At 42.2% G+C, this 68,075-nt stretch overlaps 2 protein-coding genes across 6 annotated transcripts in view; both read right to left on the bottom strand.

The window, feature by feature from the left end:
* Positions 1–7,712: 7,712 nt before the first annotated feature.
* Positions 7,713–48,498, bottom strand: SCUBE2 (signal peptide, CUB domain and EGF like domain containing 2). The gene is made up of 22 exons (XM_027884546.1): positions 48,177–48,498; positions 46,216–46,338; positions 45,634–45,759; positions 42,275–42,409; positions 36,403–36,528; positions 35,915–36,031; positions 34,981–35,070; positions 33,197–33,313; positions 32,081–32,203; positions 30,415–30,531; positions 27,991–28,113; positions 27,408–27,524; positions 26,703–26,789; positions 25,880–25,984; positions 24,488–24,643; positions 23,925–24,128; positions 16,207–16,374; positions 13,480–13,641; positions 12,099–12,296; positions 11,382–11,534; positions 10,260–10,339; positions 7,713–9,526 (listed from the first exon to the last, which is right to left on the bottom strand). The coding sequence occupies exons 1-22, from the start codon at positions 48,496–48,498 to the stop codon at positions 9,374–9,376; spliced, it is 3,102 nt and encodes a 1,033-aa protein (XP_027740347.1). The 3' UTR covers positions 7,713–9,373.
* A 4,776-nt stretch (positions 48,499–53,274) lies between these two features.
* Positions 53,275–68,075, bottom strand: part of DENND5A (DENN domain containing 5A) — a 70,508-nt gene continuing 55,707 nt past the window's right edge. For 4 of the 5 annotated variants that reach the window (XM_027884523.1, XM_027884525.1, XM_027884524.1 and 1 more), the window contains 8 exons: positions 65,522–65,643; positions 63,476–63,621; positions 62,806–62,924; positions 61,452–61,633; positions 60,524–60,606; positions 59,104–59,227; positions 58,129–58,297; positions 53,275–57,391 (listed from right to left, as the gene is read on the bottom strand). In XM_027884523.1, coding sequence (XP_027740324.1) covers positions 57,208–57,391; positions 58,129–58,297; positions 59,104–59,227; positions 60,524–60,606; positions 61,452–61,633; positions 62,806–62,924; positions 63,476–63,621; positions 65,522–65,643 — 1,129 coding nt within the window. In that variant the 3' untranslated portion in view covers positions 53,275–57,207. Of the gene's footprint in view, positions 57,392–58,128; positions 58,298–59,103; positions 59,228–60,523; positions 60,607–61,451; positions 61,634–62,805; positions 62,925–63,475; positions 63,622–65,521; positions 65,644–68,075 lie in introns of those variants that run through there. The other variant, XM_027884527.1, reaches the window with a different exon arrangement.

The raw sequence follows: 68,075 nt of genomic DNA, 5'->3' as shown, positions 1-68,075 counted from the left end.
ATTACGCAAACTTTTAAAAGCTCACTGTTTTTGTTGGCTTTCTAGCTGGAGAACTTCCCTCTGGCCAAGTATAAATCTGCTGCAAAGGCATTTCTCATTCCAGATGCTTTGGAGTGGTATGATTCCTAAATAGCAGTACTTGGGGAAAGGGAGGGGGAACTCCTCAGGCAAACTCTTGTGGAATTTACCTCACGGAGAACACAAATCTCAGAACATAATTTAAAACTTTGCCAAAAAAAAAAAAAAAAAAAAAAAAAAAAAAAAAAAAAAAAAAAAAAAAAAAAAAAAATCGCTCTGTCTCTGGAACAGGATAAGTACAGGTCAGCTCTGAAACAGCATTGCCTTTTGAAGGGTTCCTTGTATGGCTTGCCCAGTTTACCAGGTGATGGTGACAAAAATAACAAACTCCAGTGATGAAGTAAGCAAGTGAGGTTGAACAGAATTGGAATTTCCCAGCTCTTCTGCAAAAGCCCTGAGAACAGGTGCTTACTTCAGCTCGTGCCAATGTGGGATTCACCAAGGAACAACATTCTTACTATACTTCTTAAAAGACTGACTGTGAACCTCTTCTGCCACTACCAGTTAAAGGACTATTCATGGAGGGATTTCATTTGACAAATATTTCCACCTTCTTATGGATCTCAGATCTAGGACAGCCTCGCACCTCTCCTTCAGAAGAGAAGGGAAGGGGGTGGCTTGTTTTGTATAGGCTCTTTATCAAGTCTGGACTCGCTCTGTTTTCACAACAGATGAATATTCAACTAACTCAGGATTTGAGTGCTATAAGTTAAAAAAAATGTATATAAATGTTGGAACTTGAAACATTCAAATCCTGAGTTTATCAAATGTATTAAAATATCTTTATTTTGGAACATACGCATAAATCAAAATGTGAGCCTAAGATATTTGCAATATCCTTTTAAGATAAAAATATGATTTAACATCAGCATTAAAGAGGAGGTCACCACAGTGTTAGTCAAACACAGGATCTCTCACCTCTGTGGAGCCCTTATGTTTATTTTATGAAGCCAAGACTCCAGCGCTCTCAAGTGCTGCAAGTATAAGTGAGCTACCATTGTACCCTCCTCCCAGGGCACACGCAGAACTGCAGCAACTCCCAGCTGGTAAGATTTAGTCAGACATGTTACTGGATACTCAGTGCTAATATTTGCTCACAGAATCGTCAACAGTACTTCAATGTAGCTCTCCTAACACAGAGGTTGTGTTTGCCATGTTGTGATTTCGTTAAATATCTCCACCTTCAAGTCGAGTCAACCGAAAGATACTTTAGCTCACACCATGCCCAAAAAGGAAGGCAGCTGCCCCAGGAGAGCAGGAGCATGAGCACTGCGGGTATGAACATGAGGCACACGGTGCTTTGAGGTGTTTCTGCCCTACCTTGGGTATAATTCACCACAAGATCATCTGTCTAACCACTGATAGGAGTCAAGCTGCGATCAAGCTGAGCAACCAAATGATGAGGAAATCAGTGGCTGACTGCACACACTTTCATTTTCTAAGACAGTGTTCAAAGGTCATTATTGACATCTGTAAAAACTGAGTCAAGAGAGTGATGGGTCAGGCAGAGTGCCAGAATCACTCACTGTTCTCAGAAGTAAATAACAGTAACTGAAGTTACACATTCACAGCCCATTTCCTCCAGCTTCCTTTGAGGTTTATTCTGCCTGGATATCAACAACTTTCAACCCACACGTTTCCTTTCCTCACTAGTAATTTGGAAAAGAAGAGGGAATGGCCTTGACCAACAGTCAGAGTTCAGAAGAGGGTCTCGTCCCACTGCAATCTGAGGTGGATACCTGGCTCAGGAGCACGCATCTTGCTAGGCCCCATATTTGTATGCTGTAAAAATAGAATAACTCAAAATACAAGGTCATTTACAAAATTACTCTCTGCTCTTCAAAAATACTGATCAGAAGCAGTGGTTGGGAACAAGAGCTGCTGAGGTAACGAAGCCGCACTTTGAGCCGACTGTCTGTTTTAGGCCTCCTGCTGCAGAAGAACCATCCAGACCCAACCACTGTCAGCATGGACTGTAGCAGTTTTTATCTTTTTTCGGGCCACATGCTGCCCTCTCGTGGGAAGCCCTGCCGATGGTACCCTGCTGCCTTGGCACATCCCAAGCCCTGGGACACCATCACAGGGAGCTGAGTGTGCCAGCAGCCCCAGGAACAGCAGCTTCAAGGTAGTACCACAGCCTATGCCTCTTCATCACAGCTCCCCAAACCCTCTAAAATCTCCTTATTTGAGCCCCTTCCCAATATTCCAGGCAAGGATAGACGTTGAGAGATGTTTAAGGGAGGGATGAGGCTCTAGTACCTCACACGAAGGTGTGCCAGAGCATGTGTCCAGAACATCCCTAAGCCACACCATCTTTTTCATCAGATTTTACTTCTCCATTCCTGCATGTGGAAACATATCCTGCTGGGATAGAGAGCTGAAGGCCTTTGTTATTTATCCACTCCAAAAGGAAATGGCCAAGTTGAACATGTGTCCTGCAAAGAGCTGGGTCAGGTATGTGTGATGTGCTTGTTTCAGCAATGCTGCATCCCTCTCACACCACAGGCTCTGGCTGCAGGGCTTTCTGGACCAGCTGAGAAAGACAGCGATGCCTGCAGTGTCGAGTATTCAGTTCCTAGGGCTAAGTTTCCTTATCCCACTGAAAGCAGTTGCTGTTCTCAGCATGGATGAGCCTTTTCAGGGTTTTATTTTTGTAAGTTTGCTGAGAGAATTAGCACCTACAGGAGTTGGGGCACAATAGTTGTGCTATGTAAGTCAGACAGGCCGCCTGAGCACTTTTCTGCCAGTCCTGTTTTTAATAACTGGTGCCTCTCAGCTTTTCCATGCAGCCCCTCACACCAGCAGTACATCAGTAACAACAAACTGGGGGCCACCTGAAATTCATAAGCAGTGTTCAAGACAGTCTTGCCTGCTGGACATGAGATGCTGAATTCGCAGTTTTCTGAAACACTTGCTTAATTTCAACTTCAAACCTCACAAAAATCACGGTTCGCTCTCTTACCCTAAGCTGCTTTCCATGGCTGGGTCTCACTCCAGGCAGCACCTCCAGAAGCCAGGTGAGCTGGGATTTTGCAACAGGTCTTCTACCTGGTGGCAGCTACAGAGCCTGGTGTACTTGTTCTGTACGCAGTGACAAGCAACCCCCAATCCCTGGCTCTACATCCAGAGCAAACTGTGGCTCCCTGTGCACCCCACTGACAGCAAATAGTGCACAACTAAAGGACTTTTGGTACCTCTAAAGGGAAGCCTGAGCTTCATTTTGAAGCTTCATTTGCTCTTCTACTTAAGCCCTACCAGGCATTCTAACGTAGAGCCCACTACACCCACCCTCCCTGGCATCCCACTCCTCCTGAGTTCACATCCTGGGCCAGCTTGCTGCTTTTTTTTAAACTTTTCCTCATATATTTCTGCTCAAGAACTGTATTATTTTGATTCTCCTTTCATGGAAGCTGTTGCACACATGATTTTCTTATTGTCAAATACATACATAATACACACACACACAGAGGCACATAGATGTGTGTATTTAACATACCTCTACACTTCTCCATCTCCTGAACTTATTTCCAGATAAAGCTCCTCCATCCAACTCACATCAAGGCTCCTGCCTGTGCTTAGTATTTTGTTCCATTTCCTCTAACACAGCAAGAGGGAAAAAATTAAAGAAAACATATTTAGGTTACCACAGCTATATTTGACTCAGCAGGGAAGACAAGGCTTGCTCCCTACACCTAGTCAGGCATTAACTTGCCCTCTACATTAGTGATTTGTGGATGTTTGTAGTGTTCTTGGTATAACATGCAACATTTGAACTAAGAACTACTAAGCAACAAATTGCATCTCGAGTGACCACTGCAGAATATTTCAGCTTCCAGTGCAACTTTCTCCTTAAAACTATGAACTCTTTATTTCCTGATCCCCAGAATCATCACAAATGAGAGATTTCATGACATATGATCTGTAAGTCTACATTGCCTACTGAGTAAACTTCCTCATGGAAAAAAGGAGGCTTCTGTTGCATCAGATCAAGCTTAGCAGCTAGCCAGTGTGAGGGAGTTTCCTTAATGAATTCTGTATTTATAGACATGTTCAGTAAGGAAAAAGATTTCAAGGTCATCTTTTCTGACTTTTTTTTTTTCATTTTGTACTACACAGTTTTTTTTTTAGTAGAATTTGAGAAACTACTACTCTTCAAAATGTACTTAATCAGAGTAAAAGCTTCACTAACATATTTTTAAACAGAGAAGGATTCTTTTTTCTTTCCTTTTTAATGCTTAAAGTGATTTAATAAGGTTATTTAAAAGAGCAATGTGCAGAAAGTCATACATATTTTGTACTTACTTGGAGGAAAAACTAGATGAACTTACCAACTGAGCAGAATCCATCCCTTGAATTCTCTTGCTCCTTCTGCTTTCCCCACAGGTGTTAATAATTTGCATCACTGCTCATGGGTGTCCCACAGCACCAGCAGAATAGATGTTGTGCGAAGCAGAGTTCCACAACAGAGAGTGAAAATCTGCCAATGAGCAAAACAATTGTTCGAACTAGATGGGCAGCAGCAGGATGTGATGTAGGACAGGCTGGTTCCAGGGATCCCCAGAAACAAACCTGCTTGTCCCAGCCCTGAGTTTGGCTCAAGTTCTTTAGGAAGCACTTGTCTCCTCCAGTGGCAGCCCTGCACAAGCACAGTTTGAACGGAGCAGAATTCAAAGGAAGAGCGGAAGTATAAATACATTTTAGTTGTGACAGGTTTTGCATTCCACATCTATTGCGTTTACAGGATGTCATCTATATGCATGGTAAAAAAAGCATTTGCATTTAAGCTTATTTAATTCAGAAATATCTTTGGACCACTATCCTTGCATTCTGTTACAAAGGATTATCATAATACCATTCCATCCTGCTTACCCACAGCAGACCTCCTCCGATTCCTTGGATTTAAATAAGCCTCAAGAAGCTTCAAGTCTTGCTCTCTATATTTTGCTATTAATTATTTCTGTTATATAAACACCCAAAGGTCCCAGTCAGAATTTCAGCTCCCACTGCTCTGGGAGTTCACAAGATAGTTCATATTGACATTCCCTGTCCCGAGGGTATCTGGGCAGTCACGTGTCCATCACTGCAATCCACCACTGGCAACATTCATTATATCACGAAGAATATTTGAATAACAGTTTTCTGCTGTGATTAGCCTGCAGTCATCATACTTTTCCATGACCTCTGTATCCCTGTATGTCATTTACTCTTCTGTCTTTGCCATATAAACCAATGTCACCTTTTTACAGCAAACAGCTGGATTACAGAGTTGTGCCTTCCAAAACCACACCAAATGAGCCCAGGTGGCTACGTACAGTGGAATACAGATCAGTTCTTGTCATTGTGACCAAAGGAAGCAAAGGGTCAAATAAGCAATTGAATAAATTAAGGAGAAGATATTTGGATTAGTTTTATAAATTTGACAGACTGATTACAACTAATAGTCTCAGCATACCAAAAAATCCCAAACCCCAGAAAACTAGGATTAAAAAGTATTGCTATAGATTGACTCATTTACAATTTCATATGACTTAATTCTATTTTTTAATTCTAGGAAATTAGGCCACTGAATTTAATGGCACTATGTTGCAATCTTAAAAATATTCTGTGAATTTGTGTCTTAACACAGGTTTTCTCTTTGTTTTCTTTGGTTTGGGGAGTTTTCTAATTCTTTTTAAGTTTAAACAACGTGGTTTGGTGGGGGGGTTTCTGTGTTCAATTACAGTTTTTTAGGAAAAAATCAAATTAATCTACTTTGGAGTTACCTTAAGTTGTTTATTCTGTCTTCATGTAGCTTGTTACAACAACCCAATTAACTCCAGTTCATCGTATAGGAAACATTTTTAGAATAATTATTATAAATAATACCACGATAATTCTGGTATTATACCAGCCAGAATGATGTGCACCACATCTACACATCCATTAATTTTGTCACAATACTATTGTTTAGCACAGCAAAGATAACTGAAAATATTACCCAAGAACTTCATGCAACTGAAAGTTCACTGGTTTATTTCTCTTACCAAGAGTAACAGTCTGAAATATTTTACATTAATTTACAATCATGAACAAGATCCTTATGTTTATCTCATGTAGGTGACATTAAGTCATCCAGTTAACGCTAATTATTATTTCAAAAATTTAATCTTTTTAAAGTTTTTATAAGGTTAAACATTTTTTGAACCATTTGTTGCCAAAACACAACAGTCTACAACCACACAGAAAGTAGAAATTAAAATTTCTACAGAGCCACTACCATCACTATGAAGATACAATGCCAAGTGTTTACAACATTCTGCAAGTCATCACTTCTCCCAGCATTCAAGAGAGCAAAAATTCCCTCTTCACTTTTTACTGTACACACAAGAATTACAGTAAAAGGGGAAATTTTGGTTCATAATGTTAGATCAAGGGTAACAGAAGTGCTTCTGAGTCATTTACTTTGAACGTAGAAAATGAACAGAGCTGTGGAACAATAAGGATTCTCCTCTAGGAAAGGGCAGGTTTTCCCCTCAGCCTCGGACCATGCACCAGACATATCCACTCCTCTCCTTCCACAGACAGCAGCAAAACCAGCCTGTGCTCATGAGGCAACAGAGAAGCAAAGCTGAGATCCACAGTACAGACCTGAGGTGAGATGCGGGTCCCAGGTCCATGCAGAGCTGGAACTGTGGGACTGCAAGAGGAGGTGGAGTGCGACGAACCCAGAGCTCGAGTCAGTAACTCATGCACAGAGCAAGAAAGCCCTGCTTCACCAATTAGAAACATTTGAAGGTCTCACAACTTTGGTTTTTCTGGAACCCTTGTTGAAACCAATCACTGATTTGTGTGTCACTCAGCAACACGCAACAGAGCCGCTCAGATCTGTAGCCTTCCTGGCAGGGAACACAGCAAGAACTGTGCTGCTTCCTTTGACAGAGAGCACACAGACCACAGCAAAGCCACTCTGCTGGGCTTGGCCCAAAGCTGGCACACCATGGTCACCCCCAGTGCCCCACTACCAGAGCAGAACTGCAGCATCTCAGAGTGTTCCACTGCCACACAGACATGGCTGGTGGGTCACTGGGACTCACTGACACGCTGCATCTGGCGTGGGAAGCCTCCAACAGCAGAGGGGTAAGGGCTGTGTAGCCAGAGAGAAACTCGTGAAATACTTTCCTGGGATCTCCCCATGACAGTACACTTCCCCACAGATGCAGCAAAGCCTTCTCACCGCCTTCCTCCTGTTTTGGCATTCCTCAGCCATTCCTCTCACCAATCACACTGCCTCATACCTTCTTCCAGAAAACCCCTGCCCTCCCTCCCCCCAGAGGCAGCAGGATGCTGTTCAGGACAAATTCTCAAATTCTCTTCACTCCTCCTGCCCAAGCCCATTTGCCTCTTTGGCTGCAGGCCTGGCAGCCCTGTTTCTGGAATGGACATCCACCACCCTGCCACAGACATCCACCAGCAGCTGCTGGAGCCCCAGTGCAGCCAGTCAGGACACAGCTCTCCCTCTCTTGGTGGCAGGACAAACCATTTTCCTCCTCTGCCCAGATCATGGCAATTACTCCATGGCATCACAGGATGTCCCATGCTGAGAGACTCTGCTCCCCAGGTGTGGCCAAAACCATGATCCCTTCCCATCACACCCACAGGCTGCATTGCCTCCCGTCACAGAGCAGGGCTGCCACGGCATGGCAGCTCACAGGGCTGCATTGGGGAGTACCCTTTTGCTCCCAGCAGTGTAGGGAAGAGATTCAGAGCCCGGCTCCTGATGAGAGTTTCCTCTGTCACACTGTGGACGTGGCATTATTCACATGCAACAGTTAAATACCACATAGCAATGCAACAGAACCCAGGAGATCTGACTCCACACCCTAGGAAAGGGACCGTTTGTCCTGGCTACCCTGTGAAATGCCAGTGCCTTTCCTAAGGTGGCACAGAGAGGGAGTTTGGTGTCCACTGCACCCCTTGGCACAGTCAGTGACTGAAAGACAGAAGTCATAAGTCCATTTCCAAACGTGTGGGACTGTGGCCAGCTTCCTTCAAAGCAGAAGGCCCCCAAGGTACACTATTCTGAGTGAATGGATTGCACAGCCAGAGGACATGAAAGGGTGGACAGAAAAGCACTGAGACAACATTTTGATCAACCCAGTTCTCCTTACAGGCCCTCTCGGAATAGCCTTCTCTCACATAAGAAACATAGCCTGAGGAAAAGGACACAGAGTTTGGGAATCTTGAACAGCATTTTGCCACGGATGACTCCTGCGGCCACAGTCTGGCTGAGTCATTGTATCCCTCCTTTTCTCTAGCCAGACAGGGACAGCAGCCCTTTTCTGCTCAACAAGGCCATTGCAAGGTGCTCAGACAAGGTGAGGAATATAAGGATTGAGGTTCATACCTTATCCAGGTTTAAACAGTGATGTACAAAAGCACAATCAACGCAAAGCCTGCATTTAAAATGAGGCTTCTGTGTTCAATTGCAGGTGCTTAGAGGACAGAGTTTTACACTACTTAGACGATGCCTTGTGCTGTTCCAGACCTGCACACAGGGACAGCACTGGGATCTAGCAAAGAATCTGATCTAACAGTTGCAGACAGCCCAAAATGTAAGTGTTCAGCAGGTCAGGGCCTGTTTTCTGATGCTGTGGTGCCCTCGGTTTATTCTGGTATCACTCCATTTAAACAAACAGGTCATTAGCATGGGCACAGTGTGAGCCAGACCCCAAACATTCAAGCTAATACTCAACCCTTTGCTTATTCCTCCATATGCTTCATACAACACATAGTTCAAAGAAAAATTACACCTTGTGCAATTCTTGGACTCACTGGTTGGCTCTGAATTTCCTGCATAGCAAAAGTTAAGAGAGACATCAATCCTGTCCTCACTTTTAGCGAGACCAAACACGAGCCCAGCTTTGTAGAGGTAACATGCATTAATGGCAGCCCAGGGTTCATCCCAAACCACACTACTTAGCTTGTCTGTCCTCATTAGCTTTTAGAGTCACTGATGAAGCAACAGGGCAGAGCTCTACAAACTTGTGCTTGGTGCCATTCAGTTACATAAATTATGGGCAGCCCGTAATTCAGAAATCCGTGAAGTATCCTTGGTACCCAACGGGTATGAAAGGAATCAAAATTTTGTTCACCAAAATATTTATATTAGCTGAGAAAGCCAAACTCTGCCAAGAACGGAGCTGGCAAGCTTCCCTGGAGTGTCTCTGCCAGTGTGTAAAACACAGAAAGCACCCCCACCTACCACAGCCCCTCTGTGCATGCCCAGGGCTGGTTGAGCTTTTAAGTACAGTGCCAACTATTTGTAAGGCCTCAAAAATCTGGAAACTTTTGAGCGCAGAAGCCGAATGAAGGATCTCGGGAACATCTCTCTTGACTCTTGGGCTGTGTACTTGAAGTAGTTCTGTGGATGTGCCAACACGTCAAACAGTGCTTTTATCAGCTTCTTGTCCTAGAAAAAGGAAAGCAGATTTTACAGTAGTTCCAGAGAGGAGTTAAGGTCAGTATTACCAAAGTTTAATGACTGTTTAACTCATAAAATATTATGGGCATTTATTTTTCAAGTATTAAGGCTTGAAAACTAGTGGAGCAAGGCTGACATTCGGGCCCCAGAGATGTCATTGGAGTTTCACATTAGCAGCACCAGGATTTCTTCCCTCCTCATACTTTCAAGAACAGCAAACAAACCACAAAACAAACACACACTTGATCTGATATCCAGCAAAATAAAGGTTTGCTTGGGACAACATGCACTCAACTTGTCTGTGCAAGTCCCCTAACTAAGGCAAGAGAAATCCACAAAGATATTTTTCGCACAGGGAGGAAAAGCCTTTGCTAATCTACAGGCTACAAGTAGCAGCACCAAGTGCTTCCCAAAGAAATGAAATGCCATGTCCCTCAGTCTACTCCACCACTTCCTTCCAGCACAGTCTATGTGAGGCTGAAAGGGCTACTATTACCACAGATTTCCCTAGAAGGTCTGATCCACCTTTAATCCCCCTGGGCAAAGGGTCTCATATTCGTTGCTTTGCACAATCAGGATGTGCTGATTGATCCCATTTCCCTGGAGCACACACATCTAATGCACTAAGGAACAGACCTGATGCAGAGCAGAAAGCAAACTCACTTGCACCAAATAATGTAATTTTCAGTCAAAACCAACATGCTTAGTAGAAGGAATGTACCTTAAGTATTTCTTGATGATTTTCAGATGCATAAAGTCTACCATCCCGGACAATGTCTTCTATTAGTTCTTGGTAATCCTCTGTGGGGAATGCACAAGAGAGTAATTTGCAGGTTCACTTCACTTACATATTCAATACTTCCCTTGGTTCTTCTGCTCCCAGAAGAACCAGTAGTACTCGGGCCTCACATTAGCAGTCAGAAAATATTCCAAGTTCTTTTCTACAAAGAAACTACAAATCCCATTTACAATGAGAACAGCGTACCGTGCTGAGCTGCCTGGCATCAACCTGTCGTAAGTGAAAGAAATCATAAAGCACTTAAGATTGTAGTGCACGCTGTAACCAAGTAATCTCACAAACCAACTCCACTGCAGGAACACACCTGTAAACACCCACAACCCGCTACTGACTTTTTTCCACAGGAAAAGGGATAAAAAAAAGGAGGTAAGGGGAAGTTTTCTTAAAAGACAACCCCCTGGTCATTCAAAAGTTTAAATACTTCAAAGGCAGAGGTCTCCGCTGGAAAATTAATTATCCACTGTTGATGAAACTCTGCAGAGCACAGCAAGATGGCTCCATCATTAATCCAGTGTGAACAGAACGTACAGTATCACTACAGTTGTACTGAAGTGCAAAGCCTCAGCTCCAGTTTCACTTCTGTTGATTCTGGGAAGGACAAGGTAAAAATCTTTCCCCTTGAGCTTCTTTTCAATATAGTTTTTTTGCTATCTGATCACAAATGGTAGCAGCAACACAATAAATCAGAGGCACTTGGGCTCTGCCTGCTTCCCAACTGGGGACACTATTGCCAACTAAAGCAACCCAGAACTAAGAAGGCACAAAAGTGCATAAAATTTAGACTCTAGTTCTGAGCTCTGCAATTTACAGGCCAGAGCCCAGAATCCCAGATCTTTCTTTAGGTCTGTGGAAGACTGGAAATACGGTGGCACTTAAGGCTATAGTGCAATGCAGAATTTCTTTAACTATCTTTAAGTGAAAACAGCTACCGGGAGCTAGTGACACTGCTGAGAGCATTGGGCTACCCTGCTGCCTAGGGAGTGGAGTTCTGCACTGCTGCAGCTGCACTGGTCCACATAGGCTCAGCTGCTCACACCCACTCACCATCATATGTTACATAAGGAACTTGGAATCCTTTGGCACTGTTCCCTTCATTCGACTTGAACTGGATCCACAATTTCTTAGACCTAGAAGTGAAAGCTATCGGGCGTTCGTAGGTTTGACAGGTCTCATACGTGGTCACTGAGTTGGAAGAAGCTTTCAAAGAAAACACACAATAGGCAGTTATCTGACAGTGCTTCACGCTAACAAACAACTAGAAAATAGGTTACACTACCGTGACAAAAATGCTTGCTGGCGTTAAGAAAAGTCCTCAAAACGTGGCAGGCCATCAGTAGATGGCAGGCCATCAATGAGTGAATTCTTGGTCAAAGAATATTTTCCCTTTTCCTAAAAGAAACAGCCTACTGTTTGAAGGATGTGACTATACTAGAAACTGTTCATACATACATCAGGCACCTTCAGGGGATTAGCAAACTCTTCCTAATCTAGGCTAGAACTGCTCAGCATAATACATGGATAGGTAGCTTGAACCATCTACCCGTTCTTAACAACTTCTCAGAGTTCACTGACACATCATAGCCTTGCACCCTTGTCTCATCCAAACCTATGGAGCAGCATTGCCAAACAGGACTTCTCAATTTCCCATTTAAAGAAATTTCAACTCTTAAGTAGAGGCCAGCCAGGTTACATTTAGCTTATGTAAACAGAAATGCACGTGAGAAAGCTGTGTTGCCTGCACTGTAGATATTTCAGACTTACAACTTTTTCTCATCACCAGGTAGTCTCCACACTCGTCTTCTATGGGTAGAAATATTTCTGGAACCACGATCAGAATACGGCGCTTCGGCGGTGGGTTAATATTCCAGGTGCACTCAGTGTTTGCAGGATAGTCCCCAGGATAGTTTGGTGATTCAATATATCCAGTGTAATCTCCCAGTTCACCTCCACACTGCCTGTCTGAAAAAGCAACATGGTATGCAAGACAAGGAAAAGTGAGGGCATCCCACAGCCCCTCAGCGGTCACTGTCAGGAACAGTACACACAGGTGACAGACGGGCACACTTTTCTGTTTGCAGCTGGTGCAGGTACAGTTCTCTTTGCCAGCTTCAATTCACACTGCTGCCTGCTTCTGCCTGACTGTTTTAATCAATGTTGAGACATAAAAACACAGATTAGTCCCTGCTAATACAGCAGGTGCTATGGACGAAGCCATGCCAAGCAGCAAGGCGAGGCAGTGGTAAGAGGGCACAGCAGTGGGAAAGCAAGGATGCTCCACTTGCTTGTACCAGGCAGAACTTGTATAAAAGTACCAGCTGAGGTTGAACTGGAGCCTGAGGAGCTCTGCTCAGTCACCACGCCTGCAGCAGCACAGAACAGGCTCTTTCTCTGCACAGATCAGCATTGCTGGCAGTAACAGAAGGCAAACCCCAGTGCAGGATGCTTTGCCAGCGCTCCCCAACTCTGTGCAGCCACAAGAGTTTGGGCACTGCAGCACTGTAACAGTGAGGTGTGGCTGTGATGTGCCCAGGGAACAGATTCTGTAAGTGAGAGACATGCAGTCTCCAGAAACACATTTCTGTGTAGGTATGTGTGTGTATGTCTGTGTGTACGTAAGTGTCTCCAGAGGTGGTTCTGAGCAGTCACCTCTCTGCCCTCTATTTTCTCTCTTTACCCTCAGCTTCCCGCACTACAGCTACCATAAATCTAGAACAGTGGTTCTATTTGTAGTTGCCTTTTTCAAAGGCTGTTATTAAGAAGAAATGATTGCTAGAGCTATTAAGTTTTGTGAGCCAGCTCCTATTCCTGTTAATAGGAGGGGAAAAAAATCAGGGTGCCAAGAACACAAACTCTGCTATATGATGGGAGAAAGGATTTAATAAGCAAGATCCTGATCAACCCAGCACCAGCAGGCAAAACACAATCATCACTTACCATATAAAAATGGTGAAATCAGTCTGCAGAAATGGTCTCTCAGAGACCTCAATAAGTCATTTGAGAGGTGAGAAGCAGGCAGGCAGCAAAAGAGGAGAAACACCTCTGCTTTCTCTCCAAGCTCCCTGGAGCAAAGCTAAGTTCTGCCCTTAGGGCCACTCTGAACATTAAAGGTAAGAGATCATCAAAGCCATCTTCCTATACTTACTTTTGCACTGTGTTATATTTGTTGACCCATCAAAATCAGTAGTGGTGTTTCCAGGGCATGCAATGCAGTAATTTTGTCCAAACTCAGGCTGGTATGTCCCAACCGCGCAGCGAATGCACCGATGAGTTGTGGTATTATAAAAATGGCCAGGTGAGCACTGAACTGGACAGTAATTAAATATGCATCATGGTTAAAAGAGTGGCAGTAGCATAAAATACGACTTTACAGATTTGTATAGGACCTAGTACAATTTCATCAACTGAAATGCCATATTCATAAACAGTGAGGGTAACAGAGCAGAGGTAACTGAATAAATTTCAGTGTATCAGCTCATTTTGTTCAAGTTCAGAATTTTCAAATGCAATGCAGTGGAGCAGTTCTGCATGAAAGCAGCAATAAAAGACATGGGGGAGTGAGTATAACCACCATGATTTTGTAAGAAGGACACCAAGTAGGACAGGGTGTTACCAAATGGTTTAGCCACAGACATTTGACTTGGAAGATGGACTGCCTGTGGAAAATACTGACTAAACTTTTCTTCCCTGCCTGGTCATGCCAGGCAGCATGTGCACTGCTGCTGCATCTTAGATAGCCCTGAGACCAGCTCAACCCAAGCAGAGGTGAGAGATGCTGGTCCTCTGCAAGGGCTTTTGTATCAAGGCACATTGTATCACTATTAGTGACTAAACTGGTATATTGCCACCTTCTCTTATGATCACACTTTGTCTTTCAACAACAGGCCATGACTCAGGGTACAGTCACCTCCACCAGCTCTGCTGCTACTTTATTTCATCGCATCAAAAAGTCATTTTGTTAGCAAGACACATGAGCTGCAGCCCTCACAGAGCTTGCTGAGAGCACCTTCTGCATCACCAAGGTGAGGCCCCATTCCAACACACCAGCTCTTCTACAAACACAACAGATTTTATGCAAGTTTTAGACGTGAGATAGACAGATGTAGGGGAAAAATACTTTCTAGCAGACTCACAAATTTTTTCCTATTTTCCTGCATGGAGAGAGGAAGATCGAAATCTGAGAAAAGATAGGACTCTAAACACCTTTGTTTACATCTCTAATTTGTGGATTTTCATTTGATTTTGCTTAGGTATTCTGCACCTATGCTCACCATCAACTGTACTGAAACCTAGCAGAAAGCAGTCAGGAGCATCAGCTACATGTCATCTTTGCTCTTAACTCTATCACTACCTTGCTTCCTTTTTCTTGTGGGGTTCAAAAAAATAATTTCCTATTCCTTTTACCTCATTTAGCAAGTTTATCTCTCTCAGCTCAACCTTAAAATAATTTACTATCTACCATCAAATGTAGTTTTCTGTGCCGCACAGTCCCTTTTTTCTATTTGTTTTAAGCTCTGCTTACTCCTAAGTAATTCTAGTCTTGTTGAGCTTTGTAAGCTAGCTCAGCCTGGAATCCTTCCCTGCGTGCTGCCCCAATCCAAATGTTTCAGAGACAAGTTCCAAATAGTTCTTGCATCTGTGATTCTATGTCTCATGTGGCCTCTTCCACAGGCAAATCCCTGAGCTCTTCATTCCAGCTAATAGAAAAATTCCTTTAATCTCCACTCCAGTTTGGAAACTGAACCTCATTTATAGACTTGATTTTGTTTATGTTAAAATAAAACTGAAATCACTTCCTCTTATCTTGATCCAAAGTGTTTAATGTGTTCTTTTAGTACATCAATTTTTCAAAATTAAGTATGAAACAACTCTATTAGTGGATTCAGTGCTTCTTCACTGAAGAAATCTATTAGATATCACACTATTAGCAGTAATATTAATTCTTAAACAATACTGCAAAATTCTTATAATATGTTGCAATTCCCAATAGTAAACATATCTTAACTGACACTAGACAGATCTCTTAATTCAAACCACTACCAAATGTTTGCCATAAGGACCTTATTTCCATACCTTATTTTTACTCTGCAGCACTAGATTTTCTACTAAGACTTTTTCCTCAGGTGATTTTTATAAGTAATTTTCTTTTATCCATTCTTTAGGACACTGAGCAAACCGTTATAATGATTAACATTCCATCTCTCTCCACAGGCACACATATTTATCACCATTTTCAGGCAATTTTATAGCCGCCTTTCAGCTGTTTAAATTTCAGAGACCAAAGATGCATACAAAATTCCATTATTTTTAAAGATATGATTCCCATTTGATTTTCAGTACTGTGATTAAACCTTGGGAGCTGATTGCACGTCAGCTCCACTGTGACCAAATTTAGAGGGTTGTCTGAGGTGCCACAGGGTTAAGCCGAATGTTCACCTTTTAGCTTTAGCCCAAGGCACCCAATCCAGTTTCCTATTATGAACATGAAGAAAATATTTTCTTACTTATGCACCAGGACTGAAATCCCCTCCTTTACATTTCCATGTTGCTGCTGCTTTAAAACCAAAAATGTCTTGAGACTTTTTCTTCCTTTTTTTTTTTTTTCCTTTATATGACTCTCCACAGATCAACAGCTTTACTGATCAACTTCCATAGATCTCCCAACCCCTTCTAAAGTCTTGTATAAAAATCAGTTACAGAAAGAATTGAGGCTTTACTGAGTTTCCTTGAAGCCAGGCCAGGCCAACCAGCTCTGAGAGTGATGACTGACCCTTGAAAGGAAAAAGACCCTTCTCTGAATGCCCTGCTTGGAGCAGTGCCAGTTACTTTTGTCTCAGAGTAACACACTTCATCCAATAAATCTCGACCTTACCTTTGGCCTCACAGTCCTGAAACAAGGATGCACTGCTGTGTCTTGTGGTCAGACCTCCTCCGCAGGGAAAGCAGGATACCCTCCCAGCTTCAGGCTGGTATGTTCCAAGGGGACACGGCAGACACGGTCTGAAGCCATCAGGAGAATGTTCCCCTGGGGAGCATTGATCTAGAAGAGGAAGGACACACTTGCTTCAACCTGTACATGATAGATGAAGGCGTGTTACTGAGCCTGTGCAGGACCTGAAACCTCACGGTGAAACTGCTCTCCTGCTTACCTGGGAAGTGGGAACCAGGGTTTCAGAGCTGAATGCAAGCAACAGCATTAACAGAGCTTAATACATCCAGTGTACTCTGTCAGATAGAAACAGACATTGGTAATCTTCGGTGCTAGTGAGCTCTTCTGGGAGCTGGAGTGGATTTCACGCTTTGTTGCAAGGCCACACTGGACACTCGGCCCATCCAGTGCTCTCTGCTCGTCTGCACAGGGCAATTGCGTACTGATTATCTCCTCTTTCTAGCTGAAGAGCTCTTGGACTCTTCCCAAGTGAAATAATTTAGTACTGAACCTAAGAGGCCAAAAATACACTTCCAGATTTCTGTAAGTATTTTAATCCCAATGTCATTGAATATTCATACTTCATAACCATTAGCGTTACCGGATTGTGTGAGAACCTCGAGCACCACAAATAATTGTGTAAATTCATTAAACTAAACATTATGCATGCCTCCAAGACGTTTAAAGTAGAAATATTCTTGCCATTCCTCTGATACTGGATCTTTTATCTGTATTTATTTCATCTGCACGATTACCTGTGCACCAGATTGTTGTGTTTTATATGGTACATAGAGAGCACTAATTTTACTTAAAACGACTGATTTTACTTAAAACACACATCTCAATATTATCTAATAAGCTCAGCAATATTTATGAGTATCTTTGAAAAGTTTTGGTTTTCAAACTTTTCACAAAAGAACTGGCTTCAGTGCCAGTATTTAATAATTACCCTGCTCTGGAAAGGCACAAAACACTGTTGCAGTTGTTCAGCTGTGCTGAAAAATTCTGTCCTTTTAAGACCTGTTACGATAATAAACTGTTAGTTTTAGTTTATAGCTCCAATAAATCACTCAGTGAATAGCTGTTTTGTTAGGAAGTTAAATTGGCCTTGGCTTCATTTCAGGATATATGACTAACAACAAGCAGGGCATTAACTACCGGTCATGACCAATGATGAAGAGTTTTGTTTATGGTTGATACACTGTGTGGAAGAGTGAGTGTTCCTCCTTAGCTTAAAAATAAAATGCAGCAGGTTAAGCAATGCTCTGTAGCTTATCAATGAAGGCTTTTGAGGAAGTCTTAGCTCTTGGTTCTAACTATTTCCACCACACATCACTTCTGCCCTCATAAGGACACACATTCATTTGCTCCCTCACTTTTCAAGCCTTTCTCCATTTTATAAACATTCCTACAGAACACTCATCTCTGTACACTTTGTGCACTTCAACAAACATGAATGAATTAAGGCTTTCATTGCAGCGCTCCTAATAAGGTAAGGAAAGAGCACTATTTACAATTCCATGACAAGGAAAGACAATCAAGGTTAGTAAAGGTGATTTTGAGAAGTGGCTACTGACTTCAGAAAGCCTGGAGCAATGGAGACACCAGTGCAAACCTCTTTCAAAAACTCCACAGCCCTGTGAGAAATCCACACTCTGAGTGGTTTCACTAAACTCTCTGCTCTCTGCTATCTCCCCTTAGCCCTTTTCCATTCATTTTAATCACATGCCAAGTTTAGAGTGGTTTGGGTTTGGTGTGTTTTTTTCACACTTGGGAACGGGAGTATCTCTGTGTTTTGAATGGAATGTTATTTACACTGACCATACAAATTCAATATTAGAACTGTACTTCAGGTTTCCTGAACTTGCTCAGAGTCCAGCATAACAGTAGGACAGCTATCAGAGCTCAAAGGAAACCTGTCCCGGGCAGGAATCAAACATTTTGTGTCTGTGGGTTCAAAGCCAAACTAGGTGGCCAGCTGCTGGATTGCTAGAGAAGGTGCAAGGTGATAGCAAGAGTATGGTTACACAAGTATTAGCTCTGGTCAACTGCAATGCAGCAGCTTCTGTGTACTGACAGAAGGCTGATATTAATCTGAGGTCAATTAAGCTGTACTGGAGCTACACTCCAAGTGCTTTGGGCCCCATTTCCCACTTGCACTGGCTGCCCCAGGGATGCACTGTGGCAGGTCAGCAGGACAGTGGGCTGTGTCTGTGACAGTCCTCGCAGAAGAAACACAGGGCTGAGACAGTGAAATGCAGGAACTGAGAAAATCGTTCTGGGCTGAAACAAAACTTTTCTATTAGATTTGAACCAAGCAAATAAAATATTTTCTTTTGGTTTTCCTAAAAGGTGTCAACAACAGAAAGAAAACTTTTATTTAAAAAAAAAAATTAGGATGTTCAAAACCAGCTGAAAAAGCTGTGTACAGTGTGGTGGTTACAGCCATGCACTAGCTTGCAGACAGAAAAGGCTCTCAAATATATTTCTTCACATGACCACATCAAGCCAAACTTTTCAGAGTGGTACAAGTGTCCAGACAATTAGACCCACAAACACGTTCCCTGTAAAATGCTCCAAGTTCCTTCTAATCTTCCATCTAGAAATGGTTCAAAAAAAGGCCACGCATCTAGTCACACTGGAGCACAGAGCAGGGGTAATGAAGAAAGCCTGTTTAGAAACTCACAGCATTCACCAGGGCCCAATTTAGCATAACAAACACACTTAGTCTTATATTCAGTTATAGTAACATTAATTATAGGGCCATTATTTCAATGCAGAAATCATCTCACAGAAATCCATAGGACTGTGCATAAAGCTAGAATGAACCTTCTCTTAAAAAAAAATCCACAAGAAACACCTCTTAGACGTTTGACTTTTCCTGACATCTGTTTAAATGAAACAAAAAAGAAGTTTACGAGCTTCATTTCACAAAACTGCATGGTCCCACCCGACACATGGGAAACACCCAGCCAAAACTAGATCTGAAGATTTGCAAATAATGACATTAAAACACAATTCCACTGGCTGGCTTTGCTCTTTTTTTCAGAAACCTGGTTGTTTTTCTCCAAATGAACAAAAGAACCAATTGCCTCTAGTAGACTTCATTTCTGCAGCCACTGTCTTTGTTTATCTTCAATACCCATTAAAAACCTGGTCTTGAGTCTCATGCAGCTGTTTTAAAGGAGAAAAAAAAAAAAAAGTGAAAGCTTTTCTGATGCAAAAACAAGAAGAAAAGGAGGGGGGGGGGGGAGAGAGGGGCCCACAGGGAACCAGGATTAACAGTTACAAAGACATTTAAAGGCTCTTCCCCTCTTTCCAACACATTAGCCTTTGAGCATTTGCTCCTATAGACAAATGCTGTGGTATCTCAGAGGCTGAGAAGGTGAACCTCATAAAGGAGGTCATGATCCACCAATTCACCATTTTCTTAAGAATGATGCCTTGACTTTATAAGGAAAATCACCAACAAGTGATGCAAATTGATTCTGAAGCGGCATCCTTTAAGTTATTGTGGTTTAGCAGTTCACACATTTAGGTCACATGAGAGGGTTATGCATTCTGAGGATTTATGTCTTAAATCTATAATTGTCACAGCAGGCAGGTTAGCAGAAAAATAGTACTCTTTCTCCCCATTTGATTGTTCATTTCTTCTTGCTGGATTTTGAAAAAATTCTAAAAAAAAATTTAAAAAAGCAACACAGTTCTCTGTTGTGTAACACAATTATTAATTATAACTGCAAAGGTAGGCAGCATTTTGCTTTTCTGTTTAAATCTTTCTCTCACACTTTTATAATGCCGGCATCATACCACATCTAAACTCTGCAATGTGGTTCATAATTTCGGATGGAAAGTTAATATTTTTATTTGTGTCCCCTCAACTAAGGGGGCAAAATTGCTGAATGCTGAGCAATGAAAAGCATTGACACTTCCCACGCAAGATCAAGCTGCTCACCATTTACATCAGAGCAGTGCCTACGCCAGTGCTGCTCTTGCTTGCTGTTCTCTGAGGTGACAGTTCTTTGGAAGAATCCACTTGCAGCTACTGCAGAGCAAGGACATGCTCCCATGGCTTTTTATGCAGCATTTTCAGGAAAAGATAATTCCCTTTGCCTCCTTCCATCTCTTAAAGCACTGGTGTGTCCAGCACACACAAAAAAATATCAAATGGAACAGGCAAGGTGGACTTTCAACTCCATGGGATCAGAGTTTTAAGGAACAGAAAAGCAGCTAAATTGCTTGTTGTTTCTTCCTCAGTGGAAAGTCCCTGAGGGCAAAAGGATCCCAATAGATATGAACTTATTATCTTTCAATATGGAGGTTTTTGGTAAACCACTTTCTGATAAAGAATTGTTAATATTTAAACAGTTGGTCCTTTGGCTGTTAAATCTGTATAAAGTCTAGCTCATACTGGAGAATGGACACTTGTAGCCAGGCCAGTGAGTGAAAGTGCATTCTCCTCAAAACAAATCTCGTCTCAAGGAAGCACATAGCATTTCCAGCATCCTCAGATGGTTCACATGCAGTCTTGAGGTACTGACATCCAAATAGGCATTTCTTTACCTGAAAATTTACTTCAGTGTGGAAAGATCACACTTCTCCTATGAGAATCCAGTTCTCTGGGAAGGTTAATGAAAGTTCCATATTGCTATATGCTTTTCCTGTGATATCCATTATTAGAGACCTACCACTGGCTGCTCCTCGGAAGCCATTCAGAGGATTTCAAGGAATTAATCAACGTGATTACAATGCTGAATGTGCTTACTTATTGATACAGAGTTCACACGTAACAAGGTAGACAAATGCAACACTTGAACTTCTAAAGCACTAGGAAATCCCAAACAGAACCATGCATTGAACAGCAAACTTGAAATAAAATACACTATACCTGTAACCAGCAGTGAATTCCCTTTTACAAGCAATAACTGTTTTAAGAACAGCAGACACACATGCACAACCATCCAGCACACTAAGAATGATAAAACACCTTGGAAATCTCATCTAATCTGTTCCTGGTGCATTTCTAAAGCTTTCCTTCTGTGCTGTGCCCCACTGCAGGCAGCGGGAATTAAGACAGGAAAATCAGGAATAGCACTACCTCACCAGAAGCGTGAAACCCAATGAAGTTTAGTTTGCTACTGCAACTGCAGGCCAGTTATCCTACACAAAAGTTGTCAGAGCAGGTGCTGGACTTTCCCTCTTACGCTGCTCAAATATAAATAATGTTTCAGACAGTGCTGTACCAGGATAAGTCTACCACAGGAAGAGCACCAGCACAAGACTATTTGAATACATAAAACTTATCTAACATAACCATACTCCAAGTATTTGAAAACATTGAACTAAAACCTGCATTTCACTCTTTAACTGTATCACAGAAGACTTGTAAGTCCCTGTGACGTACTTTGTTCCCTCATTGCTTCCTACTCCTCTGGTCAGACTGAGAAAAATCTCTTTGCCAAAGTCCTCTGCCTGTCCAGAGACCACATGCACCACCTGCACTGAATCCCTCTGCTGACCTCGTGTCTCTTGCTGTTTAGTTCCTTTCTCCCCAGAACCATTAGCATATCTAGGTAAGCAGGGCCTCAATCCTGTCCCGAAGTTCTCAAGCAGCTCTACAAAACAATCAGATCAAAATAAAAAAACCCCTACCCTGACTCTCCCACACACACATCCCTGAGCAAGCTTCTTCCCCTTCTACATCCTGTTCCCACTCCATTCTCTTCTCCCCACTCTACTTCTTAGCTCATTCTGAGCGGCAGCCCCAGCAGCAGCACCAGCCCCCCAGTCCTGCCTTGACCATACAGCCTGGGACAATCAGCTTTTTCTAAGGAAATGAGGCGTACGTAACAACACGGCCTCTGTGGGTACTTTTGTGTCCTCTCAGCAACCAGTGAACTGTCTGTCCAGCTCCCAGCAATCTGACAAGTGATGCAGAGAGGTTTCAAAGACGCTAATTTTCTGCACATTTAATATAAATAAGCAGGAAACATGCGAGTGGAAGGAGAGAAACCTTCTCAGCACCTGACCAAGTGGTGCAAATTCCACCTCCTGTTTGATCACAGCAAATCTACACAAGGATATGGTCTGAACACTTCAGCTGAAGAAGGGAAGATGCATTTCGTTATTGCGCCTTGTCAGGCATGAGCAAATCAAACCATAAAGCACATGACCCACAGGGGATCTTACACTCGTTTCACTGCTCACAGCAGCACCTGTTAGGATGTCCACAGCAAACCGTGGCACCAATTCAGCAACAGAAGAGGCCCAACTTTTGCAAGTTGTTCATTAAAACATTTGTCTTCATATGCTAGGTGACTCTGCTTTAACCTAATCAGCCTATTTATGCTCACCACACCAGTTTTCCAGGCAGGCATTCCCCAAAAGCTTCCTTTTTCTCTAAACTAGCACAGAAATACCATGTATGCTTCTCATTTGTACTGAGACATTAAACTGGTTCTGCAGCTACCTAAAAAAAATTGTGTTTCTTTGGTGTTCCAGTTCCTAATTGTAACTCACATTGCCTTCTCTACCTGCAGTATTTTTAGCTTACTCACTGCTGTTTTTTCCAGATGAAATCACAAATGTTTTCAGTCATACTGTGCTCTGTACGATGGACTGAGACAGATTTTTTCAAAGTCTTCCTCCAGCACCAAACACATTAGCTTGAAAACACCCACATAAACTCATCTTGGTAAACTTTCTGAAGTTTTTCAGACTTTATTGCAATGTTACAAGAAAAAAAATTTAAAAAAAGGAAAAGAAAACTTACAGCTTTTTCCGACAGAATTCCTGAGTAATTCCCTGTTTGCTTGCACAGATGTTTTAAACAATTTTTTCTGTTCTACAAATCCAAGTTTTTCTAGAGTTAGCAAAACTGGACTGGAAAACCTATTCTTAGGCCAAATGTGTTGCTGCTGGAAGACGCACTAATTCAATCTGACAAGCATTTTAAAGGCTTGCTGATCCACAATCCACCTACATGCTGCCTACCCCATGCAGCCTGAATTAGCTGTCATGGTTGTTAGCCCCTGTTAAGATGTAACATCTGACCCCTCTCCTTAACTTTTGTGCTCTGGAAGCACTTATTATGGACTGCATTATGGTGGTGCCCTCCAGTACCATGATAATTAAGACTTTTCTCAGTACTGGCCTATAAAACCCCCATTCCCCATGAATTTATAACTCAGTCATGAAGATTCTCTGGGACTCAGAGCTTAATGAGCAAAGTGAATGTGACTGTATCAAATTCTGCACAGCCTGTTCTTTGGGACAAGGGAGAGATGAAACGTGCACAAGTTCAGAAACATAGTGTTACAATGAATATTAAATGTAGTCTTAAAAATAACACTGGTGATGTCAAGGCCATTGGTGCCTGATGTTATTCCCACGATTTCTACCTTGGAGCTTACTGCAGGCTATACATCAGCTGTAACAAGGTGCAATGCACTGAGCCCTTACTCTACTCTGTAACACAGCAATTGCCAACAATAAATACATAGAGAGACATCTCAGCAACACTAACAGTAACACCCACTTCACACGCAGTGAAGTCCTCCTCCCTCCTGGACAAGTATCCCATGATCCGCCCAAGCTCACCAGACCTGAGCAAAACAGTAAAACACACGTGATGATTTGTTCCTAATTCACACATAACTTACCACATCTGTTACCCAGATGCATGTGTCCTGCACCACAGGACTGCTGTGGCTCTGAGGGCCTGAGAGACTTTCTGGCCACTTCGTGGTCCATGCCAGAGAGGCGGATGCGGAACTGGTCCCTGCTGACTGTTTTCCGCAGGGTTCGAATGGTTTTACGGAACCTCTTTTCAGTCTTCTTCCGAGCACAGCGCACATCACACGTGTCTGAAAACCATCAAGGGTGAAAGCTGCTATAAGTGACCATGCACAGAAAAACCCACCCAATTCAAAACACCAACCAACGTAAATCACCGAGAAAACACTTCCGTGAACAAGTCTGAAATCCTTAAGGACTACACCACCGGGCTGGAAGAAAATTATTCAGACTGCAAGACTTCAATCCGTGGGCAGATCTTAAATCTTTGAAACTATCCCCATTCCTCACTCTTTCCGAACCATTAATTTTCAAAACAGGAGATACTTTTTGTTACCATTTTGCATACAGATAGAAGTGAAAAATACGGAAATTAAGGAGCAAATGGCAAGAAGCTTCAAACCGCACCTTGGATTATTTTCCAACCAACCTGTCACCTCCTTTCGGCTCGTTTCAAGCTCAAAGTCCGCAGTGATAACAATTTCTCTAGTCGCTGTCAGTCTACTGAGGGCTCCATGAACTTTCTTGCCAGAGCTGCATGTTAGGTTTACATAGTGGAAGCTCTCCATTACTGAATTATGTCTCTCTGTATGAACAAAATTAAAGGAAGCAAAAGCTTGGCCGGCTATGTTACTGAACATTCACCAGTGCTCAGCAAATACGTCACCATGAAGAGTTAAAGAAGAGGAAAGGAAGACCCCACATGCCGGTAAACAAAGTCTGGCCAGTTTCTGAACTGGTGTACCCTCACACAGAATCGTGACTCCTGTGCATCTACAGATGTGCTGCCAGGCTGGGACTGGGGGACTGCAGCCCGTCTGAGTCACCACTAGGATGGGAGCTTGGCTGCAGAGCTCAGACCACATCCCCCGGGCTTTGCTACCAGGTTCTAAGGAATTGCCTTTGCACTATGCAAAGCATCTTAAAACCATGACACTGCCTACATCAGGCAGGCTACTCAAGGGGAAAAACTTTGTACACATATGAAGCATGTGAAAAACACATCAGCTTATAATGGTGTTTAAATTAAGTAGTGGCTGTGTGCACAGGACATTTGGAGACCATTTTCATGGCTTCAATGAGGAAATATTATTTAGTTAAAGAAAACACCCAGAATAAGCTTTGGTTCTGGACTACATAATTCTTCCCTGAGCATCTAGGGTAGCTTCTCGCTGTTACTCTGCTAAGGACAAACAATCAGACACACCGATTCATCATACTGTTTAATTACTCCTTTTCCCAGCTCCATTTATTTGATTTTATTTTTTTATATGTACTTCACATTTTCTGCTTACTTTGTAAATTCACAGACTGTACTTTCTGATTTGGAACAGATGGAAGAGCTGACCTCACTGTGTCCATCTGGGGCTGCTGAAGTATAAAAGGAAAACGAGAAAAGAGGAATAACCCTTTGACAGTAGACTCAGCATAAAAGGTCAGGAAATTCTTCAGTGAGGCATCAGACAGTAAGGAGCAGGTGAGAAAAGACAGACAGAAAGATAAAGGAAAAAAGAAAAGGAAGAAATCAAAAGAAAGAAAAGAGTGGTTGATTTTACTGAGAATTTATTGCCAGTGTTACAACAAAAAGGGAGAAGGGCTTTCCTAGCAAGACTGTAGGGATGCCACAAGGAAGTCCTATGATCAGAAATAACTATTGCAAGAATCATGGCTGGGAAGGAGCACGATCCATGAAGTCAGTGAAGAGCAGAAAGCCTCCTCTAGTCCTCTATGCCTTGCTTATGGTGTACTTCATATCTGGAAAGCACTTGATAACCCCTGAGCTATGGTTCTAACCTGCTTACCTGCATTTTTATTTTCATACCTGGTATCATCTGTTCCAGACCTTCTTGAAACATCTCAGTCTTTTTCAAACTACATTTTCTTTCATTTAATTTAAAGGTTACACTTATCTTGATGGCTGAAGCATCTTCAGGAAGAAACAATGACATGTTATTTTTTAAAAAAGGAATAGAAAATTCAGATAACCCTAATGTCATATCATCACAATGATGACATAAAACAATGCACTGATATAAAGCGAAAAGCAGTCATCACAGAAAACCTAAAGACATGCCATATCCCTCCTGCTGTGAAGCTGGTTCATAATTTGAACTGGAACAAAATGTGGTGAATTTTATTTTAAAAAAGTAAAAAGAGAAGAAGAATGAGAACAAGTTCAGATCTGCTATTGGGTAAATCAAATAAAGGTTAGCTGAAATCAAAGGAGATACTCCAGATCAGTTCAGCAAATAGTTTATGTCTATGTAAAATAGCACATCTTATCTGTTTAGCTGTAAATGCTTTCTAAACTTGACCATCCAACAGTTCAATCTAAACATATTGTATCTTGCCAACACTCCCCACTCTGGATGCCTCAAAAGAGGCACAACACTCCCTGTCTGGCTGTTTATTTCACTACTGATCTCTTTCTTTATTTTTAAGTCTTAGTCTGAGTGATCCTGATTGAAGCAGCACAAGGGGAATTTTCTGCTGCAATCACGAACAACAATCATGAAGATGAGGAAATAAAAACAGAGAGAGTAAAATAGAAAGGGAAAATAGAAAGTCAACAGAAACACCTTTATTTCACAGTTATCAACAAAAATAAATCTGTCAAACCATGCAACAGTAAATGTTGTGATTACCCAGCCAGCTGGAAGCATTTGTATTTTGCTGCTTTTTCTTAAGCTGAGATGACCTGCCACAGGTGAGGGTGTAGGCATCTTGTGTTCCTAACAGACAGACCAGACAGACAGAGAATAAAAGCATAGGCACAGTGCACAGACTGAAGGCTCCTATAGTATGAAAGACATTTTTAATTTGTTGATCGGCATCATCACCTTCACCTTTTTTAACAATGTTGTTCATAAAATACTCTGTATTAGAGCTTGTCTCTTTCTAAGACACTTAAATGGTTCAGGAAGAAAAACAGCATTTGTCCCACAAGCACTGGTTGAGTCCCCATGCCGTGTCCTGTGGGATGGAGGGGCTGCACAGGCAAAATCCCAGACCCCACACAGGGCTGGAATGCCTTCGCCCCATTCAGCAGTGGCTCTCAGAGCCATTTAAGGAATGGCCCAGGGAGAACGGAGAATTCTGCCCTGTCCTCCCCAGCTCCAAAAAGACAGTTGTCATGAGAAGGGAATCTGAGGGTAGAGTGGTTATAAAAGACAAGGAAAGAGGGGCTTTCCTGGGACGCTGTCAGGGATGTAGACTTATATTATCTGTAGTGAAAGAGGAAAGATCCCTGCTGATTGTCTCCATCTTGGGGTTTCCATGACAGTTAGGATATTTGCCCCACTGACACTCTCTACAGAATCACATGCTTGGTTTGGTCAGTTTTGACTTACCAGAAAACACCTGGACATCCGGAGAGCAGCTTAAAAAGCATCTATCACTCCCACCACTCTTAATGCAGTGCAGCAATACCTTGGGTGACATGTTATCAGGCAAGGGACCTTTTGTTTCTAAATAAGATAAAACAAATACTCACAGAATTAAAACATCTACCTACACCCTACTAATAAATTGACAAGCAGCTGCTTTTGTAGCACCCATGCAATTAATATGCTGCTTAGACAGAAAATCAAAGCAAAATAAAATCACTGGAAGATGACATCACTTAAGCAATTTCCTTTATCATAAGCAAACCTTCTCATGCAGAGAAACCAAAGGAAATAGAAGAACGAGCTGGATAAAAGCACAGGAAAGAAAGCACCAAAATCCCTCAAAGTATCTCCTGTTTTTGGGGTTGGTTTTTCGCTTGTTTTTATGAGTTTCAACATCATTACCATCATGCCTTGCTAAAAAGCAAAGCAGAATACCGGGAACAATGACTCACACCACTTAAACTGGACAGACCATCAGATTTGACTGTAACCATATGGCCTTCACACACACCAGGAGTGGAAATGTATTCACTGGACACCTTACCAACACAATCCTTTTTATTCCAGTGTAACTTGTAGTTAGAGTGACACAGGCATTCATAGTCTCCCTGCGTGTTCACACACAGCTGTTGGCAACCACCATTGTTGATGCTACATTCATTAATATCTACGGAGGAAAGGTAAAAATAGTTACAAAAAGTTTCTCTTCCCAAAGTTCTATACTCTAACTCCTCTAGGTAAACATGTACAGAGGCACTGCTTAGTAGAGTATGGAAAAGACTTTAGGAATGCTATCTAGACACCCATTTTGAACTAGTTTGTCTTCCTGGAAATGCTGTGATAAATTTCAAAATAGACCAAATGCTGGTGAAAGGGAAATGCTAACTGTGTCATTAAACTTCACAATTAAACAACATCCAGCCTCAGCAATATGATAGCACATTAACTCCAAGAAAAGGAGGTCAAATCAAATATGCATTGTACTGTGTTTGCTTAATTAGTATTTCTAATTTGAAATAAACACAGACAACAGACAAGATTCATACTCATTGATTCTCCAAGTGCTCTGACAGATACAACTACTGTGGAATATGGTTTGACTCTGTGGGCAGACATTGTGTCACCATTGTCCCTTTTGGCCAATTATCCAATTTTAGGGCCTTGTCCCGCCCAATAAATGCCAATAGGAAGAGAAACCACTGGCAACACAACATATTGCCCTTGGTGCAAACTTGATTGCTGATGCAAAATATACCATTCACTAGTGCTCTATCCCAGGGGTCAATACTGGGGCCAATACTATTTATCCTCCTGATTAAACCTGGATGATGGGACAAGAGTTCACCCTCAGTAAGTTCGCAGATGACACAAAACTGGGAGGAGTGGCCGATACACCAGATGGTTGTGCCACTATTCAGAGGGACCTTGCCTGGCTGGAGAACTGGGTCAATAGGAATCTCATGAATTTCAACAATGGGAAATGCAAAGTTCTGTCTTTGCTGCTCAGATCCACCCCCATGACTGTTTCACTTGTCTCCTGTAGCTTTATGGCAATTATACATAGACCTAGAAAGCTGCCATCAAGAAACCTATCACAAGTCCCATGAAGTTTGTGCAACTGAGGGTACCTGCTTCTACATACAATTTTCTCAGTGGTAATAACGAGTTCTTGTCACTGTTCTCCCCAGCCACTTGTTTCCCCCTTAGTATCCTCTAAGGAACAATTTGTTAGAAAACACTGTGAAACACATTACAAAACTGATCTGAATCTGGGGGAAAATATCCTCTTAACTGAACTTAGACAGCAAGGGTAGGAATAATGGAGAAAGAAGGGAACACCTTAAACTTGTACTGCTGCCTAAGATACTACAAAATCAGCCCAAATCTTTGGTTTTCATTAACCTTTTGTCAGGATGCTGCATGCAACCTCCAGTGTTTATTGACTTCTTCTATAGAGGTCAAAAGGTTTATACTCAGTATTCCTACCAGCTTTGACACAGCCTTGACACTTACTACAGTATGAGGATTAACATCTTCTGCCCAAGAATAAGAAAAGGCCAATTAGCAAAATTACAGCAAAATTACAGTTCCTTTCCCTCTCTGGTGGCCATAAGAAATTGAATTAAGCCAGAAAAATTCATGAGAACAGACTTCTTTTTGCAAGTAGAGCACATCAACAGTGTTATCCCTTATCCAGTCAAGTTCCCATGTTCATCAGGATACAACATAGTGATGTTGTAGTCCTGTAATCTCCTTTGCAAGGAGGCAGAGGAGAGTAGAGGCAGAGGGTAGAACAGAGCAAGCACAGAGAGATGTCTCAAGTGTTCCAGTTGGTAAGGTTTTACCGAGTCAGTGAGGTCTTGCCAAGAGCTTATATAAACCAAATTTAATTCCATTTAGTGTCCCAGTTACTGCTATATTAAATCTTGAAATTTGTCACACAAATATTCACATTTGACACACATCAAGGTTCTCTGAACATCTTTCTATTTCCTTGAACTGTTCTTGTAGGAAAGACATAAAAGATTCAAGAGTATTAATCTTGGCCACTACATCATGTGAGGATCTGACATATGCACAAAGGCAACCTGCAGAACCATAATTTTAGAAGTCATTCAGAGCTTCCTGCTCTTTAAATCCTTTTCCACTGACTTTTCACTGACACTTCTGCATGTGAAAATTGTATCAAATTAGGGTTTTCATATCCAAATGCAAAACCTATCAGCTTGTCCTAATAGCAACAGGTAGTTTTTGCACGTGCAGTGCGAAGGTAAAATCACTTGAGCAAAGAAAGAAATAAACAGGATTATTTTCTACTTTTGCCGTGTCTCATTATCCTGGCTAAGAGTAAAAATTACTCCATGGGCCTCCTACATACACCTCAGCTTGCGTCTTGCGCAGACAATAACCAGACCTGTGGCAACAGCCCTCTATCAGCAACAGCCTGTGGTGCCTTTCCATAACTCACCTCCACAGTGTGTGAAGCCATAGAGGGCGTATCCTTTGTTGCAAGTACACTCAAAGGTGCCTGGGTGATTGATGCACGTGTGGTCGCACGTCCGCTCGAAGGAGCATTCATCAATGTCTGCAGGTTTTAAAGGGATGCCTCAGTATCTCTCAGGCTGACAAGGCAGCCCTGATGAGCCAACAAAGTTGGACGCAGAGATGTGCAGATTTATGTAAACCAAGCAAATTCTTTTGAAGCAAACAATGTAACATAATGAAATGACAACTTTTAAAAGAGCACTTAGCTTGCCAAACAAGCTTTTTCTTGGCAAACGCAAAAACTGCTGTTACATTTTTTAAATTATGTTTAAAACGAATTATTTCTCTTCTATGAGAGAAGAAAACTGCTGACAAAACTCTTATTTTGTTTAGAAAAGTCGACACAGAAAAGAATTCTACAAAAGGAAGTATTGCCTTTGCTTTTTCTCCCTAAATGAAAGCGAAGGCCACAATTTTAACTCCATATGAACATACAGTGTCTGATTTAAGCCTGCTGAAAATCACCGTGTTCTCCAAGAATGAACATTTATTACACCATCAAAAGAAACTAAAACCTCTGTGCTAATACGTTATGCACGCCATGTAAGAATGCTGCAAGACACAAAAAACTTTCATATCAACTTCACGGCTTTGTCGTGCTTCAAGATATCACTTCTGAAACCAGTCTAGGGAAAGTTACAGAAGTGACAGGGACAAAAGGGAGATGTAAGTCTTTAAAATACATATATAAACAAATTACATCTAAAATACCCCCACAATATATCTTGAAAATATGATGTTTATATAGTAAGTTTGCTCCATATAAATAGCTGTCCTCCCTTGTCTGATTTATAAAGGATAAGAATACAGCACAAACCCAGGTGAAAGTTACTTTCTGATGGTCAGTTCAGCCTCCTGAAATTAATCATTAATGTCAGATAGTTGTCTAGGAAATGGCATAATTCACCATTTGGCTGATTGACATTACCTCGTTTCATACTGTAGCTTTTCCACAAAAACGGAATATTTTGATATTTAAGCTTTTATGCATTTAAGCAGTTTAAGCAGGATTGTTAATTCCATATGTACAAACCACTATACAGCAAAGCAAACATGCTGTGTAAGTCTCACAGGAGAAATCCACATTATCTTCAAAATCAAATGCTCTATGATGTTTTAGAGAACAGTGTTTCCAGTCTGTCTCCAGGCCTATAATTTCATAGAACATGTTATATCTTTCTCCTTTAATAATGAACTCATGGCAATGAAATGTCCTATCAAGAAAAAATAATTTCACTGCAATGGTGAATCAGTCAGTAAGATGGACCAGGAGACATGGTCTGATTTTCCCTGTAAATTATTTTAAGATCATTAAGGCGGGGGGAAGTATTAACCTCGCACAAAGGTTTTTAATATGATGCTGTCTCTGTCACTTCCTGATAATAGCTCACTGTGCCATTAAACATATCTCCTGCAATAGTATCAAGCCAACTGTATTAACTCAACAGCTGTTTCAGAAGAAAAAAAATCCAACACTGAGGAATGGAAATTATTCTGGAGTCCATTATCACCTCATCATTGTAGTAGATGTCCAAGCCACGCTGATTTGTCCTACTTTTGTTCTACTATTGTCTCTCCAGTGCACATACCTTGACAAGACTTCTCATCTGTTAATAATTTAAATCCTTTTCTGCAGCTGCAATCAAAACTGCCAACAGTGTTTTTACAGAAATGATCGCAGCCTCCATTATTGGACTGGCATTCATCAATATCTGTAACAAAAAAAGCACTTCAACAAATAAACATAGTGCACTCAACATACTTCCACCGCCAGACCAAGGAAACAGTCACATCCAGTTGGTTGGAGGAGTCCAGAAACAAAATCCAGTGAGAGTACCACAAAAGGAGGATCAGATCCAGCTCTTAAGAAGGATCTGGCCCATTCAGTCCCAGGACAGTGTTATTTCCTCTCATTTAACATACTGCTGTCGGTTACATTTGGGTATATGTATTCATAAAAGACCATTTCCCTAAGTTCTGTTTGGAAGCACTTTGACTCCAACGCTCTCTAAAAGGTTTTAGCATTTTAAACATTCTCTCCATTTCCTCTCTGTAAGCCCAGCAGAAATCTCACACAGACTTCCTGAGCTAGCCTGTCCTTTTCATGCCAATATTAGAATAAGGCCTTTATCTAATATTAATTGACTCAGGCACTGGGATTTCATCATTTTTGCTTAGCAGAACAGTCTTAACATCTAATTACTGGAAAACATATTCTAATATACAACCTAACTGTCCCTTTGCTCCTTGCCAGTACTCTCATTAGAGCCAGCTGGACCAGTATATATTTATAAAACACACCCCTATTTACCCACTGATATTTACTTACAAACTGTTCTAATACCCAACTGCGGGTGAAACAGCAGACTATTGCACTGTATACCTGTAAGCACCTACATGCCTCCTTCTCCCAGCACTGACCTCTACCTCACCACAGGCCTTTATTACCTCTACCAAACCTCACCTGTGAAAAATGAGGCCATCTTGGCATGAGAGGTGGAAGTGGTGAGGGGCAGGGCAGAGCAGAAGAGATTCTCTGCACGTGATACACCTGATGTGATGGAAACCACACCTCTACCCTGGCTGCAGCCCTCCCTTTGGTCAGATTACACATGCACTGGCTTCCCTCTGGACTACCCTCATTTGGAGATTAACACCTTACAGCAAGGCGTTGGTAGGCACAGGTCTACAATCACAAAACTCACCTTTACATGTCTTGCCATCAAACTGGAGCGTGAATCCCACAGGACAGCTGCAGTGAACTCCGGTCGACGTGTCCTTGCACGTGCGATCACAGCCGCCGTTATTCACTGCACACGTTTCTGGCCAACAAGACAAAGCTGAAGTTTGCTCAGGGATATTATAATGGTAACAGGAAACACATGTGATACAAAGCACAGTTCCAAGCACACTGCCATTGGAACACATTTAGTGTAGTGCACATGAGCAGCTACTAAATACATGTGTTGGCAAAACCCCTGCCTCAGCTATTTCCAGGTTTTGTGCGGAGACTCTACAACCTAAGATATTGTCCTCTGGGTATTCTTGTCCTTAAATGCAAATCCCTGCTCCTTGATGATGAATCTGTTACTGTCAGTCTGTCGCCTTATTCCCACCCTGAATCCTGGCTGATCCTCTGACACTTCCCACCCATGCTCAGACACTTGATTATACTTCACACTAGTAAACCACTTTTCTTAAATCCCTCCCAACACACCTTCCCATCCTACCCGTGCCCCCAGTCATAGTGGATTACACCCACACTGGTAGCCCATGTGCCATTTTGCCATTTCAACCGAGGTTTGTTGGCCTAAGTTCCCCCTATGCAAACTGTGTCTAAATCTCACCAAACTCTCTAATGAACACCCCTAAAACACGGTTCTTCACATCCAGCTAAACAGAAATAACTCACTCTTTGGCATCTATCCTCTTGTAGTCAGTCTAACAACCTTATCACTGGCTGGACAAATGCAATTTTATATAGCACATACTGATTGAGAGAGCTGCAAAGAACATTTTTTATGTCTGCTTTTTGAAATCCTCTCTTTCTAGCTCTATATCCTAGTTTTCTGCAGCATCAAGCATGTGCCACTCATTCTCAGGTTCTGATAATTTACTGGTTTATTCCCTTGCAGTCTCTCATCTCACATTTTATTGGGAGGCTGTGTCCAGCCTTCAAGGAAGACAGAGTGCATCTTCTTTCTTCTTCTTTCCACAAAAATTATGTCTTTTTTTTTGGAAAACAAGGGTATTTATTTAGGTGTCTGAACATGGACTCAAGAGCTCAGGGCTAGCCCTACACTTTTGGTGGCTTCTTTCTCAGCCTCCATGCCACTCCAGCAGTAAGTGCCAATAAGCACAGTAAATCACCCTGGCTACATGAAGAAAGGGCTCTCGAGAGGTGGACATCCACTGATCCAGCTGCCCTGAGAAGACAGTGATTGTTTCTCATGTCAGTGCCTTCCCTGCAGTGACAGACTCCTAGAGACTAGCATTCTGGGCCAGATGGGAACACCTCTAGGAATAATAAGACAGCCTTGCACCCTAACATGTCCTTCTAAATGCAATCCACTACTGGGCCCAACTCTCTTCCACACAGAAGCATACTTTCAGTTGAAGAGAAGCAGGTAAAACACTGCTTCCTCCATCATCTAGGCTAAAAAAAGGGCTAAAACTGTAGCACAGAAAGGGTTGTACTACATTCCCATGGTGAATTAGAACCATGGAACTATACACTGCAGCACACAGACACAGCCCAAAGGCAAGTTCTTGATACTCCCCCACTGACCATCACAAATAATGTACATAATTTTTAACACATTATGGAATAATATTATTTCCTTAAGAGGGAGTGAAGCATCAAAGGCAGAAATCAGTCCAGAGTTGATGATTAAAATAAAAAAATTTTTAAAAACACCAAACCCACACAAATTCTTTGATCCAAAAGGTTTCGACAAACAGCAGAATTATTTTGGATCAGCACTTTTACCCATAAGCAACCGTCGCTTCACCCTCTTATCCACATCAGCTGCTGCTGTGGTGTTCCCCTCTGAAACTTCAACAGCAGCCTCTTCCCTCTCTGTAAGGAACGTGAAAAAAGCCAATGAGTAAAGGCACCCTGACCAGAAACCTCATCCGACTTTCGATACGTACACACGTGCAAACTGCTGCATCATCAGAGACAGCCAGTACTGACTAGGCAGAAGTAGATTATTTTTATAAAGAAAGTAATAATGAAAATCATGAAGATCCTTCAGTCAAAACCATGAGAATACTTTGCTTCTGTGGCTGCCTTAAAAGTCATGTTTGCTTCAGTATTCTTAACAAAACAAAAGATGTGCCACAGATGTAGTAAACGGCAACAAGATAAAAGAACTAATTGAACTGTCATGAACTGTTCTCTTAAGAGCACACTGTCATCATCTATCATGGACAAATACAAGGACTAGCCAGTTACGTCTAAGCATTTGATTTCAATCAACAGACAACAAACTCTTCCAGAGACTGGAAGAGTATAAATCTTAAGTACTTTCTTTACTGGATAACTGCTTTGCAGAAATTGTACATTAATTGATTGCAGAGTTCTGGTTTTAACAGATGCCTTCCTTGGTTACACTCTGGCTCATGCTATACAAGAAACTGCACCTAAAATATCCTAGAGGGAAGGAAGTAAGTCTTCTTTGGTTAGTGGCAGGCTTTGTGCTTCAGAGGGGCCAGTGATAATTGCAGGCTGCAATAGTATTAGGTAGCAGCTTACATAGAGAAGCATAAGTTGTCTGGACCCAGCACTAGCAGGTTTCTTAATTTTGAATTCCTTGACACTTTCTAGCCATACTATTATGAGGAGCATTAATCATGAACACACAGTAACCTCACACCATCTTAGAGTTGGTCATCAACAGCAAACTCCACCGTATACTGACCCAGGCAGGTTTTCCCATCCACATGCATGATGTACTTGGGGTGACATCCACAAATAGGCCCATTATCAGCATCATCACACGTATGTTGACAGCCCCCATTTCCATGATTACATGTTACTAGGAAGAAAATATATTTCACATCTCACAAGTACTTCCAGCATCTTTGAAAGACAGTATAAAATTCTGTTGCCATTTGACCATCCACATCTTCCTAACATGCCCCTTTCCCAAGGAACTCTGCCACAATGGAGCTGAACTTGCTGTCATTATAAATGATGGCACAATTCCCAAACTACAGACAGTATAACAATTAATAGATTGGTGTGATAGTGTCCACAAAAGGCATTGATTCTATCTTAAATTCAAATGCACACAACTTAGGTGTGTCATCCCACTTTAGCTGTAACATACCAAATCCCACATCACTGCAAACAGAACACTATTTGTTCACTTTGGGAAACCATAAGCACATGCAGAATGTTGCATACAAATGCAGCTCCTCTGATTCTTGGACAGTTCAAATCCTGGTCGGCATTCACAGGCAACTCCTCCTTTGGGCGTTTCTCTGCAGATGTGGGCACAGCCGTGGTCTTTATTCATGCAGCTCATGCCTTCTGCAAAACAGAACAAGTGCAAGAGCATCAGCACCCTCAGCATCTCTGTGTGCAGGCAACAAAGTCATTCAACACACACACAGAATACAGCCTGCTACTTGTGGGAAGACTATAGTGTCAGGGCAAAAAGTTTCAGTTTACAGACAGGAAAGGCAAGAAGTCATCCTGCAAAGTCAATAGCCCCAAGGTTTCTCTTTCTGTGATCTTTTCTGCGCCCATGTTCTTTCACTGTAAGGTCAAAAAGCAACATCCCTAGATTTGTACTGACCCTACATTCTCACCCAATGCTCTCACTTTATACCAGTGTTCATAAAACCTCCTCATTTCTTTTATAAAAGTTGCAAGGTGGCCGATACCTGGAAAGATTCAAGTCTAAAGTGAAGTTCTTGTATCCCTGCAAATGAGCAGCCACCAGAATGTTTAGCCAACAGTAACAAGAGTCATCCCAATTTCAATTACTGGCCTACAAAGCAGATTCCCAAAGTCAAAGGCTCAGCAGTGACCAAAGAGTGACCAGGCAGACATGAAGACTGTACATGTGCTGTACCTCAATTCTCTTTTTTGTTAACCATTTTCTTTCTTTTTTTTTTTTTATTTCAACAAATGCCACTCAAAATAAACCCACTGGGGAATATCAGTATTCTGTACTTCTACATACCTTCCCAGCCAGCCAGAATTTAGTGCCAGTGCCTTCTTTAACCAAATGAAAAAGCAGTGTGACACTAGGGACTGTATTCCTTTTGCTGCACCTCCTAAAAACATCCTGTCGTTTTTATCTCTGACAGTTACAAGCTGTTCATGCACAGCACTGCCTGACTGCCAGAGCGTCTTCTCTGGCCTTTGTGAAACGATACAGACATTTCAACAGGAAGGAATAGTTCCTAAAATTGTTACAAAAACTTCCTTCACCTTGCCCCATGGTTCAGTGAAATCAATGCCTTTACCACTGGCAGGATAGTGACACCATTTGTGCACATTGAACACAAAACCAGCAGCTGGCTGAGTTATCAGATAGGATTATTAGACCAAATTAGACAAAGAGTTTTTCTTTCAACAGTATACCACAGATTTTTGATTAAGTCCTCTATAGTGCTCCAAAACTGGGAGAGAAGACAGCTGAATGCTCTCCTCAGGTATAAAGAGAACACACTTTTGCCATAAAATTCTCTGTCTTGGTGCATTTGGCTTTAATAAGACAAGGTACACCAAAATGCTCTTTCTCAGTGACAACATTTCATTTGAGAAGACTAAGTGGAACATACTTTTGCTGCAAGGGCTTGTCCCGCATCACCTCAGTGAACTTCTACTGAGCTGAGCAGATGCACAATGAGGGGCAGAACAAAAAGGGTGACCATACAGCTAAAACGGGATGGTGAGAACAATTCCACACCTGACATCTTTTTTAAACTTACACAGCCCTTTTTGCAGCCTTATTACTAAATGACACAAACCCACTGCATTGTCAAGCAGAGAGGTCAGCTCGTCACTATTATTCCACTACACTTCAATTAGGTCCCTGCTCTACACTGCTATTCTGGCCATCTAAGCACCAGCTACAGTATCCTTTCTCTATTAAGACAGCTTAAGCAACAAAAGAATGGACGTTGCAGAGCCCAGATTATTCTGCTCTACTGGCTTTTTGATTCCTTTCCCACAGTGAGGACTCTCTAGAAGTCCAACAAGACAATGAGACTTCAAATCCTGCAGCACATAAGACACAGTCCAAGGAGCCCACATGAAAGCTGTCATCCATTATTGTGTCAGTCAAAGAACAGTCAACCTATGAGGCCACAAATTAGCCTCATTAATGCCAGTGTTTTGGAGAAAGTTCTGGTCTTTAGCATGCAATATGATTTGGTCTGTTAGCTCAGAGGCATTAGAGAGCATTAACAGAATTAGCAGCTTAGTTTCTGTTAACAAAGTTATTCTTTTTGTCTCTACTGATCTACCAAAAAGAAAACTGTTCAAGCAGGTATTTTGGTAAAGTTCACTGAAACCAGACAAACTGTTTAAATGCTCCATTTGGGATTGCTCCGTTCTGAGTGAGCAGAATTCAATCAGGTCTCCACAGGAAGCTGAAACTGCACTTTCCAAACCAGGATGCATTTTAACAACAAAGTACCCATTGTGTGACGAGGTACTTGACCAAACCCACCAAAATGTGGCTGGCCCAAAAGGTAGCACTTCAGAGAAGATCCCTGCAGTCACACATTCTCGCATTTACTGTGAAGCTCCTGCTTGTTTCCAAAGGTGGTGGAAGACTTCTCTCATTTTAAAAGGTTGTTTTAAAGAGACATCTGTAAAGCCATAAATGCTGTGTGACTCCTTCATGGACACAGAGTCTCTCAGGTCGCACTGTTCCCAAGCTGTTGCAGTGGCAGACTGTGATCCAGAACCAAATCCCAAACAAATTTTGGTCAAATCCCACCACATGCTTCCCACCACAATTTCTCTTGCACGAGACCCTGCCCAACTGACACACAAGTATCTTTGGATGGATGACTCTCGATTGCCACACTCAGCCAAGAGAGACAAATCCAGTGCCTGCCTGGCCAAAAAGATCCCAAACCAGATGAGTCCTTTCTGATGACTGGACCTTTTTGAAGTTACCCAGCAAATTATCTGAGCACTCCCATCCCTGGCAAACTGCAGGCAAGAAAAGCCAGCACAGTATTTCCCTATCAGGTCACTCTGCATTAATCTATTACATGTATGACCTGTGTTTAAATCTTTCTCTTTTTTTGGCACAGGAGATGTGGGGACAACATTTCCAGTCTGCTAAGAGCATCAAGGCTCCATTTAGAGCACACTCAGGCATTCAACAGGACAGGGGGAGAGGATGCATTTGTACAAAGAGTTACCATAGATTCTCAGAGGTACCCTCTAAAAGTCAAGTGTTGAGCTCAGGCAGCAGAAGAGGACATCCCAGGAAATGCTTTACTCTTTTTTCATGCTTTCTACACCCTAGTGTTAAGGTAACTTTTCCCAAAAACCTTTCCAGTTAACACTGTTCTCCACAGTCAGAAGGACTCCAAGAGCAGCAGCTGAGATGGTGCCCTGTGTACGAGCTTTCAGTCCACACAGTAATTTCAAATGTGGCTTTCATCTTGCAGATCCCGTTCGCTTCCATTGATTCAGCCCAACAAGCAGATAGCTATGCCTGTGAAATACCACAAGGGAGAGCAGCAAGATTTGCCATCCACTGCAACAGCAACCACAAGATGTGCTGCGTATTTTACATCTCTTGTCCTTCAAAATTTTGTATTCTGTAATATGGTGCAAGTTAAACACAGAAATGAGATACATATCCATGCCTGTCCTGCCAGCTACTTTAACAGCCTCCCAAGGCTGAGAAATTCATTCTCCCACATGTGGATGAAGAAGAGCTTGTTTAGTGCAGACAGACAAGGGGAAAAAAATAGGATTGTTCACAACTTCCCAGGACACTTTCAGTTCCTGTGACTTAAGCAGGGGCTAGGCAGAACCATCAAGAGCACCCCTGTGCTTCAGACCAACACAGTCACAACAGAAGAAAAAAATCAACCTTAGTTATGAAACTCTCCTCTAATAGCTGTCTCATTTTGAGTCCCATGTCACAGCAGGTGACAAGTCACCCCGAGGAGAGTTACAGATAGACTTTGAAGGGCAGATGACTCTCAGGTTCCCCTCTTACACTGCTCCTCAGAAGGAATACAAGAGCCTCAAGCCTCTCTCTTTTTCCTATCTTAACTTTCCAGTTCACTCTTTTCCTGTGTATGTAATGGCCAGTATTGCAGAACACAAGGAAGGTCTCTCAGGCATTAACATACGAACAATCTTAACTGGGCTGGAAGACAGGGAAGGAAATATTCCTTTATATTACAGACAAGAAGCAAAACTGAATACATGGTCCAGGCAGCAGGTGCCAAAGGTTGCTTTGATCAATGTTGTGAGGTCTCAAGAGAGAACTAATAAAGAACATACACTGAACGATGCGTGCACAAGGCAGAGAACAGAAGTCCCAGCAATGAGCAGAAAAGCAGAGAACAAAGTAAGGGGAAAGATAAAGCAGGGAGATGGGGTTTACAACAGATCTGCCCACCCAAGGGAAAAAGAAGTTTAAAAAAAAAAAAAAGAACATGGGGAATCCCATGGAGTGCTTTACAGTAATGGAAGGGAGGTGGGAGGGAAGCAGTCACAGCATGATCACCTGAAAAAATTGCTTTTAAAGAAAGCAGAACAAGCAAGAAGAAAAAAAGCATTTAACGCAAAAACTGTGTTTATCTTCCTTAAGACTGGTTCTTATAAAAATATATTTTTATTTAGTAGCTTTTAGGGAAAAAAAAAAGGATCTTCTTTCTCCATCTTCATTTTTCTTTTCAAAGAAAAATCCCCAAATTCAGTGGTGATTTGGTATTACCAAAAAAAAAAAAAATAGAAAAAAAAGAAAAAAAAAGCGCCTTTTTTGCAAAAAAAAAGTTAAGAGAAATTAACTGCATCTTCCAAAAGAAGACAACAGAGGTTGAATTCCATGTGTACAATTTAGGGAACAAATATTAACGACAGGGAATGTTGCTGTTGTTAGTTCGGGAGAGCAGAAGGTACTCAAGTAGCAGCAAGTACGAATAAAGAGTTGGAGGTTTTTCCTCCCTTGGCATCAGACAAGACAAGGAGATCAAGCAAACAATTTTCACTCTTAGACACATCATCCGTTCATGCACACAAACACACGTTACTGTTAGCAAGGCAACACAAAGGGAAATGCCTTGTCCCAGCACTGCAGCCTTCCTGCTTGTCCCCACTCCTGGCTCAGCCCCTGCAGCGGCAAGACGGGCAACAGCCTAAGAAATCATCACCTGATCCCCTTGAGACCAAGCCCAGGAGCAGAGAAGCTGAGAACAGAAATTCTGAAGTCAAACAAAGGATCAAGTCACTCTGTTAGATGACAGCCACCTCTGAATACTCATCTGTGGATGGTCATATACATCTATGAATGTTGATCTCTTCACTATGGGGATTTTTAAAGTGAGATTTGTTTATTCATGCTTAGATTCCTCTTACAGTCATGCCAGTGATAAGCCATAGATTAAAGAAAGCTTTGCAGCTTTAAATACTTCTTACTGAGATTTTCACCATACAGTTCAATGGACAACTCCCTGATCTGAACAACCACTTTAAAGTATTCCCTGAGGGCATCCAAAATAATTTTGTTCAATCTGATGTCTGATTAGATATCCAAGACTCTCTGATCTCTCAAAGGTCGCTTCATAAAGGTTTCACTCAAAACAAAGAACGCGATTTGAATACCTTTGGGGCTGACAAACAATAAATCTCTTAGCTGAAACCTAAACACTGCACAGGGAATCTAAAAGGTACCTGAAGGTAATGCAGGTATTGCCCTGTAACTGAAGTCAATAAAAATGGCTGGGACTTGATGTCCTTCCATTTGTTGCCATTCCTCGGATCAGGACACAGCTTAGCTGCACAACAGAGCACCAAGTACACCGGGAGTACAGCAGTGCAGCCTTTAACAAGCACAACACTGCAGACATACAGGTGGGATCAAAGAGGCAGAAGGGATGTAGAGTCTTCAAAGCCACTTAGAAGATTCTGACACACTGTTCCCTTTAAAAGCAGTGAGGACTTCAAGACACTTCACAGCTTTGAAAACCTCAACCTACAAATACTTTCGAAGATGCTTTGGAGATTTTGCGGTCAGCCTCTGTCAGAAACTGCTGCCTGGTGCCTGGAGGGCAGCAGCCAGTACCTTCAGAGCGGTGGATGCAGGTATGCTGGTTATCACTCAGGAAGAACCCTTCCTTACAGCGGCACTCATAGCTCCCCACGGTGTTGACACAAACATGCTGGCAGCCACCGTTGTTGAACATGCACTCGTCTGTGTCTGAAAGAGAGAGGAGAAGAGAGGGATCAGCTCTGTGCTGACACCACAACACTCAGTGTGCACACAGACGGACATCGACTCCACTGTAACCGTGTAAACACCCAGGCAGCTGAGACACCCCAGGCTACCCTGTTGTTGTTGTGCTGTCACCCTTGGGAAAGCACATTTTTGCTGCTGCTCTTCCCCTGTTTGCAGTTTGCCCAAGTGGTCACAGGGCCCCCAAGAAATGCTGGCCAACTCACCAGGGTTGCCTGTTACAGCTGAGGCAGAGTAGCCTCAGTGGAGCCAGAAACAGGGTTATCTATCCACTACCCACAGGAACATTCCCTGCCCCTCGTGCAGCTGGGTGGCACCACCACACCACAGTTTCATCTGGGTTGAGCAACCATACGTGGATCTGTCTTGCTCAGTGGGATGCAACTTTGGCTCCAAACCCTTCCAAGCTATAAAAGGTGTTTTACCAGAAAGCCTCCATTCTGAAGCAAAGGGAAAGCAGGAAAAACACAAATCTCAAAACAAATTTAGCTAAAAACTCATCCCCTGCTCCTTACTTTCACCCTAGCTAGAACTCACACACCACATCTGTTCATCAGGACATCATAAGCTCGGGTTGATTTATCATCTCCTCCCTCAAGTCTAGGCCATCATCACTTATCATCAAGGCTGCTGCTATGTTGCCTCACTGCAGTCAAGGACAAGAGCAGAAGTTCTGGAAACAGTTTTAAAGTTGATTTTGCAATATTCAGAGTTTCAGCAACACCAGAGAACACAGAAGGGCTTTGCTTGCAAGACATCCAAGAGAACCAAAGAGTAGAAAAACTTCCTCTAAGCCTGAACAACAGGATGCTCATCCCAATCTCCAATTCTTTGCAATTTTACCCCTTAATAAGCACAGGGGTTTTGTAACCACTACCAGCAACTAATTTTCCTACCCTAATTTTCAGAAATGCCATTTTAACAGGAAGTAAAAATGCTCCGTCAAACAGTACAAAACATCACTGAGGCAAAGCACTGGTCTCATTTGCAAATTCATATGAAACATTGTGTTAGCTCCCTGTTCTGTTCATTGTTCCTGGCTCATAGTACAATGTTTTTAATTTAACATTGTAGCATTTCTGGCAGAAAACAGCTGTCTTTTTAAGAAGGAGAAAGAGAGGCTTTTAGTAAGAAGCATAATATAGTATTACAACAGATTTAATGTCTACTGAAGGCAGTGAGTAAGCCAATTGGATGCAAAAGAATGTGACCTGCTGTAGAAATGGAGCGGCTGACATATCTCCATCACAAAGAAGCTGAGTATTTTAGAGTTCTACAGTGATGTGAATGTGCAAACAATCGTGAATAAACAGCCACCACGAGTCTTTAGTGCTAGAGATTTGAACTCCAGCAGATGTTTCTGTCTTACAGACCTTGGATAGCTTTCAAAAAAATCATCTCTTTCCAACAAGTAATTGTCTATTTGGCTTAAACCCAGGCACACAGCAGAGATCTTCAAAAATAAGGGTGAGAGGAGGGCAACCCTGGCGTGAACAAAGTAAATAAGCAGATTAAGAGAAGATGTGATCCAATTTGCTGTATGCCAAAATATTTATTAAACATTTACATCACATTTCAGAATTGGTGTGTCAGTGGTAAAAACTTTGTTCTATGTCAGTGACATTTTATTTTATTTTATTTTAGAAGTCTGCCATGCAACACTGAGCAGCTTCCCAGTAACATAGCAGGTGGTAGATTTTGGTCTAAGTTATGTCTAGGTCTCACTGATCACAAGCAAGTCAGCTGAAGTATGCTCTGGAGGGGCTGCTGGGTACTATATATATATGTATATATATATATATATATATATATATACCTTTTTGTGGCATTGTAAGAGACAGTGTGTTCATTCACCACCAGCTCTTCATGGTAACCTCAACTGAACTCCACTGTGTATTTACACAAATGCAAAAATAAGAAGGACTTCTTATTATTTTAAATTATCAGTATATATTTTGTTTCCCCCTCTACTTAATTTATTGAAATATTTGGGATCCAGTGACTTCATCCTCTCCTCTGCTTACACTGCAACGAGGTTAATCTGCGGGCACACAACAGGTTCCCAGCAGGTAAAACCCAACGCAATCCCACTGAGTGCTCCAGAGCTTTTATGATTTGTCCCAGCAGAAAATACAGCCTAGGGATGGTCTGATTCCCCATCTGATATGCCATACATTAATGGGAAATACCCCAGTCAAGCTAACTACCTATTAAAATTATGCTCTGAGAGCAAGTTTCCCTCTGACTGACACGGGCATGGAAGCACGTCCAGGCACATCCACGTTGAGTGCAGCAGTAGGGAAAAACCGAGCCATCTCTGGAAAAGCAAATGGGACAGATAGCACAGCGAGGAATCACACAGGGTGTCCAGCCTGGGTCCTGGAAGCAGGGCAGCTTCATCAACAGGAGTCTCTGTCAACAGCCAACAGGCTGACAGCTCATACCTTTCTGTACTTCCTGTACGCTGCTGCACCCCTGTGCTGGAACAAGCAAAGCGACAAAGTCCTGTTACCCATTTTTAAAGCTTTTCACCTGCTGGCACACAAAAAAAGAAACTATCGAGGGCTTAAATAAAGAAATTAAAAAGATGGCCAGAGAAAGTGTGTGCATGCAGGGTCAAGGGAGTGTTGCCAGGATTGAAAACACTTCCAGACTTGTGTACTTTGCTTCACACTAACCACCCAGGGAAACTCCAAGCATTTGGTTTAGTCCCTCTGTACTTCCATGGCCTCTATCATCTATAGCTACTGCATGCTCCAAATCATCCTTTGCTTTCAGGAAGTACTCAGACACAGTAAGGGTGAGAAGTCCCCGCATTATAGATATATGAGAGAGAAGATTTCTAAGCCTGGTAACACAACTTACAACTGATCCTGAACTAACTTTGGAACTGATAGGATAATGACAGCATCTATTCTTTTATATAAACTCATTTAGAATAATAGATAACACTTCATCCACTTAAACCCAGTGCACTCAACAGATATATAGCATAATTATCCTCATTTGCACAGGGGGGAAGAGCCACACTGAGATGGTACATCAGTACCTGGAAATCCTTTGTCCCATATGCAACATTCTCTAGCTGAGCTGATCCAGCCCAGCAGGTAGCCATGTGTTTCCCGTGGATGCAGCTAAAGGGTTCTGTCAGCATCACCACTCACACTGCTTATGAGCACGCTTCTTACCCAGGCAGTTGTGGCCATCATGAGCCAACATAAAGCCATCGTAGCAAGTGCAGCGGTAATTTCCTGGAATGTTGAAACACTCGTGGACACAGCCTCCGTTGAAGTCATTATCACATTCATCAATGTCTAAGGAATAAAGCAAAAGTCAGTATGATGGATGTTTGCTTGAGTGTTATAGACAGAGATGCGACTGCGTAAATGTGAGCAGCAACCGCTGTCCAAAATCATCATCGTGTTGCAAATAGCCTATGTTTAACACACTACTTGCTCTATGTTTCTGAAGACTGACAAAATGCCCTGAGATTCCCTTGCAGTTTTTCTTTCAGTTTTACCTGACATTTTTTAAGGCTTCTGGTTAAACAACAAACTAATTATCAGGCCAAGCGATATGACTAGGTGACAATCCATGCCAACTGTCTGCCTCTGAGTTTGTAAACAAGAAGTAAATCAGGTGAAGAAACAATGACTATTTTGATTGAAAATCATCCCCCATATTCTAAACCGTTTTTTTTTTTAATGGTTCTATCTTTTTAGAAACACTCCATGCTGACACAGGCAGAGCAGGTGCTCCAGTCACTTTACCTTCACATTTCTTCCCTTCACCAGTGTAACCCACTTTGCACATGCACTTGTACAGCTTCGGGGTGTTTTGACAAATAGCATCTGGGTGGCAGTCGTCAAGGCCCAGGGCACACTCATCCACATCTGGGAAAAGACAGCAGATTCAGAAAGGGTGTCAGCAGGAGGAGAACAGGGCATGTCTCGTGCACACATCCCCGATGAGATGACAAGGCTGAGCACCTCTTTATGGTGCGCACGTGCATGTTGTGTGTATTTGTGAGTCAGGACAGAAACATGCAGAGACCATATCTGCACTTCAATTTGGATAATGTTCTACCTGCATATAGATGTATTTGTGTGCAATTCAGGTAAGCTCTTGTTAAACTCTCATATCCATTTATAAATGCATCCAAAACAATCTATTATGGGCCAGCCAGGTGCTCCATGAAACTCAGCTGACAGTTTTAGAGAGATTCATTAGAGATTGTTCATGTTTCTGATTAATAAAAGACAGTTATTGAAAAAATTCTTGATCACATCCATGCATCACCTGCAGGAAGCCAAATGGTTTTTAAACTAACAAGCGGAGTTGATAGAAATGTACTTCCAAAGTCACCACCAACGTGTCAAAAGACCGACTTACCATTAAAAAGATGTATAATTCAAGAATAACTTTTTTAAATACAAGAATAGTATCTGGTGAGCAGCACTGCCAAATAACCTGGCCAGCCATCACAAAGCACAGCATACTGAAGCAAAATATCCAGGTGGAAACTTCAGAGCACAGGAAATGAAGAGAAAGGGAAACACCAACAGGAAGAAGTCCTGGAGATGAAGAAGTGTAGACAGAAGAAGAGGAAGAAAAGTTACAGGCAGCAAAAGACATCAGCAAAAGTTTTTCATACACCAGAAGAGAACTGAAACACAGAAACAGGAAGATTTCCAGCAACTAGCTAAAAGGGAGAATTGTTGAAGCAACACTTCACACAGGTATAAAAACTGACTCCTAAAACAAGAAGTAGTGCACGAGTATCAGCAGAAGGTGACTACTTCAGTGGTCAGCCACTTTTTATAGTGGGGATCACTTTCTAAAGGGGAATTTCAGCCAGCACTTTTCCCATTTACAATTATAGCATTCATCCTGCTTTTTTTTTTTTTTTTCTTTCCCCCAGTCACAAAATATGCCTGTAGGTACTGCAGCAGCTGCCAACTGCAGAAAGTGCTCACTCAGTTTTAACTCCTAATGGGGTTTGGCAGTGGGAAACAAGGCAAAGAGCCAGTGCTAGAGCAGCAGCGCTTTTCTGGCTCTCAGGTGCATCGGGCTACAGTAGCAGCAATGGGGTCCCCAGATACTGCCACCAGAAAGTAAGAAGGTGGAAAACAGCAGAAAAGAGCTGGGAAGAGCAGCAAAATCCCCTTCCTCTCAAAGCAGAAAAGTCAAGCCATTAAAAAACATAGGAGGTGGTGAACTGAGGGAACAAGTCATGCAAGGAGGGGTGCAGGAATGGCCGAGGAGCCTCCAGCTAGTGGGACTCAGGTAGGTGGGGCACAAGGAAAGGACGGGCAAGGAAGGAGCATCAGCCGCAAGCACTGGTTGAGTATCCCCGACACGGACAGCTGTCCCCTTCCCAGCCCGAGCCACAGGGACACACCTGTCCTGGCAAGAGGAGTCCCAGAAAACACACAGCAAGGAGGGGGTTTCCCTAAAAGACATTACACTGACACATCAACTAGATCTCGTGGCAGTGGCGAGACAGCCGCTCTGCTGTCTTCTTTCCACATTAACCCTCTGTGATCTGCAGCATGCGGGAAAGAACCGCAGCAAGGAGCCCCAGCACTAACGCATGCAGAGGCATGGAAAGGAGGGCTAGGAAAAAATCCATAGGCACAGGCAGGGAGATTTCCCCTTGCAGTGTCAGTGTCCTGAGCCGAAGAGAGACCCTGGAGGAACGAGACTGTGAGCAAACATCGCAGCCCTCAACTTGGCAGGAGGCGGCGGAGGCTGCGGGAGAACCGCTGGGCTCGTTCCTCGGGGACCGAAGGCGGCTTCACCCGCGGCACACGCAGTTTACACGCCGCTCCCTCGGCAAAGGTGCCCTGTCCCGGGACTCGTCCCGCTCCCGAGGGAGAGGGAAACGCCGGGAAAGCGGCATTCGCACCCACGGAGCCCGCAGCGCCCTGAGAGCAGCGATCCCCCCGCTCCGGGCACGATCCCACCAGCCCCACCTCGGGATCGGCCGCCGCTCCCCTTTCCTTCCCTTCGCCACCGGCCTCCCCCTGCCCCGGGCACCGCGGCCAGACCATGAGGGGAGGGCGCCGGGAGCCCGGGGGGGACCCGCTGAACAGGGATGAGGCGAGCGGGCAGAGGCTGGGGCAGCGGGCACTCAGCGGGCAAGGGGGCACTCACCGGGTCAGGGCAGGGGACATTTACCGGGCAGGGGGCACTCACCGGGCAGTGGCAGCGCGGCGGGGCTGCCCGGTGCGGGCAGCAGCAGCAGCAGGAGCAGCAGCGGCAGCGCCCTCGCCCCCGTCGCGCCGCGGCGGCCGCCGGACCCCATGGATGGCGCTGCGGCGGCTGCGCTGCGGCTGCTGCTGCCGCCGCCGGGCGGGAGGAGGCGGCGGCCGAGGGAGGAGGTGTCTGCGGGCGCCCGGCCCGCCTCGCACACACCGCGGGCGCGGGGTGGCGAGGGCTGAGCTGAGCTGGGCTGGGCTGGGCGGATCTCCCCTCCCCTCCCCTGCCCTGCCCTGCCCCGCCACTCCCGGCACGCGAACCGCCCCATCCATCCCGCAGGAAAAGCCCCTCCCTGGGCCGGCACCGGCGCTCGCACACCTGCACAGCGCCCCAAACACAGGTGTCTCGGTGCCTCCCGAAGGAGCGCGGATACCTCACACGCAGGCTGCGGGTGCCAGCGGCAACTCCGCCCGGCCCGGGGCTCCCCGCGCTGCCGCGGCCCGGGAAATCATCTCCTGCAGCGGAGACAAGCCCGTGCAGACACCCTGTGTGCCGGCACCCTGTCACAGCCCCAAACATACACAGCTCGCCACAGCCTCACTTGTGCTTCTTCAAAAACACGGCATTACGATTTTTATTGTGTAATTACACCCCATTGCAGTGCGTGAATCCCCGTCTGAAGGCCAAACCCGAGCCCACGCCTCCCACCTCCATTCCCAGCCAGGGATTTCTCACAGCTGTCCCTCCTTTAGCAGGTAAAAGTGGCTCATACATTATTCACCAAAACCACAATTTCCTAACTAATGTCTGACCTTTCAGGGTGCAAGTAAAAGCAGGCAGTATTCTTTTCCAGCCCTCCCTCCCCTTCCCATTTCACTGCCCTTTCTCCTTTGTTTTGTTCTGTGAGAAACACCGAGCTATTTCTAGTTGCAAGGGTGGTTTATACACATTAGTAAATCTTCAGAACGAAACTTTCCCTCAGTCTTTGTCTTTGTTTCCTTAATGGCAGCTATAAATTACCACTCTCCTTTCTCACTGGAGCATCAGGCTTCATTGCTTTTGAAATGATCAAAGTTATTCTCTTTTTAAATCCAATGAGAAACAACCTATTGTGTCTCCTGGATGATTTCAGTCTTAGTCAATCTCATCTCTAAATACATAAAGCTTGCTCATTGAACACTCCAAGGATTCTCCAGACCCACACCATACCCCAAGTGTCCCCTTACCAACAGAAAGTAATAAATGAGCGAAGGCTTTCCTGACAAGTTTCCATGATCTCATGAATAAACAATCATACTTACAATGGGAATTCGCACACCCCTCAAACAGGGATATCAGCTAAGGTGTCTCTACAAACAACTCTCCCAAATGTACAGAGAAGCCACTTCCCATCCAGGTATGTGCCTTCAAGCCATCTCACAGAAAAGCTGATAACACACTTTAGGCACTTTCCAGTCAAGTTTCCTCAGTGAATTTGACCGATATTAATTTAATTAACATTTATCACTAGATTTGACAAAATATATGAAATAGGGACACATATGAAGACTGTAGCAGAAAGAGACATTGAAGAGTCATACACACAAAAAAACTAAAGCTTTCTGAGACATAGTAAAAGCAAAGCATTTTTCTTACTTCTGTAAACTAGAACATAAAGTGAGACATAAACACTTGGGAATGCCTGAGTTAGATCAAAAGACCTCAATGCAGCTTGGAAAACAAACAGAACAATATCAAATTTATCTTAGCTAATGAAACCATTTCTTCTACATAAATCTCCAAGTGTTTTGTGAAGGATCCTGGCTATTATTTCACATACAACACTCCTTTGTTTATGATGAAGAATTGCCATTAAAATATCTCTTTCTTAAAGACACAAACCAGACAAGCTCAGACCTCCACTCAGATGTCTTTGTGTAGCCTTTTTAAATGTTTCTATTCAACTAGAGAGTCACAGGGTACTGCTCTAGCTACTAAGATCTTTACTCGGAGAGAGTAGCTAGAAAAATCCTTAAGACTCAACTTCAGCACTAAGTTAAGTATGAGGAAAGAAAAACAAACATAGCAGGCAGTTCAACAAGAAGAGACCCCTTGGGGATTTTTCCAGCAACTTAAAATAAAATAAAAATCACAAAGTTTCAGGGAGAAAAATAGCTTACTGGTAAATATCTACAAGAATTGTGTGCAAATAGGATATTTTCATACCTTATGGATAACGATCCTAAAACCAACAGCGGTGCTTTTGCTCCTCTGGATACTACACAGCACCTTTGTCTTGAATGGAATATTCATGTTGCCTGGGCCAGAGCCCCATTCAGTTCTGCTCCACAGGTGTTTTGGGGGGAGACAGGTTTGGCTGGTTGATGTTTGGAGAAAAGCTGCATCTCAGGAAACCTGTCTGCTCTTTCCAACCGTACCAGTGCGTGCCGCCACCTTACAGTGTTGCAAAGCCTGGGGCTTCTTGCCACGAACACTGTCAGATCTCATTGTATCAACAGGAGCACAGCCCTGCCAGGAACACCGACTGCTGCTCCAAAGGAACCTTTCCTTACAGGTAAGTTCCCAATTCCCAAATCCCCCGCCTTCCACTTTGAGTATCACTTGTAAGTTGCCTCACACTGAGAGATGGAGACTAAGCTGCCATAGAGCAGCTGGATGTAAAAACTGCTCCACAAATTGTACACCTGTTGCCCTGAGTAAAGAGGATTATTATTCTCTGAAAATTTGGACTATAAACTGTTTTATGCTTCATAATCCATTCTATATTTTCTTATTTGATGATGAGCAAACATTGTCTGAAGACCACTAGATTGCCATTTCCTTTGCACTTTAGTGAGCAATAGCTGCTCAGCCCAGCAGACTTCCAGTGCATCATATTGACCCAAAATTTAACATGACTGAGTGAGCTTAATGAGTGCTTGTGACAGAAGTTGAAAACAGCTGGGAAGGGCATGGGGGGAGGTGCCAAAACAAAAAAAAAAAAAAAAGAAAGGAACAGACAAGTGAGGAAATATATCCAAGTATTTAATTATTCCAAAGCTTTTCAGAGCTGTAGCTTCAAGTCTTACTCAACTCCAGGTGTATGATGGGTTTTGAACAATTGTTTTCTTTTGAAATGAATTGCTCAGACTTTTGCACTTAATATTTCCCGTCCAAGAGTTTTCCAAGCTACCAAATAGGTTGCTGAATTCTGTGTAAAATGACATCTTCAGTAATCAGCATTCAGTTTTGCATTTTAACAGTGACTTTCCTTGGAAGCAGAACCTGCAAAGGGCTTATCTCAGGGAAAGAGGAAATTTGAGGTTTCTCTGGTCACAAAGAGCATAAAAAACCCTCTCACATAATTTATACTCCTTGTCTAAGTCTTTTTATGTCACATGTAGAAAACTTTCCCAAACCAAACATCAGATCCACCAGTGATATTTTAAACGTTGTAGACTTTGCATCTTAAAATGCCACTGTCACTGAAATGAAGAAAGGTTCCTCTTTATTGCAGAACTGAATGCAGTAAGTTCTATTAAAGCATATAAATCTTTAATTAGTAGGGGGGAAAAGGAGACGTTTCACTAACTTTTAGACATTTGTATTTCTTTGTGAGAACTTTCCAAGTCATCACTACAACAAATGGTAACACTTCTAAACTTGTGTCTGGACCAGTTAGTCAGCAATCACTGGCTGTGCCCCCAGCAGCTGCACAACACACTGAGCCCACTGTTCTTTTTGGTCCTTTCCCTTCGAGGAAATCTGAAATATCCGAGGCTATCTTGATGAAGTGAACGTGCTTCCAAAGCTGTACTTACCTCTCAGCTCCATCCAGGCCTCACCCATGTCCATCCCTGTAGTGCCCTGCAGAGGAACTAAGAGCAGCAGGTCTAAAAAGCCCAGGGAATTAAAATGGTCTCAGTTTCCAGGTGGCAGGTTTGGCACCTCACAAAGGCTCAGCACACCTGGCAGCAGGTGCTGAGTTCACGACTGCACCACCCAAACCTGTCTAAGGATCAGGCCACAGGCACCACCGCACCAGAGCACAGGTCAGGCTGAGTTCACCCTCTCAGCATCTCCCCAGTGAGCCCACAGGACGACACCATCAGATGAGTGCAGTGCAGAATCACCACCAGTTCTGGACTGGTGTGGTTTCCCAAAGGGACATATTATCATTTGCTATTTTGCTTTGCTTAAAAAAGCCTCCACCACAGACCAGGGTGTGCATGAGAGGCGAAGGAACAGATACCTCCACATTAATGACCAAACTTCTTCTGTTCTGTGTTCTCCTTGATGGTATAAAATATTCAGTGATGACCTCATACAGTTTGAGACAGTGAATGGCAGCACATCCACGTGTGTGTACTCACAGACACCTTCCAAGATCTGCAGTAGTCACTCTGCCCTCCTGTTCTCCCCATTCCCTGACTACTGAGCAGGCATCTCTTGCACTGATGGCAGTCTGATCCACAGCAACTGCTTGGGAGAAGGCTACACTGGTGCTGAGAGGCAGGCATTTAGCTGAACAGATCAGACACAAAACTGAAATGAGACACTAAAATGTCATACATACCTGCAGTCAGGCAAAGAACAAAAGATGACTAGCCAAATTATAAGAGGCTTTTGGAAATAGCACATTAATGCTATTTTTTCATGTTAGAAGATAATTTTTATTGCAATTCAGCAAATCAGCTACACCTGTAAAACTGCTTTGTATATCCAATTCACATTTAATGTCCAATGGATTGAAATGGCACAGGAAAAATAAAAAAGGAAAACAGTACCTGGTTTTGTCATTATAATGTAAACTTCAACGCGGCCCTTAAAAAAACCAAGCCAGTGATTTCCCCATGTACTAAAATATATAGTTTATAAGGTACTGATGCTTTATCTTAGTTTAACAGCCAATCTCTAGGTATAAAATAAAGAACTACAAAGATGTGAAGTACGTGTACAATATCTTCAAGTATTTTCAAGTATCCTATAGTATCTTGCACTATGGACAAAGATCATTTGACAATATACAGAAAAAGTTAACTCTGAATAGTTCCACTGCAGAAATCTTAACATATTCATGAATTCAAAACACATAAAAAATATGGATCATTCAGCTAGTAGGTCCGATTTGAAAAATACTCTTTTGTAATGGAAAAAGTTGTGGAAGAGTCTTCAGTTCATGAATATGCTTTCAGCTACAGAACGTCAGATGTTAAAGTTTATGGCAGGTAAAGGCTTTTTTTGTATAAACTTATCATCATAGTATTTCATTACATTGAAATCAAGTTTTTATTAATTAGCATTTTCTTTTCTGTATAAAGTATCACTGTATGAACTCTGACAGCATTAATCAAAGAAGCATAAATAACTGATAGGCAATAGCCTATTTTTTTCCCCTCAAATCAAGTATCAGCCTGTAAACATGTTTGGCCAATGTAGCACTATGTATTTACTGCATTATGAACTGCTTATTTTTCACCACTGTATTTCTTTCTACAGAATGCATGTGTGCTGTTAAAAAAAAAAAATAAATAAATCTTTCCCCATTAACTATCACCAAAAAATCCCTACCAAACAACAGAACAGCATAGCCACATTAACCTGCCCCTACCAAACCTGCCCCCTTATTTCAGAAACAGGGAGAAAAACATTACAACTGCATTATTCTGAGCAAAGGGAGATGAATTTTATAAAGCTCTAGTTAAAAAGGTGCTGACGACACCATTTGTTCTTACACAGTCATCTAGTTCAGGAGAATTGCACGGAAAGAGCGAATGCTGGATCCTACTCTGTGGGATTCACACCAGGAACACCCACGAAAGAAGTAGGTTGGTTTGTGGCAAACACTGAAGAGAGGCACAGATTACAGCTGCTACTACAGACTGGACCATTCTTAGACAAGCCAGCCAAATCTCTTCCCAAAACCCTAGCACAGGCTACCACACAGCTGTATTTAATATCTCAGCCCTCCTTGGTTGCTTATGGATCTAACCAAACCAGCTTTTTTTCTGCTGCATTTTAGAACCTTCTATTGCTGCTTGAGTGGAGCAAATCCTTCCAGGCTTGCAAGTCCTTAGCAAAAAGTGCTTTGAATCCTAACAGGATCAAGAATAGGCCCCCCGTGAAAGAAGGAGGAGGAGTCTACATCTAAGTGGCTTTTCCTGTGAAAATAAAGTAACTGAGGAGCTGGGAAGATGACCTCTGCGACTTCCTTTTGCACCTGGACAGCCAGTACACAGGGTGCTGTCACTGATGGACAGCTCCACCCTCATCAGCCACCCACTGGGTTCCCAATGCTCGGCAACCAGCAAACCCCAGCCTCTATCCATCCAGGCATCGCCAACTTTCATAATGAGGCCAGAAAGATCCGCATCAAAACAGCCATTTAACCAATGGTATCATGTCACACCAGGGGAACTTGTGTAAAGAGGGAAAAAAAAAAAAAGAAAAGAACCTTAATTCAGGGTAATTACCTCATGCAAGATAAAATTAATCCATATTTAACACTCTGAGATAAAAGGTTTTAACAGAATCAACTAATCTGCTAAGGTCAAGATATGGAACCCTCCTTTCTTAGGTAGATAAATTCCCTGTGAAATGCACAGGCCTTAGAGAGCTGAAAGCACTGTAAAATTTTTTTTTTTTTTTGCTATTATGAATGCATCAAGAAGCAATGTGGTCAAGTGTATAAAGATTATCCCAACATAGTAAGTTGAATACATTAAATTCTTAGAACGAAGTACAACAGTTTTATTTTTGCCCTTCCAAAGCTGGAGAAAAAAAAAAAAAAAAAAAAAAACACAACAACAAAACCATACCTGCACACACAAAATACCTCTGTGAACTGCTCCTGTAAGCTCCAGACTGAAACATTTCACACCCACCCCATGTGAGGAGTGGCTTGGACACTGCCCTCACATCTTCCTAATGCTACTGTGAAATCAAAGAAGAATCTTGCTCTGATAAGTAGTGACAAAGGAACTTCTCCATTTAATAATGAAATAAATAGGACAAAAGTAAAAACAGTCAAAATTTAATACATGTGCTATACTCATAAATTATGGAAGTAAAACTATCACAAGATGTGACTAAGCTGTAGGTAAAGAAAAAGTGCTACAACATTGTATGAACAAAAAAAACTTGGACTCTGCTTCTCAAAAGAGAGACAATACTGAGATAAGTTTATACAGTGGAGACCTCTTAAATACACAGCCCTGAACTTCTGTACAGTAATTTGTGATGCTGATAAATCAGCCTGTTCTTAAGTCACATATTCATTTCAAAGAGATTTTTATCAGAGGATTCAAATGAACAGAGATGCCTTTAGGCAGTTGCCAAGTTCCAGATCTCCAATAAATTAAGCTTTCAAAATGTTTGTGTTTTATAGTAGAAATGGAGTAAAGCTTTCTCTGCTAAAAACAAAGCATCCCAAATGAAGCAGACTGTGACAACAGGATCTAAGACATATGCATTCGAAAAGAAAAGAAAAAGCCTTAATACTCACTGTCTTTTCAGAAACATTAAGGAATCCTTAAATTTGTTAGTAAGGTATACCATTATTATTTCGGGAGGGGGGCATAAACATATTTATTTAGTCATCTGGTATTTGGGAAACTCGTGTCCCTCTTTATTAGCAGTTAAGAGAATTACCAGCAGCAACCATATACCAAACTTCAAAAGGCTGGTTTAAGTGGAAATATTTTTGTGTTATGAACAATTATTTCAGGTTTTTCATTTAAGTGGGCTACACTGTAAAATCTGAATTGCAACATAATTTAGCCAGTTGTATCATAGATTTTTTTTTTTAAAGACAAACTTACAAAACATAATGATAGGTTAAATAAATAAAAACATCAGTTAAAAAACAGACTTAATTTCTTCTGTGCAATTACGTACCAATATGAAAAATATTACTTTGATCTCTGGACATTTCACGGTTCAGTCTCCTGAATTTCACTAAAAATAATACTGACAACAAAAATAAAGGAAAAAAATAATTGCTGACTAATCAGTGCTTTGGAGCTATTTAAAAAAAAAGCACACATCAGATTTGTAGTTCCCTTGCAGCAGAACATGACCCAATACGTTAAAAATCAAACATTGGTAATAATGTTAATATATAAAATATTAGTTTAAAAACTATAGAATGACCTTCTCAGCGGAAATGGAGTGTATACATTGGGGTCTATGACATACAGCATATCTGAAGGCAAGTTCACAGAATGCTGAAAGGCTCACTGCACATTTTCTATGGCAAGGAAATACTGCAGCTTTAAAATAAGCTGCACAATACTCATCTCTATCTCTTTCACATGAAAGTGTGTAAAAAGCAAATCAGCAAATAAACTCTAAAATAGATTTATACCAAAATCCTCTTTTTTACATTGAGTTTACAGCTTTTATCCATTTGCCTGTACTATTTTTGGAGTTTCCTTCAAGAAAAGTCAAAGTTGCATTTTTGGGCCATGAACAAGTTCACGATACAATGTACTGGCAAGACAGAACTTTTGCATACTAACGAGATTCACTCCTTGTTGCTTTTTTTGTTTTTGTAAAGACAGTTTTTCCTGTGGGGCAAGAGGTCAAATGTCGATTCCTTTGACGAGAGATGCCTCCAGCGTGATGTTGAACTCCTGCAAGGTCTGCAGCACTCGAATCAAAGAATTCACCAGCGTGTGATCCTTGATCAGTGCTATCTCTTCATACATCTGTGCTGTAATTGGGCAGTCTGCAAGCAGGGCAATCCAATGGTGCAAAAGGTGGTCTCTGACAAGGTGGCAATTTGCAGTTTGGAAATAATAAAAAAAGCCAAGTTAATTTCGCATCTGCAAGGACATGATTTTTATTCTTTGCCTTCTAAGCAGACCTACCACCTTTTCCACTTATTTTTATAAGACAGGGAAGAGGAAGTACTGCCTGTGGATCCTGTTTAAGTAGGGAGCAGATAGACATGTTTCTAGGTTTCCCACCCCTCACATCCAGACAGGGTTCCCAAGAGACCCAGAAATCCCAAGCAGGCCCAAAGTCACCATTCTGTTCCATTGTCTTTATGTCAAGAGGTTTCTAGATGGTCCCAGCTCCTTTCCTACCCACCTCCTACAAGTAGGCAGAAAGTGGGGAATTCACCCAACCATTAACTGGAGAGGCCCCCCGATGGATGGTGTTCTGATTCTATCTTCCAACCTTGCTACCTGTACATGAGAGGGAGACTATTCACACCAGCCTGTTGCCTTTCCCTCTTGGTTCAGCTGCTCAGCTTTTCGGGCTATGCAGTTTCCTGTCTCAGATTTCTCACGCTTCATGTGCCTAAGAACTCAGTCAGGGCAGGATTCACTTGATGCTTCCCCAGTTACATCAAAGTCTGGTATACAAGCAGTAGTCAAACTGTCCAACCCATCAGTTGGGTGGCTTTATCTTACTAATATGCAGCATCCTTTTAATCTTATTAAAATATCAATAATAACAACAGCAATAATAATAATAATAAAGAAGTTTCTTTATACCTGGCTCCAAGACACACCAGCATCTGAAACTTGCCATCCTTCCCAATGTTTCTTGGGGTGTTGTTGATAGCAGTGATGAAGCGACAGAAATTCCTGGCCCTTGTCTGCCAGTTCTCTTCTGGGACCATCTCATTCTGCTCAAGGGTCTCATAGTATGTTTGTGCTTTTTCTTAAAAGAATGGTGGGAGATAAAGAAGTTTCAAGAGTGCATACAGGAGAGAAAGTTGAAAGGCCTAGATTCAAAGCTCATCCATGAATATCCTGAATGACTACATGTAGGCATTGTTTTTTTCCTGTTTGATTCAGTCCTGTGTTCCCTCACTTCCCTCCTTCTAAACAGTGCTGAAAAGGTCCATGTAGCTACTGAATTTTGAGTGCCACAGTAAAATGATCATATAAGGAGAACAGTGATGTCAAGGTACCTACTCAAAACACAGAAGAAACACTACTCAAAATAATTTCTTTTCCAAAAAGTGTTTGTGAACTCAGTTGATTTATACAGCGTCAAAGGACCTAAATCACTATGTAAAAAATGTATGCTCACAACCCCTTACAACCCCTTTACAATGTCCAGTAAGTATCAACAGCACTAGATCCATCTGTTGTGCTTTATAAGGCAATTCAACTTCTTAGAAGTGTGATTTATTGCTTTCACTATGCTCATTTAAGAAAAAGGTTACCATATATCAATTCATCTATTTATTTATATCTCTTTCTCAGTAAGTTTGTTTTACACTCTTCTGCTAGAAGGAAAAAGCCCATTTACTACATTAAGTACAGTCTCAGCTTTGGCAGAAGACAGAGGCTTTTTCTCTCCACAGTATGAGGAGGTAAGAGCTCTCATGGCAATTCAGCTGCTGAGATGCCTCCAAGAACTGTGCTGTTCACACCAGCTGAGACACAGCAGCGATGATAAGGAACACGGATGTATTTCAAAGATACAAACAGGCTCTGGTATGTCTTCCTCCCACTTACCTAAAAAATCCCAAATAAAGACGTTTTTGAAGAGTCTTGGTGATTTAAATCCATGCTGAAAAACCTGTTCAAGAGCTGACACAAGTCCACTTTCTCCACACAGCAGCAGCGTCAGACTGCCCCTCTGCCAAGCACACACAGAAAGCACACACACTTAGTACCTCGGTTTGGAAGTCTGGGACACAAGTGTCTCATGCACCTATGAAGTTTTTAAATAAACAGATGCCTAAAGTTACAGTCTGTTGTCAAACAGTGACCCCACACAGGATGGCCCAGTTCTCATAAGTTCTGAGCACTCAAAAATGCATTGATTTCTCTCAGAATGAGGCTGAAGAAAGCAGTGTCAGGCCTAGTGATCATCATCCAATGAAGCCTCAAAAAGGCAAAGATAATGAGCAGGTTCTACCTATAATAACGACCACAGTACAGGACATTAAGAAAGTATTTTCTTCCTTAAGTAATAAAGATCACAGATCCACTGTAGCAGGTACCCCGATTGTTTGCTTACCAATAAAAACAGCATTCAGTGCTCTGAAAAAAATTAAATTCTTCTTTAGAACACAAAGGTAAATTCTATTTTTCAAAACCAGTCCATGATCACTTGAGATTATTATGTCAATGTGATCATTTATCACATTTATACTGAACTTGGAAGATGAGTGCAGTAGGAATGGGAGGACCTATTTGTAAAAAATTAGTGACTTTCAAGAGCCACCCATTAGAGAGCCAGCACTGCTCATTCTGGCTCACAAGGGCTGGATTGACTGTGATGGTTTGACAGACACATTCTGATTAGGTTTGTTTCAGGAAATCACTGCTCTGTCAACCAATTGCATGTGTGATGTACAAATGTACCAGTGGGTTCAAGAGCACTTCTGCTTCACTTTCCTGGGGAGGTGTGGGTGTTTGCAGGGAGGTCTTTTTTGTTTCTTTTCTTCTTTTTTTTTTTTTTTTTTTTTTTTTTTTTTTTTTTTTTTTTTTTTTTTTTTTTTTTTTAAATTAGTCTGTGGGTTTTAACATTTTAAATAGCCAAGATAACACAAACCAGACATTAAAAACCTACTCAGAACTCAATGCAGATGTAAAATGTCAGTTAATTTAGAACAAACTAAACAGGAGGCCATATTCTTGACAGTGGTATGGGTAGAATCTGTGGTAGAATTTGACTAATAACACAATTTCCAATACCAGAATGTTAACATTTAATTTAACAGAATGCTCCAGATCACAGCAAAACAGAGGTATTTGAGGCTGTACTGTTTCAGCAGTGTAGTCTCAGTATCCCATTTTTTTACCTCCACTTAGGGAATTTTCAGACAGATGACTGTTCACTCAGTTTAGTTATTTCTGTTATATATTCTCCTATGCTTATTAATAAGAGTTTTTCAACAGGGGTGTCATTACACAAACAACTCCTCACCTCCTTCTCTGGCTTGTGGAAATGCTTGACAATCCCATTAACAGCTTCACCAATAGCTTCTTGTATCTGACCAGTATTTAACTCTGCAAAACACAAAAATACATCCTGTCACCTTTTTATAGCTTCAGAAATTGTATGTGTGTGTGAGGGATAAGGGCTACCATAAAACAGAGCAGAGGAACATGAACCAGTATAACTTAGGCTGTTAGTGAAACATTGCAGGACTGGGCGTAATGGAAACCCAACTCTATTTTTATTTACAGCTGAAGGGGTAGAAATGGAGACGGTTTGGTTTTATATTGAAGTTAACACTGTGGTGCTTCAACACAACAGGTGGAAACTGGTTTTACATATTAAGTGAATTGTCAGACCAGGACCTAAAGCTAAGAAAAGGAGTTGTGATTTGATTAGGACCAGCAAATCTGGGCATCCTGGAAATACTTCCTGTGCTAGTTTTGCTGTAAACCCAAGGATGCTTGGGAGCAAAGTAACCACCTAATTTACCAAGAACGAGACCACTCCAGAAGAGTGAGTTTAATAGAAAACAAACACACACACAAACTAAAGTCCATGAAGAGAAAACATTGGCAAGCTTTTCCATTCATGAAGCATAGACAGAGAGAGGGTAGCAAATTTCTACCTTCCTCCATAGCATTCATTCCACAAATGAAAGACAAGAACACAGAAAACACCAGAAGGGCAGCTGAGCATTGGACCAGGAGTAGAGAGACATCTTCCTACAGTGAGTGCTCAGGATTGTAATTTGGAAGTTAGCTGGATTTCGAGCAGGGGGTCGGGCTAAGTGAGTTTCACAGGTCCTCTCCAAGCTACAGTTCCAAAAGGTAAGAAAACCTACAGCTCTGTTTGCAAGCAGCTGCCCTCACTGATGATGCAGCCCAGTCCAAGACAGGACAACCCCAGCACTCACTTGGCTTATTGTTGGGCGATATAGTGACAAATCTTCTGATCATGCTTGGTGACTGCTGCAGGGGAGGGGTTCGGCACTGCCGCTCATCCGCCTCCGTGTGCGACGTCAGCAGCTCTCCCACCAGGATCCTCTCTAAGCTGCCATCGTCCATTCCCTTTCCAAGCCACCTTCCACAGGGAAACCTCAGAAAATCAAGGAGATACATGGATCAACCCAGATTCAATTTCGTGCCAAAGACTTTCAACTGCAGTGGCCTAAAACCCGAATCCTGCTAGTACAGATACTAGAAATACTTCATTTATCTAGCAACAAAGCCTCAGGTTTGGCTTCTTCCAGCACAGGCAGCAAAAGTAAAATAGTCTTTCAATTCCAAGTTTGTGCTAAATGTTGCACTAGATGATCTGCAAAGCTAACAGGGGCAGATTTTGCTTGTGTCCCACATGTAGCACATGATTTGAGGACTGCAGAGGAAAAAGAGGTAGGAGGAGAAGACCCACTATGAGATACACCTATGCTTTCATTGCAAACACTACACAGCAGGCCAGCTACAAAAAAACCCACAACCCAAACATATACTTCAATGCCAAAAACCCCACCAATACTTCTATTGAATTGGGATATTAAATGAAGCACTAGAAAGCACATGTGATCGCTTACTCATTATCTCTTTCTCTGAACCAGTGTTGATGTCAGTTTAATGAGCTTAATCGGAAAACTGAACAGCATCCAAACATAGAATCTTTCCTCTTCATTTAATTACAAATGATCTGGCATGGAGAACTGAGTGGACTTACCCACCAATTTGTCATCAACATGAGCCTGACAGTTTCTCTGAACAAAGTACAGGGTACCAGACTACGCTGTACCAACACAAATAAATATAATTCTCACTGTAAATCTTATTCTTTTACTTTCACTATGCAAACACAGATTTCTAACACTCATAAACCCTTGTGTTCCAGCTTGTGCCCAAAGGTGCCTCTATAACACTTAAAGTACTTGGTCTTAATATAAAATGCCACCTATATTTGGAAAGCAGCAAGCTCTGACGTGCTATTTCTTCCCTGGGCTCAAGGCAGATTATTTTTAAGATGCGCAATAGTCAACTCATCTTCTCCACCAACAGTCTGAGGGTAGTCAGGAGCATCTGCAAACTGAAAACCCTGTTTAATTTTCTAAGAACCATGACTTGTTTAATGCCAGAAGCCAAATGATCTTTCTATGCCTTCAGGTAGCAGCAGCTGTAGACACAGAGTCCCAGGAGATCAGACCTTTCTGCTCAAACAAGCCCTACTGTGCCAGCTCCCTGCAGAAATTCTACTTACCCAACATGAAATGTCAGGATGATACTTACTTGTAAGTATGCCCTGTTATTTCATTTCTGACCATAACATATTCCACGAGCCACTTGGCATAGAGCCCCGAATTATCGTGTCCTATTTGCACTGTGGTCAGTTTTCCCAGGTTCTGGCACTGCAAATTAAACAAAGAGTTTGTCAGAGTAAACTGAGAGAAAGCAGGATGCTGGAGGAGTAAACTATTAGAGAATGTGCTCTAGACAGAAAATCAGAAATGTGGTTTCCCATTTCTCACTGCTTTGACTGGTCCTGGGCTTTTTACTGGTAGGCTGCTTTACTTGTTCTTGTTTGTTTCCTTTGTTTTGTTAAATATTATTTTGATCAGCAGAGAGAACATCAGCTGAACTAGATTTTTCAATTAAATTTTACCCAAATTGCATAACACACACGCAAAAATCAGAGCAGAATCACTTCTTTGTTTCCAACAGAAGAGGATATGACACCTTCCACCATCACAGCACAAAACTGTAATATAAAGACCATCTTGTCCATCCTTGGTTATTAAAGATAGATTAAATTTGCTGTGTACAGGCACAGGAAGTACCTGTGACTAACCACACAGACTAAAGATATGAAATGTATGGCAAGGTGGTGCAGCAAGAGGAGAATTTAAAACTGAACAAACAAAATATCCAAATAATTTTCTGTGTAACAAGTAATACAAACCTCAAAAGTCATTTCTAATATGTTCCTGGGAATCTGCAGGACTCCTGTCTCACCCAGTTCTCCCGAGATACAGATCCAAGGATTGGCTGTGAACATTGAGCCACCAAGTTTCTTGCTAGGAACAATTAATATATGGTATGGTATCACTGCAAACACAAGAAGAAATAACAAAAATGAAGAAGGACAGTTATCTAACCTCTTTAGTGAATAGAGGGGCAAAACCTAAGTCACAAAACAACACTGCAGTACCATGACACCAAAAAAAACCATCAGAGCTGCTATCTAATCATGCTAACACTTGCATACTAAGCACCGATGGACAATGGGGAGGTGTACACATATACAGCAGTCACTAAGAAGCAGAGCTGACTGCAAAACTGTGTCAAGTGAAAAAAGAAATATGGATGGAATCATGCCTTCCTATGGGTATAATCATTTTTCATTTACCAGCCTCAAAATGTGCCATAAAGATGGTTACTTGTCCTCAGCTTAGAGACAAGGAAGTAAAGGCACAGTGTTCCTGTATGCAGGACTGCACTGTGGCTCAGCATGCTGTTCCATGCTCAACTCCTACCTGCCTGTTTCTCTGTGGACACAGGCCCAGGGCACAACTACCCCAAATCACACTCAGTTACTGAAGCCTTTGCCTGCAGGCCTGGACTGCAGCAGCAACCACTGCTGTGGCTGAGCAAGTTCAGTCAAAAGACTCGATAATGCTGCCAGTTTCTCTGTACCACGTCGCTCTTAGCTCTGCTAACTTTAAGACTTCTTGATTTCTAAAAAGAACAAACAACTTTTTTCTGTTCTAAATAGCACCACACATGTGCTCAAATGCCTTCTGGTCCTCTGTTTTACCTGTGACTAACTCAATAGAGTTTCACCTGAGCTGCAGCCCCTTCTCTGACTCAGGAGGCACGAGCTCTTCCGTCACCCAGCATCTCCTGCACAGCCCTCTGTTAACCAGCCTCTTACAACAAAATCCAATTCTCTGAATGGTCACTGTGTTTCTTGGCTATCTGCCCTCCTTTTATAGTGCATAAACGGATTACAGTCAGGGCTTTTCAGCTGAGGCGTTTAATACATTTCTTCCTCAATGTCTCCTCAGCTGTCAGTGCCCTCAAAAAAAGCATTTGGTAGTTGGATTTTCTTAAAAGCTCAATGCTTGCAGCATTTAAGAATGAATTAAAATGTTTCCCTTTTTATTTTCTGTGCTGATAGCCTTAAAAGTAAGTGACGATTTAATTGCATCCAGCTGGACGGATTTTAGCATTATCCAGAACCTGCCCACAAGACCAAGAGCTGTTTTGCTTAGACGTCTGTTTGTTCTGTCTTTCACGTGCACAAAAATGGATCACAACGTACCACCAAGGGCAGCTCCTACCACGGATCCACAGGGGCCCTTTCACACACACCCTCCCCCAATTTCATAAGCCTTGCTCAAGTCTTTCCTTATTTTGCCTTGCTAGTCGTGTCCTGTGGCAGCAGTCACAGCACACAAATCATTTGAGAACTCTGTAACACATTTAAGCATTAACAACAGTTCAAAAGCTTCTCCGGGGCATCTTTTTAAAAAACAGAATTAAAAAGAAAAGGAGGGCTTCAATGTGTTGAGGAGGTCTGATGCAGCCCTCAGCGGGAATTTCATTGTTTTCCCAAACTCAGAGACAGGCATCCAGCAAAATAGGCTGAACATGAAACAAGGAAAGTTTGTTTTTCTTTTAATTTCTAGAACGTGTTAATATTCTTACCTTGAAGGTGAACAATCCATAGCGTTCCGGTTTAGTATCATGCAAACAAGCCCACCACAAAATTTTCTATTGAGAACTCTCCCCCAATTAAAAGGATTTTACTAAGTTAGAAACAAAAGCCTTTGATGACACAGAGAGATCCTCCTGCCCACCACAGTGGATCCCAGAAATAGCAATACAGCATGCAGAAGGATCCCAGAAAAAAAGGAAAACAATTACATTAAGGTATGTTGCTGAGAGCTGCTCAGAATTTCCACCAAATCAGGAAATCAGAGTTCCAGGGAAAGCAAATACTTACAGATTGTTGTGAAAACGTTGGTAAAGCAAAAGTAATCAACAGCATTGAATGACAGGAGATGATACAAGAATTGTTCTTTCTCATCATCACAGCGGAGGAACGCGTAACGCTTGTAGAGTTTTCTGACAAAGCAAAACACATAATCTGTCACAGTAACAAGATGCTTTCAGTGAAATCCTTTATACTGTGCATATTTATTAGGCACGCTATGAATAATGGGCAAGCAACTACAAATGATACTGGTAGAGTCGAGAGTGTTTAATGTGCCAAGATATGTTGAACCTCTGCAAGTCTGAAGTCTCCTAAGTACATCAGTCCAATACCTCACATATCTTCCACTTCCTGAAAGCAAGGTTTGGTCTGAGGGTCTTGCCCCACACAACAACACCCCAAGATGGAAAACTGAATTTCGTACTTTCTTGGAAAAAAAAAAATCTGACTTCTTTTGGCAATTTTAAATGACAGAACTGAAGAGAGTCATCCTGAGTTACTTCCAAGCAGAGGGTGCCATGGGAAACTTCTCCAGCAGTTAGGAGATACCTTTTAAAGGACATCAGGGCAAACACTGGGACTATCTGCTTGTATTTGGTTATAGGGCCTACAACAACCCACACATTAAGCCAGAGAACAGCGTAAGTGTTGACAGCACACAGCTCCTGACATAACCAACATGATAAGCATGCAAAGGTGGCCTAAAGTCCTGTTGTTCCCTTCACTGGGTTGTAAACTCTGCTAGGACTGCAATGCCACGCAGAACTGCAACTTGTGGTAAGTGGAAACATCAAAAGATGTACCTCAGTGGTCTTTCCTTACTAGTGGAGACACCAATGCCTATGCAGAACAACGCACTGTAAACTAAAGCAATCTTACATACTTTTTGAAATTACTCAAACACATGAGAGAATTTAACACTGCAAGACTTGCAGATGAGAAGCTTCCAAGTGCAAATTTCGGCTGGAAAATACTCCTGAAGTTACTCACTTGTACGCAGCAATCACCACTATTTTTGTTAATTATCTAACCAATAAGTAATACCAGTGTTAGTGAATAATCGTAAAAGAAGAGCATGCCAAAATGTATCAAAATCCAACTGATGCCAAACCATCACAAATGCAGGAATTAGGTATTAGAAATGCCGACAGCCATGGATAGGTGGTGGCTTCTGCCAGGAGGGCATCCTGACAACTCCCCTCAATTTCAGTATCAATTTACAAAAAAGTCATCAATTTACCCCCAAGATAGAAACTTGCAAAACAAATCAATGATGACCAACATACAGATATGTTCTCATCTACATAACAAACCTAACACTGGAGACCGACAGGAAATGTTCAACGGAAATAAAGATACTGAGCCTTAAATCAACAAAACCTGCCTGTAGCCACAAGAGTATCAAACCCACAAAAGGTCTCACAGGTGTCCATGTCCATGTTTAATTTGAACAATCTGAACCACGTGTTTGACAGGCTGTCTCTTCAAAGGTAAGGTTTCTCAGTTTCCTTGTGCACACACAGGTCTCCTTTCAGTGAAGCTGCGTGATTTCCTCTTCTTTCCTAACTCTAGTCCCTTTGCAGATTAGCAAGAAACCAAACACATTACAGTTTCCTTATAATTTTAAGGAAATGTCAAGTTAAGAGGATAGGTCAATTAAAATATCAAACAGTGGCTTCAAAAAAGAACACCACACAACCCTGCTAACTGTGAAATGGCAGAAGTTGCACAATTGCTTTTAGTACCTCGCTGAACTTGGCACTGCTTCCTCTAAAACCAAGTGGAACACACTTTAAAACCATGCTGCCTAGAACAGCTGTCTTTAAGTAGGATATCTAAATATGCACAAAGCACACAGGATTACAAGGAATTGATGTCATTTCTGTGCAAGTTTGCTCCTTTGCTTGTCACTTTCATTTTAAACCTATTTTTGTTGCTGTCTTGCTCTGTTCTAGAGAATCAGAATCTGCCTCATAGACGAACAGAACACTGGCCAGTGTTAAGGAAGTTGGGGTTTTAATTTTCTTTTTGTGAGGAAAGGCACGGAGTGTGGTGGTGCGTGGAAAGTTCTCTCACAGCACTTGCTCTGCGTGGGAGAATCACTGCCAAATATAACATCATCTGAACTGTTGACTTCCCTGGAGAGAAGCTTAACCTTAATTTAGAGATACAGGTAGACTTATCAGCTGTCCTCGCTCTGCCCTTCAGCTTTTCCTTGTTCACTGAAGGAAGGCCACAACTTCCATCAGAAAGTCCAGCATAAAACAATACAAGGCAAATGTCAAATAATTAGCAGTTGGAGTTCAGGGGGAATGGGGGAGGGAAAAAAATTCCTCGGAAGGTGGCAAGTGGAAGGAGAGGAAAGGAAGAGCAGACAGCACAGGTTACACTGTCTCCAAAGAGAAGTCTTCAATTAAAGCTAATGACAATTACTATGGCTTTAATTTCCCCACACTAAACAGTATATCCAACCTTATCAGTAACACTTTTTTCCTGCATAGGTTATACTAAATTAACACCAAATTTTTGCTCCTAAAACAACAAGTATTACATGTGGCCTGTA

This window comes from Empidonax traillii, unplaced genomic scaffold, assembly GCF_003031625.1.
Source record: "Empidonax traillii isolate 1590-97213 ecotype Southwest subspecies unplaced genomic scaffold, ASM303162v1 scaffold148:size1803964, whole genome shotgun sequence".
NCBI lineage: Eukaryota > Metazoa > Chordata > Aves > Passeriformes > Tyrannidae > Empidonax > Empidonax traillii.
This window is presented reverse-complemented; position numbering and strand designations above follow the sequence as displayed.

What these genes read in the sequence shown, in the direction of transcription:
- SCUBE2 (XM_027884546.1), bottom strand. Translation starts at nt 48,498, where the DNA reads ATGGTCTGGCCGCGGTGCCCGGGGCAGGGGGAGGCCGGTGGCGAAGGG. An exon ending in AAATGCTTCCAGCTGGCTGG is followed by an intron (nt 25,985 to 26,702) that starts GTAATCACAACA and finishes TTCTTCCTGAAG; the next exon opens with ATGCTTCAGCCATCAAGATA. An exon ending in TCCTTATGTAACATATGATG is followed by an intron (nt 10,340 to 11,381) that starts GTGAGTGGGTGT and finishes CATTCCCCACAG; the next exon opens with AGGATTACCAAGAACTAATA.